Here is a 72,089-nt window from a genome sequence, read left to right as displayed (position 1 = left end):
ACTTAGTACTAAGCCACAAAGTATTTTATTGTTATGTTGAAATGCATTTCATTTGGATCAGGTGACTTAGCTAAATGTCCTTTTTGGTACAATATATAGTGAAAAGTTGTACAGCTTCTCTCAACAACTGTCAGAATGACTGAGACTATACTACTTGGTTATTTTCATTTTCTTACAGGATCTAGTTATTTATTATTTCTCATTCTTCTGATTTCAGTTGGGCACACACATCCGTGCCAAGAGGAAGCGTGAGGAACTTTCCAACATTCTCACTCAAATGAGAAAGGCTGCTCACAAGTAAATAGATTCCTAAGCTCCCTTCCTTTCCCCATTCCTTATAAACCTTCTCCTGGTGGTGGTGGTGGTGGTGGTGGTGGTGGTGGTGGTGTTAGCAACTCAGAGTTTTCATTAGGACCTTTGTTTTGTAATTTATTTGTGAACAAAATTGTATCCATGGCAAGAGGCGCTCTATTAGGTAAACTGCATGTGTACCTACTCGTACATAATGGGACATCTTGTTTTAAGCTGACAGCCTAAATACAGAACTACTAAATACCTGAGAATCCAGGTTCTCAAATTCCTGCATCAAATGTCTGTACAGAATATTTCTCCTCGTGACGTCATCATCAGGAGGAAGTTGTTTCCGAACTAGACGAGGATTTACTTTATAAACCTGGATCAGGATTCGTTCTGCTACTTTCCTCACGGCTTCGGCTGGGTGATGAAGACCAGAGGATCCTAACTCTGCCAATGTTCGACAAGTCATACCACTGCGGGAAAATATGGGACAGGAATTTTAGTTCATTTTATTTTTGCCCAGTGCCGTACTGAAAACGAACCTCATGTGTTTAGGATAAAGATCGCTCGGGGGGGGAATCGAACCCACGGCCTAGAACTTGACTCGTTGTTTCTAGTGGCTAATCTTAATCCAATCAGATCGCTCAATGCAACCGGTTTAATAAGTGTAAAATAATCTAGGAGCTTACTTACCTCTGTTTGTTAGTAGAAATGCCTTGGTTCAAAATCAACTGCTCCACCATCTCTAATCTGCTCAGCGCCAACCTTGGATGTATGTTTGAAGAAAGACACCTCGTCAAATGAGTTGGAATAATATTCAGTGCTCTGAACAAGACAAAATAAGAAAAGTAAAAAATTAAACTGATTGCAATACGAACTCAATACATAGAATACTTTATTGTAATAGAAAGTAAAAATCAATAGGTAGGTATATACGAATAACACCTACTTTTTTTAGTTAGTGGAGATGTCAAAATATCCATTTAGGTATCCCATCTAAATTTGTATGTCCGCCGTAAAAAATATAGTGAGTATGCAATAAGGAATACTAAAATCAAAATTTCCTGTTAGGAGAATGTTTTTTTTTCCACTAGATAGGTAAGTATGCTTCATTTTCTTCGTAACCATTTTCCAGACTAGTTATCTGCTGTCACAAATCCCATCTAAATTTGTATGTCCGCCGTAAAAAATATAGTGAGTATGCAATAAGGAATACTAAAATCAAAATTTCCTGTTAGGAGAATGGTTTTTTTTTTTCCACGAGATAAGTATGCTTCATTTTCTTCGTAACCATTTTCCAGACTAGTTATCTGCTGTCACAAAATTACTACATTACTAGATAACTTGGCAACCACGATTTCATATTGCTCTCTTAAATACCTTACTGACGGAGCATCTGCTAAACTCAAAATAGTGTGAATGGCTATTGTATGAATTCTAGGCATTGTGTCTCCACTCTTCGTTAACAACTCGGGCAATAACTTTTCTACACATTTGGCGATTTCACTTGACGTAACTCTGGAAATCAAAGCGATAAAGAATTGAAGATTAGAGAATAGATCTTTTCGGTATATCGTCTAGTTCGTAGATAGTACCTACGTTTCTTTTCAAACCCATGTCGATCCACATTAAAAAAGAAAAAATCTTACAGACATCTGATTAGAGCTTAGAAAAAAAAAGAAAAAAAAAAAAAATGCCCCCCGTTTCAACAATCTCATCGAATCAAGATCATTTAAGTTGGCCGGTCCAGGAAGCTCTGGTTCAGATTTGCAAAGTGATATATTGGTTGGGTACCTAATGGGTATGTTGGATGAAAGAAAACGCCTCAGCCCATGAAAGCAAAACAAAAAATATTGACGGTCTGCGCAAAATATGCGTTGCCGAAGTTCGTCCTAATCCTTATGTATGTAGGTACTTACCTTCCACATACAAATTCAGTGAAGAAGAACCTTGTTATTTCACAGGCGACACTATAAATGACATAGACTTTATCTCTCAAAGCCCTGTGCAGTAGAAACGTAGCAGCACGAGCTTTCTTATTGGGGGAATGGAGTTCGATGTCCGCTTCTGACTTACAAAATTCACTACGGATGTGAGCCCGTAAGTTTGCTTCCAGGAGGCGAAGACCTTCTTCTTTGTCCGAGTAGTGCTTGGAGAAAAATTTCTCAATCTGGCGAAAACGGAATCAAATATTATTGTCGTGGTTACACTGAAGGACTTGAATTGAAGATGCTAGATGTAAAGTTAAAGATAAAAGTATAACAGGAACGCATACTGTCAGACCTAATCAAACTACTGTTGAACTAATTTTTATTATGCTACTTTTCTATTCCATGGCGAAAACGGAATCAAATATTATTGTCGTGGTTACACTGAAGGACTTGAATTGAAGATGCTAGATGTAAAGTTAAAGATAAAAGTATGACAGGAACGCATACTGTCAGACCTAATCAAACTACTGTTGAACTAATTTTTATTATGCTACTTTTCTATTCCACCAAAGAGATTCCGCTTTGCATCTAGATATTAATAAATTAGATACCTAATAGAAAATGGTTTTTACTGAACAAAAACTTACCACGGGTAAACCAAACACACTGATAGGTAGGGCTGCGTGTTTTTTGTCTCTTTCATTCAGTTTGGAAGTGGCGGGAGTATCACGAGAATTCTGGAAGCTGAGGGAATGAAACAACAAATATGGAAATGAAACAATAGATTACATATAGATTTTATTTCTAAATTTTAGCGGTGAAATTTAGAAATAAAATCTATACTTTGCCACAAATAAGGAATTTGTTGCAAATTTCTTTTTACTTACTTTCCGAACTAATTTCTTATACCTACCTAGTTAACTTAATTACGATCGTAATAAAATTATAATTAGGTATGTATATCTTTACAATATAAAAAAAAACAACAAATAATAAATTAATATCTTTGAATATTGGTAAGGCCTTTCTCTTACTCAATTATTTGATGTCACTTCTTAGAGATGAATAGAGGATGTCTTAGCAAGTGCATCACTAGGACCTAATACATAATAAGTACCTAGGTATCTAGGTATTTAGGTACCATTTTTGAGTGGCTATAGCCCGATCATCATAGGCCTCGTATGAATTCAAAGGCGTAACTGTTTTATTTCTCCTGGTTTCTCCTGATGTTCTGATTGGTTGAACTATAATGGCGTGACCTTTGCCAGATCGTGAGTCGTAATTTCTGAAACAAGGTGAGAGCTGTGAGGAACATTGATTATTTGCTTTCGTCTACTCTCTGGTTGGAGTCTGTAATCACATGATACCTGTGAGTATGATCGGGGACTGGGCCCGAACACTCTCCAAGCATTCTTAGAGAAAACATTTCACTTAAAGGCCTGGGAGGAGTTAGGAACTACGCTATTTTGTTCTAGTGTACTAGGTACATCAGTACATCATGTACAACTCTAAGTTTATCTAGCATGATGCATGAATAACTGTCACTCACTGGTGTTGTGGGCTTGGTGAATTGGCTACAGGCACATCCCGGTGTTCAGCATAGTATTTGCTTTCGTCTACTCTCTGGCTGGAGTCTGTAATCACATGGTACCTGTGAGTATGATCGGGGACTGGGCCCGAACACTCTCCAAACATTCTTAGAGAAAACATTTCACTTAAATAAGATTGTGGGCCTGGGAGGAGTTAGGGACTACGCTATTTTGTTCTAGTGTACATCAGTACATCATGTACAACTCTAAGTTTATCATGAATAACTGCCACTCACTGGTGTTGTGGGCTTGGTGAATTGGCTACAGGCACATCCCGGTGTTCAGCATAATGCAAAGGGGAAGCTGGCATATTGTAGGATAAATCCGGTTTTATCTCATTTCTTCTGGAAGAATTAGGTGTAGGACAGGAAGGATGAGAGATTTTGGTTTCAGAGAGGTGAACGAAGATTCTGGCTTCATCAGGAACTATGGACTTGTCAACTTCATCACAGGGGGTTTCTAAATCGTTCTCATTCAGGGGCTGAAATATGGAAAATGAAAATACTGTATAAATATTTGCCCCCTAAAAAGTGGGTAGTAAACCAGTCTAATAAGAAAACGAGACGGTTTCATCACTTATAGTTAATGGGATTTTTTCATTTATTCGTCCAACATCTTTCCAGAGGGCAACGTGCTCATGATGCTCGAGCGATTGCCTCTTTAGATAGCCAGAGAGATTTTCTGAACCAAACCTAATCTATAGGTACTTTCAGTCCAGCTTGCTAGTCAGTCTAGCTGTATAAAAGTGTAATTTGAAGTAGAATGTTACTAGACTCCCGTCTGTGGAGTTTAAGGCCATTAGATCGACTACCTAGTGTCCCCTGTACGAGGTGAGGCCTTCGTGTTATGCAGCTATCAGAGATTTTTCCAAGTAACATTTCTCCAATTTATTGTCTTAAAATATAGGTAGTACCTACCTATTTGTAATAAATAGTTTAGAAATGCATATACCTACCCCATCTGGTTCAAGCAATTCAGATATCCTCAGTTTGAGATAAACTTCATTCCTAAATTGCTCCATTTCATTTTTCTTTCTCTTGGCTCGAGTGAAGTCTTCTTGTTGAATGGCTTGCTTCTTAGCCAAGTCTAGCTTTCCCAACCTTTCACCCGCTGTTCTCAGCTCCTGCATAACTGATTTCAATTTCTTTGCATATTCATATCTTTCTTCTGAAAAAAATATATAATAATAAAATAAAAATCAATTTGGCAACCTTCTAGGGAAAATGGAAAAGTGATGGCCTGCGTTTGGAAACAATGGAAATGCCAATACTTCGATATTTACGAGTACTAATGTCCGGTTTACAATATTATTTTATCTTCAGTACCTACTTACCTACCTACTTTTTTGAGGTCACATCTCCTCCCTAAAATATATTGCATCTTTTACCTATAGGTGCCACATTTTATTAAAATTATATGTATTAGATATAGTTTCCAAAGAACTTCATTTCACCTTTTACAGCCTGTTGTTTCTTCAAATCCAAATTCCTTATGGTGTCAGCAACATCTTCATGGACATACATTTCAAATGACAAATCCTCATAAGTGGAAGTATAAGTAGGTCGGTCTATTACCTCTCCATTTATTTTCTTTTCCTCGCCCAGAATCTGAATTGCTACAATGCTCACCTGTGAATCATAGCGATTTCATCTAAGGATGTGCTTCATGATGATAGTGAAATAAATAGGTACAATAGATTTTCTTCATTGATCGAACAAAGAAATGTTCAAGTTCTGACTCGAACATTTTGGATTTAGTTTATTTTTTTCCTATGAAATGATCGAGGACAGTCCCAAAATCGAGTACCAAAGTACAACTGGGTATATGATATAATACATAATGCCTCAAGCACTAATACCGCCCCTTAGTTGGAATATTTTGTATTTTTTTTTTTTCTTATTTTATAAATGGTTCTTAAAGGAATTTTTCTTTTGACCCCCATCGTGAGTGTTCTTAGTGCCAGTGAGGTCTACACGTCTGCAATAGAACTGAGTTAGGATATCCAGAGAGAAAAATGTCATTTTTAAAAATATCTACCTTCCTAAGAGTTGTAAAAGTTAACGAAATGAACGTTACATTCCAATCCCCTTTGTTTCTCATTCGTAAAAACACTCTGTTCTTGTAAAATGGAATACTTTTCCCAACAACACAATGCTATAAATCCATCATTGTTCTTGTCACGATATTCCTTTGTTATCTTACGATTATCTAACTTGAAGCATTTTCTCCTCTGAAGAAGTATTTACTTGCTAGTTTTCCATTTGGGCGTGGCAGGTAAATTTAATTTAAATAGGTAGCAACGGATGAATGATTGATTTTTTCGGGCAGGATAGGTGTGTTAAAAAAAAAAAAAAAAAAAAAAAACTCCTGATGTAAAAAAAAGAAAACTTCAATGACCTTTTGTTTTTCATGTCGAACTTTTTTTTCCAATTTATTTGATGATAAGAAATTTTATTGCTTTTAGTTTCCAATTTATTTTTATAATGACGTGTCCAATATCACACGCTTTGCAATAAAGTTCTTGCTTTAACGGGGAGGGATGTCTAGTTCAGAAATTCAGACCTAATGCTGGCAGAAGTTTTAAAGTAGGTATAGGTAGGTAGTTTCTACATCACTAGATTCTATAGGTATATCAAAATACCTAAATGGTCCGTGTGTGTAGTGTATTTTCGTGTTTACAGGCGAAATACCTGCTTAGTATGACTTTATTTCTGAAAGTACATTTACCTATTCGACTACTTAAGGGACTTACGCTGTCAGTTCAATTGAATGTTTGTTAAATTGAAGATCATACGGCTGAGATCCTAACCACTAGCTCATTATCTTCTTGTCAAAATCATTTGGTATCCTTTGTCCATGAGGCAACCTGCTGTTGAGCAGGAAGGTGGCTGTTAAGCATTTCTCTCCGAACTCAAAAAGATTCAAATGTGAGATATGAACCCAGACCTTCCTGTATTGATTACCATTACACCACTCGTTAGATAACACCTACCTGGTCGTACATATTCAAATGGTTTGCATGATTCTGATGTAGGGATATCTTCACGTAGGACGTCAGATTTGAATCTAGAGGTGAAACTGATTTCAGTTCTCGACTTTTAAAATGAGTGGCGCTATTATCACTCAGTAGAATGTATCCTAGGAAATCAAATGGCATTGTGGCGATCTCAACTTCTTTCTCAGTGGATAAATGATCTTCGGGTCCCACCCATAAATCTATTCTTTCCGCTGAAACATACATCAAATATGTAATCATGTATCTATATTTACTTGGCGCGTGGGCGGAGAGCTACCCCATTCCTTTTTAGTACATAGCCTATAATAGTCATAATCCTCAGATCCTCACATAGGTAGGTAATGCTGATAGACCTAGATAATTATAAGTTTCATTTAGTTTATAAACCTCATTTTACAAGTTGGTAGTAATGCTGATAGACCTAGATAATTATAGGTTTCATTTAGTTTATAAACCTCATTTTACAAGTTGGTATGACAAATCTACTACCTACATATTATGAAGCTTTACTTACGAATGAGAAATTGGTGAGCTAATATTTGAATCTGATTAACAATGGCACTTCGTTCTAATTTGAGTATAAGATTTTGAGGAAAAGAACAATGCTTCTGTGACTTCCAGCCTCTAACTGTAGGGCCATGATGATTCAGCTCAGATGGTGGAAATTGCTCATCTTCGCCTGAAAATTAGAATCAAAATTAGAAAAACGTCTAGATCTAATGTTCATTTTAGTCTATCTCTCATTAAAGTGTTATCGAAGTTTGAATTGCCAGCCACCTTGGAGGGTAAAGCGTCTGTCTTGTGAGCGCTGGGTTACGATTTCAAATCCCGTCCAGGGCGAATTTTATCCCAAACAGAAGAGGTTCGTTCTCGGAACGGCTGGCTTCCTCCTATCCTATTATCTTCCTTCTCTCTGATACTAATTCTTTTTTTTTTAACGGTACCTAATTCCAGAGTTAAAGCGCCTTATTAGGAGAGAAAAAAAAAATAATAAAGGTAAGAAGATTCCCAACTAATTTATTTCATCCATCCATTCATTTTAAATCAATCAAGTTGAAGAATTCAAAGAAATGGTCCATTCCTGTGGGACCAAACCCTAATCAATTTAGTTTTCACAGAACATCTGGTCATAGGTACTCTTGTTTACCTCCGTAATATATTGAGCACTACTCCTCTTACTTGAAATAAATAATATCTAGATGTGAAATTACTATCACACCTGAACTCTATGAAATTGGATACTATATAATTATGATTTATCAATACCAATACTTACTTGAACAATAGATGACTGTGAATTTTAATTTCATGGAACAACTTTACAAAAAATGCTGACAAAAAAAGAGAGGTCACAATTCGTGTGTATAAAAAAATAAAAATGAACGGGAGTGTATATTTTTGTTGAAACTAACTGGAAATCACAAGATGACAAGACGAAAATGAAGAAAAACTGAGTTTGGTTTTCCCTCTTGCGAATTTTCAACACAACTCGCGAATGAAAAATGTTTCCCTTATAGAACGCTGTCTCCACACACCCTTGGCTTTTCATTTACTTTCACCCCACACCCACAGCTACCACCCCACACAGTGCTCCCCCCCCATTACGATCTGTGGCGAATTCTTCTCTGTTGTAAAATATCAAAGCTTGGCGATATCTTCAAATGAAAACGAAGCTTATGAGCTTCGTGATTGTGAGGTCGGGACTTGTGTTTTGGGGGAAGTAATAAAAGTTACGCTTGTGAAGTGATGGGCTTTCAATGAATCGCTTACATGTAGATACCTGTTAGGCAGGCACCTACTTCCTTACGAAATAATGACATGGATAAAACTGTTTGGTTTTTATTTAAAAAATAGATAACTATAATTTTATTGATTTCCTTAACCTTAAGAGTATGATGGATCATTGAGAGACTAATAAGTTATAAGGAAATCTTCTGTACATGGATAATAACAAAGTAAATAGGTAACATTATGACAAAATAGTGGCCTGGTACCTTTCACACCAATCTGAGGGAGAGAAACAAATTAACAAAATGAAAAATGGTAACTAGGTACGTATATAGTTGGTAACTTCTAGTAAACAATGGTGATAAAAGGTGTCGGTACTTGTAACTAGCGATAATCAATAATATCTAGATGTTTGGATCAAATTCAAACATACCTAATTCTGATTTTTTACGTGGTTTTTACCAACAATATTCAAGGCCGGAATGTTTGGTTTTTGTACAACTTTATACAGAACATTAACACGATTTCTCATCTAAAATACCTCTCGTCATACGCGTACGAAGGTCAAGGCAATAATTTCTGCATAATCTTAGGCAAAGTTGTCCTGAACCTTAACTTACTTCCCGGCTCAACGTGTAGATTTGTAGAAGTTACTGCTAGATAGACAAGTAGGCTCTTTACCACCGATTTTCACTATGGTTTGCTATTTAACTATTTTAAGCCAAACAAATTACTTGGCACTAAAAATTGGGGCCATATTTATAGTCACTTCAGGCTATATAAATTTTATATAAATATTTACTTAGGTACCTATCTACATGAACATGATTATTATGTACATATTATTTGTAAATAGGAAAATATTACTCGGGTCATTGACCTTAAAAGAAGAGGCAACTCTGAAAGTGTGTAGGTACCTATGGGAGGATCTTTAAAAGAGGAAACGGATGTACCTACTTAATTTCACATACCTCATGGCTTGGTTGCGAATTTAGAATCGTAAGAAAATCACAACTCAAATTGGCTTTGAGTGCTTTTAGTTTCCAATTTATTTTTATAATGACGTGTCCAATATCACACGCTTTGCAATAAAGTTCTTGCTTTAACGGGGAGGGATGTCTAGTTCAGAAATTCAGACCTAATGCTGGCAGAAGTTTTAAAGTAGGTATAGGTAGGTAGTTTCTACATCACTAGATTCTATAGGTATATCAAAATACCTAAATGGTCCGTGTGTGTAGTGTATTTTCGTGTTTACAGGCGAAATACCTGCTTAGTATGACTTTATTTCTGAAAGTACATTTACCTATTCGACTACTTAAGGGACTTACGCTGTCAGTTCAATTGAATGTTTGTTAAATTGAAGATCATACGGCTGAGATCCTAACCACTAGCTCATTATCTTCTTGTCAAAATCATTTGATATCCTTTGTCCATGAGGCAACCTGCTGTTGAGCAGGAAGGTGGCTGTTAAGCATTTCTCTCCGAACTCAAAAAGATTCAAATGTGAGATATGAACCCAGACCTTCCTGTATTGATTACCATTACACCACTCGTTAGATAACACCTACCTGGTCGTACATATTCAAATGGTTTGCATGATTCTGATGTAGGGATATCTTCACGTAGGACGTCAGATTTGAATCTAGAGGTGAAACTGATTTCAGTTCTCGACTTTTAAAATGAGTGGCGCTATTATCACTTATATCTTCACGTAGGACGTCAGATTTGAATCTAGAGGTGAAACTGATTTCAGTTCTCGACTTTTAAAATGAGTGGCGCTATTATCACTCAGTAGAATGTATCCTAGGAAATCAAATGGCATTGTGGCGATCTCAACTTCTTTCTCAGTGGATAAATGATCTTCGGGTCCCACCCATAAATCTATTCTTTCCGCTGAAACATACATCAAATATGTAATCATGTATCTATATTTACTTGGCGCGTGGGCGGAGAGCTACCCCATTCCTTTTTAGTACATAGCCTATAATAGTCATAATCCTCAGATCCTCACATAGGTAGGTAGGTAATGCTGATATGCGGATCATTTACCGGCGCGTGGGCGGAGAGCTACCCCATTCCTTTTTAGTACATAGCCTATAATAGTCATAATCCTCAGATCCTCACATAGGTAGGTAATGGCTGAAAAAATATTCTGAAAAAGTCGAAATTTTCCAAAATGATAGCTACAACATAAATGTATCAACGTCACTATCATAAAAATGACTTTTTTTTATCCTTGAAATTTTAAAAGCCATGTTTAGTCAGCACTCATTACTCTTGTTACATACCTTGTCAGTTCCTAATTCATACGTATAATGATCATGTAGTATTTATCGTAGGTACCTACAGTATTAACATAATAGATAATTATTATTATTTCTTATCTACATATTGGTACAGGGCTGAGGTTCGGTGTGCTAGACCTGTCATTATTTAGCTATGTGTCCGTGATTAGAATATGAAGCAATGATACGCGTATTATGGTTCATTTTTCGTAACCTGGTGGCCAATTATTCTTATCTTATATCTTGCAAAACAAATACAGCCTCATCTGAAATGGATTTGGTATCTGTTCTTCTATTGCCTCTAACCATATGATAAACAGGACCGTATATAGGGGAGGCATGCCCCCGGGCCCATCCCTTGGACAAATGTACTACACCTGCCTCGGTGGTGTAGTGGTCAAGACGCTCGCCTGGTAAACAGAAGGGCGTGGGTTCAATCCCAGCCAAGGTATGGAATTTTATCCTCAAAATGCTGGAGTAAAGGGACTTATCAGTCCTATGCGAGCAGTATAAATAAGCACTATTATTATTATAATAATAGTAGTAGCCTACTGCTGGAGTAAAGGGACTTTTCAGTCCTATGCGAGCAGTATAAATAAGCACTATTATTAGTACTACAAGTATTGCCTTGTAATTTGGAGTATCCACCCCTCCCCCCAATAATGGTAGCGCGCCTGCTTTGTAAGCGCTGGGTTGCGGGTTCGATTCCCGTCCGGATAGATTTTATCCTAAAAAATAAGGATCGTTCTCGGAAAGGTTGGCTTTCTCCTGTCTTCGCTTTCGGGACGATAAGACCTTAGCAGTTACAACTCCCTATTTCCAAACTAAAAAAAAAATGTTTGACGATTAAAAAAGAAAAAAAATCATACCTACCTATGTAAGTACTTGGCAAAGTTATGCTAGTAGATATATTTTAAAATTTATGTCCCCATTCCTAATAAAACTAGGCACATAATATTTGTCCCCTAATATAACATCAGGTTTTTAGTCCGTCCTTCCTTTATTATTACTAATAATAAAAGGTATAGTGGACGGACTATTGTATTCGCTTCGGTGTCGTCTGTCTGTCGGTCTGTCCCCATAGAAGGAGTTATCCAAACCTGGTCGACCTATATATCAAATTAAAGGTCTTTTTACCAGGATCACGAAAATGGTGGTGCAAATTTTGTCCAGAAAACCATAAAGCCAAAAAACCAAAAAAAACTGGTTTTTGGGGGATTTTTTTTCACATTTTCTCACACAAATGAGCTCTAATCTTGAAATTTGTCGCGACGACCTATGAACTCAAAGCGAGAAAGTTTTAGATAACACTTCAGCCGATCATTTAAGACCGGTTTTAGCGTTACCTATGTTAAGCTACGCCGAGAAAGGCCAATAAATGGATGGGTGACTTAAACAATATATGGGAATAAAGGGAGAACGGGCTCTAGTCTTAATTTTAAATCATTACATGAAAGTAAAATTGAAAAATCAAATCAAGAATAATAATAAACTGAAAATTAAACAAATTATGTAGGTACATAGATAGGTACTGATTTTCTCTAATCACTACGGGCTAAAAAATTCCCGGAGGGACGGACCCTGCTTGTTATTTTTATTATAATTATTATTATTATTATTATTATTATTATTATTATTATTATTATTATTATTATATTATTATTATTATTATTATTAATATTATTAATAATAATAAGGTATAAGGTGCGGTGTACCCTGGTTTTAATCTGAAATGACTTCCTTGGTGTAAGTGATTCGTTCTTGCAGGCAGATACTCACTTAACATAACCAAATTATCCCAAACCCGCTAGAATCCGGATTGCACAAACCCAAATTAATCCTGGCATTAATGAAGTTCTATCTAGCTTCTAGCGTGATAGTAAACTCTTGGATAGAACAAACCCGATTCTACCCTAAAACCAAATATCTTGTTACTAAGTATACTTAGTTAGTTATACATGAGTAGACGACGGTAGAGCTACATCAGAATAGAATATTTGGGTACGTAGATTCCATAGGTTTCCGAGTCCTAAAGAAGTAGGTAAAGTTCAACATCTGATGTCAATGAAGATAAATTCACCTAAAATTCCGAATTCAGTAGGACCTGGGAATAGGAATACTAGATGGTTCTATGCCGTATGTCTAACCATGGACCATGGGAATAATATGATCTTTTGATTCTTATGTAACATCATAACAAGCTGAATTTTATACTAGTCTATTAATCATAGCAGAGGTAACTACTTCTAAATTAGTTGATTTTAAATTTAGTAGGTTAACAAAAAAAAAAAAAAAAAAAAAAAAAAATGTTTGCTAGGAACTGCACTCGTATGTACCTATTTAAAATTTTAGGAAGCAAATTCCACGCCTCCATTAATTAGGTAGTTAGGTACTGGATATTGGGGCACCTATAAACACATTTATAAAGTGGTAGCCTAGTTAACTTGAAGGAGAACTTTAGCCTTAGCAACTAAAACTCTCTATCAAACCTCTTTAAACTATCAATAGGTCGCACAGATTGAAACGTTCACAATTTTTTTCTGTGCTACCAATCTATTAGGACGGGAGGTTTGGCTACGAATCTACGAACTGAATACATAGGAATCAAGTATTATACAGCGTTTTAATAACAAGAAATATCATCCTCATCCCAGCAATTAAAATCTGAGAGAAAGTTCACAGGACTAAAATTACCAATGCAGTTATTTCAATACCAGACATAATAAATAATACTGAGAAAGCAAAGACCGCAAAACAAGGCAATAATTTCTGCATAATCTTAGGCAAAGTTGTCCTGAACCTTAACTTACTTCCCGGCTCAACGTGTAGATTTGTAGAAGTTAGTGCTAGATAGACAAGTATAGGCTCTTTACCACCGATGTTCACTATGGTTTGCTATTTAACTATTTTATGACAAAATAGTGGCCTGGTACCTTTCACACCAATCTGAGGGAGAGAAACAAATTAACAAAATGAAAAATGGTAACTATACCTAGGTATATAGTTGGTAACTTCTAGTAAACAATGGTGATAAAAGGTGTCGGTACTTGTAACTAGCGATAATCAATAATATAGATGTTTGGATCAAATTCAAACATAATTCTGATTTTTACCAACAATATTCAAGACCGGAATGTTTGGTTTTTGTACAACTTTATACAGAACATTGACATAATCATTAACACGATTTCTCATCTAAAATACCTCTCGTCATACGCGTACGAAGGCTTTGTCTTTGGATTGAATAGAGAGCTGTGTGATTTCTTAGGCACCGGTCGGATGGGTCTCTGATACCGGGATACCTCTTCGGATTCCAGTGAATCTTCATCATAGTTATTTGCCGCAGGATCAAATTTAGCCCCGGAGAAATGAGCTACCGCGGGATCCTTGTTGTAATAGATAGGGAATGGTTTGAATAGACCCGCGGCTCCTGAAGGAGGGGCTGGTGCTCCTGGGGATTTTGGTTTGGAGCGACCCAGACCAAGGGCAAGCTCTTGTTGCTCTCGAATCGTTCTGTCTGCGTATTCCTGCTGAAGTCTCATTTGTTCCATAGGGTCTAAGGGAGGGGGTCTGGTGGGCGCTTCGGCGACTCTGAAAAAATAGTGTAAGAAAGATGTTCGGAATTTTATTGCAACTTTTCAAACGTTTAGCTTATGGTCTAATCCTTGAGAATAGCCAGTAAGTAGGTAGTTCCATTTACAAAATGAGAGGTACATATGGGGTACTTGGGTAGGTACTTTTCGTAATCAATTAGGCTGTAGGTACAAGGAAAAAGAAATTTCTTTTGACTGCATAATAAAAGAAAGTCTTTTTCTTCTTCGTCATTATAAAAGAGAGTAAAAATTTAAAATGGTATATGCCAAATGATATGAAGTTAAGGACCTTTAGCTGCTGAGCTATTTGATATTAATTTGATTCGATCACCAATGATCTAGTAATTTTAAAATCTTTCTTTTCGAGTTTGTCCTAGGACTCCTAGGTAGTAGGTAGTAGGTCCATGTCAAATTAATGCGTATTGTGATTCATTGTAACAGAGTAGGTAGGTAATGTTGTTATTGCTTTAGCTTTCGCCGAACGGCAATAGCAGAATAAAGAAAAGATGTCTTTTTGTATCAGCCATACACCGGGGTGATGAGTGGGAATCCAAGGGACCGACAATTTTTTCCCACTTATCCAGGTTTCCCAGTTAAAAAAGTGTCCTTCTTAGAGAGGTTGCCATGAAAGGGCCACAATTTTTTTCCCAGTTATCCAGGTTTCCCATTTAGACGAGTCCCACTTAGACTCTTAGACAGGTTCGACTGTAGTATATGCCAAATGGTATGAAGTTAAGACCTTTAGCTGCTGAGCTATTTGTTATTAATTTGATTTGATCACCAATGATCTATTAATTTTAAAAGCTTTCTTTTCGAGTTTGTCCTAGGACTCCTAGGTAGTAGGTAGTAGGTCTTTGTCAAATTAATGCGTATTGTGATTCATTGTAACAGAGTAGGTAGGTAATGTTGTTGTTGCTTTAGCTTTCGCCGAACGGTAAGAGCAGAATAAAGAAAAGATGTCTTTTTGTATCTGCTATACACCGGGGTAATAGTCTCTAGCCATGTTTAATTGGCTCGTCCTGAACCATCGTGAGGACTTGTGCTTATTCTTTAAAAGCAGAGACCATGTTAAATTGGCTGGCTCGTCCTGAACCGCAGTCAACCATTGTGAGGACTTGTACTTGGTCTTTTAAAAGCAGAGAGAACCCTTTGAGGAGCTGCCAGCTAGCTAGGCTGGTTAGGGTTAGCTGTTCTCCTCCCTGTTTATAGTCCCACAGCCAGACGCTAGTCTACTCTCTGCTTAACGTCCCCTAACCAGACAACAGAGTAGGTAATACTCAAGGTTAGTGCTTCTCAAACTGTGTGCTGCGGCACTCTAGTGTGCCGCGAAATTTGTTTGTTTGTTTTTTTGTTTTTGTTTTTGTTTTTTTTTTAACAAGAAAAAAAAATATCTCAAAACTGATGAGATAAAGTGTGCAGCGGAAAGTCTTGAGAAGTGTACCGCGGTGGTGACAACTTTGAGAAGCACTGCTCTGTGTACTTCATTTAACTCTTAGGTGAACTGTGTTACTACAAAATAGATATTAGATAATTGCTAAACTAAAATAATAATAATAAATAAAATTGGAAAATTGCACTTACCCATCGAGAAAATGAACGAAGTTTGCAAACCGTTAAACTTTGATAACATGATGTCTAATTTGAATCTTACGGATCAACAAACTGATAACGAATGATAACAAGTGAATAGAATGGATGCTGAGTGTTTTGATCTGCCAATATATTCTTATCTTGCATAAGATCTCTTCTCTCCCTTTGCTCAACTCTTTAGTCCTGAGAAATTCTTAATAGTTCGATACCACTCGCCTGGTATAGAATTTTATTAGTTAGTTGGACCACAAAATAATAGAGCTCCAAGGGTTAGGTTGATAGTCAAATTCTCAACTTTTTTTGTTGATACTTTACCTAATTTAGTCAAATCATGGCATTACTTCAAGACCTCAACCCAATAAGGATAAAATTTCATGCCTCTCAGAGATTCAAATTAGCACCCTTCAGCTTACCAGGCGAGTGCCTTAACCAGCAGCACATTCCCAAAAAGGTATGGTGTTATAGTTGCGATCTGCGAGTGAATCAAATTAAGAAGGAATTGAAGCAGAAACCAAAAATAGGTAACAGCCCCTTCACACTGCACGAAACGATTTTTTCCTTACGATTTTTTTTTGTGAGGTGTCCTCGAGGTGTACCTATATCTACAAATGAAATTTATGAGTGTGTTCACATTGCCAACGAAGAAAAATTCAGAAAAACTGTAACTTCGGACGAAGAAAAATTCGTGCAGTGTGAACATAAGTGCCACGTTCGCTCCTTTGCTTTGTAGGTATAGATATTTGCCGAGTCCTGTGCAAGTGCTCTGAAGCCGCGAGCAGATGTGTATTAACGTGCTGGGGTGCGCAGAGTGCGCAAGCAGGAAGCGGTCAAGTCCAGATGAGGGTTCTCAAATTTCCCAATTTCCATCACGTCAGGGTCACCAATGTAGAGTTTCCCTGACTGGTCATCTTAGACTTCTGTGGCCTAAAAGTGATAACGCAATTTTAAAGGGAAAACTCAGCAAAGCGAAGAGCTATTGCTCTCAAATTTATTTGGAACCAGACTGACATAAATTATATTATCTGGCCAGCGCGCTACACCTACACAAAATGTCCATTTTAGGGCAAACAGCCCTAAAAGATGGGTTAAGTTTTTACGAACCTTTAATCGGTCATCAGATTGACTCCTGTATAACTTTGGACTGTAAGAGGTTCTGCTTCTTGAATGAATCCAATGTGTGATATAGGTATTATATCATATGTAGGTGGGTATTTATATTAAATAGCTTGTTATCCATACAAGAATATCATAACAGGTGCATTGTTATATTAACAAGCGTTCATTATTCATATCATATGATAATTAGAACATGATTGAAAATTAAACTAATATGTGTATAGGGACATTCACTCAAGTATACTGGCCAACTAGATAGGCGATATTATTTACATGCTAAGGGCACTCACTCACTCCATGTACGTACGAGTAAGCTCTTTTTACTATTCAATTGGGCGTTAGAATTTATATTGTATATCTTGTGGCCGGGTCTACAAGCAGTATTTAAACTTAACTCTCGTATTAAGCAATCTCATTTCCAAATATTCCAAAAGTTAAACTTAGACCGAGTTTCAACTCAGCTTGTTATATATCGCATGAGTATCGATGAGGCACACAGTAGATGGTGAGCCTCAAACTTTTCCTGACTTCCAGAATCCACCACCAGGCTTCAATCTACCAAGGAAAACCTGGGTCACCCTGAATCGTATCCGAACAAACTTCGGTGTCTGTGCAGATCTTATGCATAAGTGGGGAAAGTCTGACTCTCCTGCTTGTGATTCTGGAGCTGAACGTCAAACAATACATCATATTGTTGAGGAGCATAGAACAAACCCGATTCTACCCTAAAACCAAATATCTTGTTACTAAGTATACTTAGTTATACACATGAGTAGACGACGGTAGAGCTACATCAGAATAGAATATTTAGGTACGTAGATTCCATAGGTTTCCGAGTCCCAAAGAAGTAGGTAAAGTTCAACATCTGATGTCAATGAAGATAAATTCACCTAAAATTCCATCTCGATATCCGACTCTGATTTACTGTTCTTTTGTTCTTTTCAATACTGTTTTTCTTTTTCCATTGTTCATGTTCAACTTTCTTATATATTATGATGTTAAAATATACGTTCATACGATTAATAATAATAATCGGTCACACTCAAGCCACCTACAGCTTTCTCTTTAGAAGAACTCCTCCACCATCTTGCCGCTGTGGCGATCCTCTTACCGTCCTCCACATCCTGTCCTGTCACCTGCAAGCTAACATCCGCGCCTCCCTACCTACACCTGACAGTCCGGAGAGTGTTGACTCCCTGATCAGTTATAATCTCAAAGCTTTGATGTTGTACAACAAGATCTAATCCACCTGAGGAGTCGGCGCGAGCGACCTAGTAGATAGAGTCAACGCGCCTTACAAAAATCGATGTTGACATCGATGTTTTTGTTCCGATGTATCGATGTTTTCAAAACATCGATGTCGATGTCCCAACCCTATTTTAAGCAGCCCATCTAGAAGTGGGTTAGAATTAGTATGAGTGAGTGAGTCAGTGAGTGAGTCAGTTACACAAGGGGCTGTATATATTTAGGATAATGCCTCAAGCACTAATACCGCCCCTTAGTTGGAATATTTTGTATTTTTTTTTTTTTTTCTTATTTTATAATGGTTCTTAAAGGAATTTTTCTTTTGACCCCATCGGGTGTTCTTAGTCCCAGTGAGGTCTACACGTCTGCAATAGAACTGAGTTAGGATATCCAGAGAGAAAAATGTCATTTTTAAAATATCTACCTTCCTATAAGAGTTGTAAAGTTAACGAAATGAACGTTACATTCCATCCCCTTGTTTCTCATTCGTAAAACACTCTGTTCTTGTAAAATGGAATACTTTTCCCAACAACACAATGCTATAATCCATCATTGTTCTTGTCACGATATTCCTTTGTTATCTTACGATTATCTAACTTGAAGCATTTTCTCCTCTGAAGAAGTTATTTACTAGCATAGTTTTCCATTTGGGCGTGGCAGGTAAATTTAATTTTCTAAATAGGTAGCAACGGATGAATGAGTGAGGAAAAAACAAAAATAGAATCTCATTTAACTTTATCTACATGAACATGATTATTATGTACATATTATTTGTAAATAGGAAAATATTACTCGGGTCATTGACCTTAAAAGAAGAGGCAACTATGAAAGTGTGTAGGTATACCTATGGGAGGATCTTTAAAAGAGGAAACGGATGTACTTAATTTCACATACCTCATGGCTTGGTTGCGAATTTAGAATCGTAAGAAAATCACAACTCAAATTGGCTTTGAACCCGAGACCTTCAACAAGGAAAACCATTAATTTCTACTTACCGAGAAACGCGTAATGATTTGGGATCAAACTTTGTTCTCAACGCAGGAGTATTTCGTGACGCCAAATGTGAATTGTCGGTCAACTGCTTGAAAATATTCAGGTATTCTGGAAACCCCTGAGATTTTTTTTAAAAAAGACAAAACATGTTACAGAAATTAAAATTGGCATTTTATTCTATAGAGAAGAGCTCCTCTAGGAGAACCCTGCCATACAAGTAGTCATGGAAAAGCAAATTTCTGAAAGCCCCTTTGATCGATAAAGGAAGGTATAATACCTAGGTATCTACCTACATAATATTATGTACCTACCTAAAGTAGACAGTTTCAATGTCAACTGCTTGAAAATATTCAGGTATTCTGGAAACCCCTGAGAATTTTTTTAAAAAAGACAAACATGTTACAGAAATTAAAATTTTCATTTTATTCTATAGAGAAGAGCTCCTCTAGGAGAACCCTGCCATACGAGTAGTCATGGAAAAGCAAATTTCTGAAAGCCCCTTTGATCTTTGATCGATAAAGGAAGGTATAATACCTAGGTATCTACCTACATAATATTATGTACCTAAAGTAGACAGTTTCAATAAAATTACATGGATAAAGTGGGTAGGTATACCTACCTACCTACTGTTCGTGATTAGACGTTTTAAGTAGGACCTACGTAATTTTCACAAATATGTAATGTTGTTTTTACCTCAGCCGGGTCACTAAATCCTGGAGATCTCTCTAACGCGTGTCCATTTACTGATTTGGAATATTGAGGTGCAGCATTTCCAAGATGAAAAATTAGCCCTGGGAAATTACAAGCACAAGGAAAAAGAAATTTCTTTTGACTGCATAATAAAAGAAAGTCTTTTTCTTCTTCGTCATTATAAAAGAGAGTAAAAATTTAAAATACAGTCAAACCTGTCTGTTCCCATCCTTTCCCATTTTCTAACTTTAAATCAACAACACCATCCTGTCCAGTCCCTCTAAGCTCAAAAATGTCATCTTCTGTTTCGCCTCCCTTAGGCGTCTCGTCTGAGAAAACATAAAACAATCAAGATGTTGGTTAATAGTTATTATCTTGTTTATTCTGTTGGGACAGGAATGAAAACCGTAGAGTAGTCTTACCAAGGTCTTATATGTATCTCAATCTAAGAGCATATATGTATTTCGAAATTTTATGGCATATTGTTATTACTGCCAATAAACCAAAAAATACCTCTATTCAAATTCTGGATTTCAGGAAGTTTTCAATGAGTGACTATGGTTATTGGTTGATATTTGATTACATACAACTAAGTAGAATTAATAAATGTAGTTCTAAAAATCTGGACTATATTAAATTGACACTAAGAAAAGATTGTACAATAGTCAACTTCCACTGACATTTCAAAATTAATGAATGTATGATTAAAAGATCTGTTATTTTAGATGGTAATTATAAAAGCAAAATAAATTTCTCTTATACACTTGATTTGTATGAACAAACTGAAGTGTATCCAAAAATATCAGTCTTTCCTTTAAACATAATTAACCACTATAATACTTGGAAGTTTTATAACGTAATACGAGGGATATATAAAAAAAAAGATCCGATTTTTTTCAAAGAACATTTAAGTAGTAGATACGCAAGTGCGGATCATAACAAAAATTGATATTAAATTCTAAATGAAATGAAGTACCTTTAAAGGCAAATTTTGTCATTTTCATTTTTTATAGTATAATTATGTATAACAGAACTCATTGTCACAATTATGTGGCTTTAAAGAGTTCTTAGGGTAGTGCCAGCTTGTCAACCACACCATTGCATAGTATGGTTCTCATCAAACTTAATCAACTCCCAAATCATCAATCCATATAAAAAACTACATCCAGCTTTGCTTAATAATAATGACTGGGGACATCTCATCAAACTTAATCAACTCCCAAATCATCAATCCATATAAAAAACTACATCCAGCTTTGCTTAATAATAATGACTGGGGACAAATTTAATAGTGTTGTCTAAATCTTGCTTAATAGTAATAATTATTGAAACAATGAACACAATAAAGTCAATAGATCATGAAGGTCAAATTTACAAAAGCGAAGAAGAAGAAAAAAAAAAAGAAAAGTGTTAATCACAAGAGAAAATACATTACACAATTTATGTAAAAAAATATGATGCCAATGAAATATATATGGATAAAAAATCCTGAAGATAATTTTCTGTAGGAGATGATTTCAACGAATTTTAGTTGAATTGTAATACTGCTCTTCACTAACATGTTTGCTACATTGTAACCCATGAAGCATGTCATCTTTCCAAATATGTACCTAATTAATTCTACATACAATCTATATCGAGGAAATAAACCACATTATTTACCTTAAACTTGGATTTCTTCACAGGGATATTTCTATTCCTAGATGATATTGAAGACAACATATCTGCAACACAATAAACACGTAATTAATATAAACCAAACTCTTTGTTGTTCAAATGTTGTTCTCTAAAGCAGAGATTGACCATTAGGCAATTTTTCCTAATTTTTCAATAGACACCCAAAGATGGCACTTTAGACAGAGCTTTATTTCATATTACTTAAACAAGACAATTTTTTTCCCTCTCCTAAAATTTTGAATTCTTGAATTGGATTATAAAATCCAATATTTTCAGCTCACCTAACTTACCATATCAACATTTTTTTTTATTTTTCGGCGCGTTAGGAAAATTGTCTCACCTGAGTTGATGCTGACATGAGGTCCATGTTTGAGTACCATCATAGCAGCTGCAGCATCCACATCATTCAGTTCTTCATTTAATTCTTCTTTAGAGATGAAATCATCATAGTCATCGGAAGGAGGAGATTTTGATCTGAGGGAAATTCAAAACAGAAACGATAAATCCATTAACCAGTCAATTAAAAGAAACATTCCGGTCTAATTAATACACATTTAGTGATTTTGAGGTGGTAAAGTTTGGAACTATTACATTACCTGTCATTTAAAAATAAGCATTAGTTAGAAGTTAACAAGTGACGGCAAATAAGTAAAGCTTAGCTAAACGTATTGTAATAGAAAGTACAGTAGAACCCCGATTTAATCAAGTAATTCGGACCAAGGGTAGTTCATGAAATCGGGGTCACATTAGAAAACAAAGAAAACATGGCAAATTTTTGACAGGAAATGCTTATTTTTTGTCCTTATAATGACAAATTATGTAACTACATAAAAGGACAAAATATGTTCACATTAGCATTATTGCTTACAATTGTTTTCTTGAGTTCTAATTTTTGGGTTTTGGAAACCAAGTACTAGTCTGTCAAATAAATCGGGAATTGTTCCATAAAACTTACACTTTAGGTTTAATCGTCCAAATTTAATTTTTCTCCATTAATGTATTTTCTTTTGGATACAACATACTTGTTTGTTCAATTATTTTATCCCTTTGAAAAATCGCCACGCGTCACTGAGGTATACTCACTGAAATTGCCATTGTAAACAAAATGGCGGACGGAGGGCCCTAATTTTCGGTACAGTAACCCATGACAGTATTACGAATACATGAAAAAAGTTATTTCAAAATATCACTAGCCGAAAAAATTGAAAAAATAAATTCCCGATAATTATTTGACAGAATGTATGCCGCCAACAAATGTTTGTAGACTGCATTCTTGCTTTATTTAATAATGTAGGTAAATTTCATTAGATGCAATGATAACAAGTGATTTAAAACATAAAAGCATGGTTCTAGTATGTAAACGTCCGAATTTTTCGATAGAATATCCTATTATGATTATTACAATTTAAGACGCATAAGAGTGTAAAGTTTCAAGTCAATCAGTTCTGTAAGAGTAGATAAAAAATTCGAGTGATAAAAATGGGTATTTAGACTTACAAGATCAGCAAAAGATCGGTCGCTCGCAATATTTCTCAATAAGCAATAGATAAACAGAGAGGGTTTCAGAAATCATCAAGATGGAATATTCAATATTAATGTCAAATTCGCACTTATAGTACAGTTGGTATTTGTAAAGATCTAGAAGATGGGATGGTTATCATTACATGGGACATAGGTAAGCAGAAAGTTTAAATACAATATCATAGGCTGATATGCTCTAAAATAATTCTGACTATATAAAGTTATAGTAAAATATATTGCTTATCTATTCTTACATAGTATCATCTATAATAATAGCTTTATATCTATTGACAAGTAGAAAAGAAGACGTTATATTTTTGGTCACTTTTCACATTCTTTAGATGCTATTAAAACATTTCGAGATTTAAATATGACCAATCTAATTAAATTACTGAAAATGTTTGAACGTTTTAAAACTATTTTTAGGGTGGTCTTCATGTCAAATTCTGGATTTCAGGAAGTTTTCAATGAGTGACTATGGTTATTGGTTGATATTTGATTACATACAACTAAGTAGAATTAATAAATGTAGTTCTAAAAATCTGGACTATATTAAATTGACACTAAGAAAAGATTTTTTTTTTTTTTTTTTTTTTTTTTTTTTTAAACTGGAAAATAGTAATAATAATTGCAGATCAAAGTATTTGGACCAAAATAAATTTTTACGACTTTCCAGATTTGGCAACATAGAACATTGAAGGATCAAACCCAGGATCCCAGAAACTTTAATTTCACTATTTTTTTTTTTTCAACAAGTACTTTTTATTAGGTTTATTTTTGATATTCACAAAGAATAAAACATTAGTGATTGCATGAATAGCAACTAAGAATTTACAAAATTTCAAGAATAATCAAAGTTACATCATACCCTGATGTACTATTTCTAGTATGTGCCAGGGTATGGTTTTGTAGGAATAAATAAAAAGAATAAATTGAGAAAAAAAAGTATGACGAATGGGGAAAGGAGAAATTGAAGTAAAATATTTGATGTATAAAATAAAGAAAGAAGTAAAGAAGAAAAGTATTTTAAATGTGTAATTTATTAGGTAGGTACCTATTTAAGGTAATAAGGGATCAATAAGTTTAAACCATTCTTTCCAAATAAAAAGAACATTACTTTTCAAGATTTTTTTTTTTTTTTTACTACAGCTATTGGTTAAAAAAATTAGCTTTTAAAATTTGACCTTAAACCTACAGATAGATAGTCCTAAATCTCCCTAGAGATAATATTATGTACTAATAGTTTATCATATCACTCCTATCAAGATCCATTCCGCAGCTTACATTTAGTTTTCTTTCTTAAAGTTCTTCAGAAAAGTAAATTGTGCACTAACATGAATAGATTACTACTCGTATTTCCTTTCCTCTCGTCTACTGAACTCTCAACATAGTATCACTGAACAATATCAAATTAGATTCCAAAGGGTTGATATTTGATTACATACAACTAAGTAGAATTAATAAATGTAGTTCTAAAAATCTGGACTATATTAAATTGACACTAAGAAAAGATTGTACAATAGTCAACTTCCACTGACATTTCAAAATTAATGAATGTATGATTAAAAGATCTGTTATTTTAGATGGTAATTATAAAAGCAAAATAAATTTCTCTTATACACTTGATTTGTATGAACAAACTGAAGTGTATCCAAAAATATCAGTCTTTCCTTTAAACATAATTAACCACTATAATACTTGGAAGTTTTATAACGTAATACGAGGGATATATAAAAAAAAAGATCCGATTTTTTTCAAAGAACATTTAAGTAGTAGATACGCAAGTGCGGATCATAACAAAAATTGATATTAAATTCTAAATGAAATGAAGTACCTTTAAAGGCAAATTTTGTCATTTTCATTTTTTATAGTATAATTATGTATAACAGAACTCATTGTCACAATTATGTGGCTTTAAAGAGTTCTTAGGGTAGTGCCAGCTTGTCAACCACACCATTGCATAGTATGGTTCTCATCAAACTTAATCAACTCCCAAATCATCAATCCATATAAAAAACTACATCCAGCTTTGCTTAATAATAATGACTGGGGACAAATTTAATAGTGTTGTCTAAATCTTGCTTAATAGTAATAATTATTGAAACAATGAACACAATAAAGTCAATAGATCATGAAGGTCAAATTTACAAAAGCGAAGAAGAAGAAAAAAAAAAAGAAAAGTGTTAATCACAAGAGAAAATACATTACACAATTTATGTAAAAAAATATGATGCCAATGAAATAAATATGGATAAAAAATCCTGAAGATAATTTTCTGTAGGAGATGATTTCAACGAATTTTAGTTGAATTGTAATACTGCTATTACAGACAGAGTTCCTGACATTCTTTCCAAATAAAAAGAACATTACTTTTCAAGATTTTTTTTTTTTACTCACAGCTATTGGTTAAAAAAATTTAGCTTTTAAATTGACCTTAAACCTACAGGATAGATAGTCCTAAATCTCCCTAGAGATAATATTATTACTAATAGTTTATCATATCACTCCTATCAAGATCCATTCCGCAGCTTACATTAGTTTTCTTCTTAAAGTTCTTCAGAAAAGTAAATTGTGCACTAACATGAATAGATTACTACTCGTATTTTCTTCCTCTCGTCTATTGAACTCTCAACATAGTATCACTGAACAAAATCAAATTTAGATTCCAAAGTCCTGAAACGTTCTCTCCTTTCTTTTGGTTTTTGTACAACCATATATTAAATTCAAATAGTTCAAAAGGACTAAACCCAAGTCAACTAAAAAAAAACTCTTCCTTAAAGGGAAAATAATTAGCAAGTTTTTTCCTTCTTTTTTCAATTTTTAAAAAAATAATATAAAAATTATCATCACCTAATACCCCCCATAGATAAAACTTAAATAAATACTAAACTTTCTTGTCAACTCTATAAAATAATTAAAATAAACTAGAAACTTTGAATAATATAGTAATAATAACAAAAAAAAAAAGTCACTCTAGTTGAAAAAATAAAAATTTTTTTTTTTTTTTTTTTTTTTTTTTTTTTTTTTTTTTTTTTTATGTAAGAAAGAGATAATCCTGAATTTCCATATTTGGTTTCACACAAAATTATTAGGTATGCCTAATTTCACAGATACTTTTGACTAGTTTTTTTTTTTTTTTTTAATAAAGCGCTTTAACTACAAGGTCATTCGCGCTGACTTCTATATTATATTAGGTGATAAACATTTATGTGATTTAATTTAAATGCATATATTGAGACAGTTGATCACGTATCTAAATTTGTTGACTGTTTTCGGCACATGGCCAATCAGATATAAGATCCTCTATTCAAATGATAAATTTATTTAAACTATTTAAATAAAAATCACTGTGAAATTGGCCTTTAATTTTTCAACAGAGTTAATTTTTATTTTTTCCTATAATAACTAAATAACGCATTTTTTAACAAAATTTCCTCTAATTCAAGTCATACGTATACCAATATGGTAAGTTATGAATCATGGCTAAAACCCTAGATTGACAAGGCCTTAAAAAAAAAAAAAAAAAAAAAAAAAAAAAAAAAAAAAAAAAAATGGAAATGTGAGTTACAGATATTATGTAGTTTTACATTACGTTATTTGCCTCTATTTGAAGTCATTCTTTCTTTTTTTTTCTCTTCAAAATACCTAATGAAAAGAAAATGGTAAGGATAGAGATAAACAAGTAGCTACTACCATAAACTTTTTATTTATATTAGAAATAATAAAAGTGAGAGATAAAATTCTACTATCTCTTTGCTTTTTCCGGATTCTTGACAAGTTTAATTTTTTTAGCTTTATTATATTTGTCATACTTTTCATTCATTAGAGGCTTATGATTGTCCACTCTGGTACTATTATTATTGTTATTTAAATTACTACTACTAATATCTTTGCGTTTCAGAGATTTCTTTGCTTGCGAATAGTTTCTCCTAATAAATCTTGGTTTATAATTTTCCTCCTCGTATCCATTACTATTGCTATGACTTTTAAATTTCTTATCTCTAGCGTCATCATTATTGTTAGCAATGTTGTTGTTATTAGTATGGATTCCGGCCAGGTTCAGGAGGGCATCAGCTCCTTCTTCTATCTTCCTTTGCTCTTCATCTTTGATACTGATATCACTAGTGAATTTTGATATTGTCATGCTGGAAGAAAGGACATTAAGTTTGATATTACTTTTAAAAGCGGTCAAAATAATAAGCCTGAAAAATGACTGCAAATAAAAATTTCCTTCAGGAGTAGACGAGGAGCATGTTTCGTCAACAAAAAAACAAATTTCATGTAATATGCAATGACGAGATTCCTTTGTCATTGTTATTGTTCACAAAGCTCTCAAGGCAATTTTTTAGACTACGTCGGCACAAAAAATTTCAATAACAAAATGGGTGTAAAAAAGTGTGCCCTTTTTATGTTGAAATAGAAATGTGATATCAGTGATGATTATGTATAGTCTCGGAATAATAGAAAAGTTCATTCTCAGTATCCTAACCTAGCACATGAGAAATATTATCTGAATAGACGCTATGAAATTACGAATATGACAGTAATGCGGATTGGAAAAAAAATCTAGCTCGTTATACAATGTGGAGAGAAAAAGGAGAAGAGAAGAAGACATTATATCTATACGTACATGGTTGTATTAGAAATAATGGCGATATAGGTAGTGCTGCCGAAATTCACAAAATAGGTATCTCTTTGGAAATGTTTATATCTACTATGCTCACATCTTTATTATACTCCCTTCTCTTTTACCCCCCCCCCTATACTCATATCATATATTAAACATAGAAAGTAGGTAATAATGGAGGGAAAAGTCCTCGAAAGGCAACATTGGCCTTACATTTGAACATTTCAACTTTGAAAGTTATGGACTTCTATTTTGGTATAAATTAAATTCAATGATTTCCCTGTACATATATGATTTGTATTACTCAGCAATTGGACACCCTGTATATATTTTTTATTACTCAGACTACTTGGATGATTTATATTATATTTTTCCGTTATTAGTTTTGCAAGGCATTGTTTCCCTTATAATGTGAGATGCATTTCCACTGTTCATATGAACACTAGAAACCATCTCTGGCACAATATTCATATTAAACTGCTTCAATAACAATATTTCACCACCCATTGTCACATTTAAAAGTTGATTTTTTTTTTTTTCCTTTCTCTCAAGTTGAGTAGGTACCTACCTATTTTTTGTTCTAATTATAAACATAATGACTACGATTGTCAACATGCCGTTGGTTTTGTAACCTAGAGATAAATAGATTGGTGTACATAGCTCACCATTTAAAATTCCCATCCTTTCCCATTTTCTAACTTTAAATCAACAACACCATCCTGTCCAGTCCCTCTAAGCTCAAAAATGTCATCTTCTGTTTCGTCTCCCTTAGGCGTCTCGTCTGAGATTATCTTGTTAATAGTTATTATCTTGTTTATTCTGTTGGGACAGGAATGAAAACCGTAGAGTAGTCTTATATGTATCTCAATCTAAGAGCATATTATGTATTTCGAAATTTTATGGCATATTGTTATTACTGCCAATAAACCAAAAAAATACCTCTACTCACTCCTTCGACAGGTACAATGCCTAGGTATGACAGGTAAATAATAAATTGGTTCCTAATTACTAATTACTCGAGAAGTAATTAATTCGTGAGAACCTAGGTATAATGAAAATTTAATAAAACCTGTCATGATAAATTTGAAGATCATCAGAGTTCATTGAAGACATAGGGACAAATTAATATTTTAGATGAGGCTGTAAGATGAACTTTTATACCCTTGCAGGTACAAGGTTGATTTAAAAGTAAAAATTTGATTGTCTTTAATTAATGCTCATATTGCAATATATCGATACAGTTACAACTCAAACCTTATTATTGGGTAACAAGGAAAATCTCCTGAACAAAAGTTACTCGTTAGATAGGTACAGTTAATAACAGGTTGCCAATATATTTTGAACCATACCTTCACACTGGAGTATTAATATTTATTTCGGCATTTTCTGCAATTTCATCAAATAAGGCTGAGAGAAAATAAAATAAAACTGCAAAGCAAAGAAATAAATTGATAACAAGGGATTTGAATTATTTGTTCTAATAATATTTATTTTATATCAAATATTTCCTAATAAATCACAAGACAAATGATTGCTTATTATAAAATATATCAGAGTTTAATGTCAATACAAAGTAGAAAAACCGTTCTTTCATGTCAAAAAGGAGAAAACTAAGTGGGGAAAGAGATACAAGAGAATGACAAGTCTTGAAAATGTTTATTTCATAACAAGGGCGTGGATTACTTTTCTCAAGTATGTAGAACTGAAATTAAATAAAATTTGACTATCTCTATAAGTCAAAAATAAGATTGAAGGAAATAAATAAATTAATATTGAATGATAGCAGGGACTCATTTATGACACAAGGGAAAAACAAGAGCCTGTTCCAGAAAACAAGTTCGCAATTTGTACTTAGCATTTGGCAAATTTTGATAGGACGTCAAAATAAAGTCATCTTTCGAGTTGGTTTACTAATAGTCCTAATTCCTACAATGATTTTCAAAGTAACTTTTGCGAAGTGCGAAATATAATATGCGAAGTTGTTTGTAGAATAGCTCCTAAGGGTTGGTTGGAGTAATGTCTCCATTATTAAAGCTTTATGTTAGAGCTTAAGGAGAGAGTAAAAAGACTTTACACCATTTTGAAACAAATTTTAGGTCATGGTCATAATTGAGGTTCTGAATTGCGTTGCATAATCGTTTGCAGGACACTTTGTGTGATGTTCTAAAACACAACGGGATTCGAACTTCGAACTCATAATTTATTTTTCACCAGCAAAACAGAAAAGTCTCAAGTCTCAAAATAAATTCGAATGGCTTGAAAAGGAAAATCTGGCCAGACTTCACACTTTGTATAGCGTTATGGCTTAGGATAATATTAAACCTAGAGCCCTAGGAATTAGTTTAAATAAGCCTAAGGAATCAAGTTAAGCCGTATTCGATTGTGACTTTTTTATATTCAACATGCCTGGACCAATGAGATTCCGCTTGGACGTCCACACTTGCTCCACAAAGCGGAATCTCGCACTCTCATTGGTTCGGCCATGTTTGACTATAAAATAAGTCACATAATCGAAATACTGTGTGCTAAGAATATTGTATATAACCTTGATCAGGTTGTAGAAAGTAGGAAAAAAAACTTCATACCATCGATCGTTTAGAAACAGTTTTAATTTTCATTCACAATACCTAGGTACCTTTAATTCAATAATAACAAAGAAAAATTTTAAATTTGATCAACACAGATGTTGTTGGATTGTTTTCTTGAGTTCTAATTTTTGGGTTTTGGAAACCAAGTACTAGTCTGTCAAATAAATCGGGAATTGTTCCATAAAACTTACACTTTCGGTTTAATCGTCCAAATTTAATTTTTCTCCATTAAAGTATTTTCTTTTGGATACAACATACTTGTTCAAAATTTATTCCAGTCCTAAAAACCCTTTTTGTAAGCGATTTCCGATAGAGCCTTCAGCTCCTCCAGCGAATTTCGATTTGCCGCGTTTTTTCGGTTTTGGCTCCGTGTCTGTCGTCCATTTTGATGCCTATTGACTTGAATTCATGTAAAACTTGTTTGTCCATGTCCCATCACCGGTTATAATGCGCTCCATGAAAATAGGATCAAAATTGACGCGATCTAGCAAGCCTAAAGAGATTCGGTTTCTGTAGGAAATTCAGCACTTTTGGAACGAGTCGAGCAAAAACACATCTCACGTCCAATTTCTTCTAAAAAATTGATCAAAATGACTCATAAGAGATTTTGAAGTCATCTGCTATAGCTTTTACACAAGAATGATGACATTTGAGCAGAATTTTGTTCACATTTTCTTCTGATAAAGTGGGTAAAGGTCTTCTGGTAGCAGGATTGTCTGTCACTTGCTCTGGACCTTCCGTGAACGCTCTAACAATCGCAGACTGGAGTTGTTAAAAACTTTTTTTTGAAAAAAAAAAAAAAAAAAAAAAAACAACACCAACAATATATTTATCTGACTTTTCATATAGTAGTGCAACATGGTTTCTAGAATTCTACCCAATGGCATACCTACCTGGAATTTGATTCCTCATCTGCTGCATATGCATCGTCAGTATATGCATCATAATCTGAATCTTCTTTCTCCTGCTTGATGTTAATATGGATAGTCTCTTCTTTGATCTGGATAGGAGCTATGGAACTAGTAGAGTCTGCACTAGAATGTACTGAGTCCTGTAAAACAAAACAATATGATCAGAATGTCACACGTTTACTTGTCAGTTGCAAGGATTTGGAATGCCCTTCTATGTATATTTACAACCAATAAATTAAATAATAAAATTCATGACCATCTGTATCAACCTCTCTCTTTTCTACTGAAAAAAAAAACACCAATAACGACAACACGTAAAAAAGGAATAGCCCTCATCAATGCTGGAGTAACTCAATGATCTCATTAAATCTTTTCTTTGATATCGTTTATTAAAACTCTTTATCAAATAGGAAACTTCTATATATTTTTTTCTTCACATTTTCCTAATGGCTGTAATTAAAAAAGGAGGCGTTTTTTTTTATATTATTCTTGGTAAGTTTTCATGTAATAACTTCATCATTATTATCATGCCAAGTGATTACATGCACCTAGAATTAGTTGCCTTAGTGATGGTTTACAAACACTTTCATATTAGACTTTGTAGCCTCTTCATAACCGAGATCAGTTTAAAAGTTCCTACATTCTATGTTTTCAACTTTTAACATACCTATCGTTTTCTCTCTCTTTCTTTCACCCATCTACGGAATAGCTGTACAGCTACATTACCTGTGTCATAGACAATTAGACATATGTAGTATCATAATCTATTGCTGCTCCTGTAATACATTTATCACTTCGTTGGGAAAAATCCCTAACGCTATTTAAATTTTATAATTTTTTGCTACTAGGTAGTTGCCAATCTATTAATAAAATATTAATTCACAAGTATTCTGTAGGAAATCCCCAATAAAAATTTCGTGCTTAATATTTTTTTCTACCCTTGCTCGCCAAACTTGATTAATGACTAATTCTGTAAGTTTTAAATTATTTTATACGAATGACCTTTAAGAATATTAAATGGTCGACGAACTCAGAGACTGAAGAGTTTAGAGAGCATTTGGCGACTATGGTAACAAATGTGAACAAAATTACACAACAAAATATTAAGAAAGACTAGGTGGAAATGTTACATTTCTATAAAGAAAAAAGGAAAAACTAGGGCATTCATTCACTATATGGAGCACGGGAACTGAAGTTACCTCCTTATCTTTCGTTATAGAAATATGAATAGTCGTCGTAACGTAGAATTGAATAGAATAATGAACCTTTCCTATACTGCCGCATGTCGGGATACGACTAAAAACTTCTTTTACTTCCGCAATCTCAACATTTTGAGAGTAGAGACTACGTCGGCACAAAAATTTTCAATAACAAAATGGGTGTAAAAAAGTGTGCCCTTTTTATGTTGAAATAGAAATGTGATATCAGTTCTCAGAATCTTACATCAGACTAAGTAGGTAGATACGTATTGTTGTTTAAACTTTGGCTGGATTAAAAGTTGGTTGAATGGTTTCAAGTTCATCGTGAAATTAAAATAAATAATGGAGAAGCTCATCATTAACAAATAAAATATTCAAAGAAACCAAATGCAAAGTAAACGAATTTTAAAATCTGAGCATGAGACACACTTCCCACGTCATCAAGAGGTTGGGGATAAGGAATAAGCAATTTCTTATTTTGTGTGAAACCCATCTCTACCTCTGCCAACCCTTGAAATTTTCTTAATCATGAAAGTCGTAGGTAAAAGTAAAGCTCCAAGTGTAAGCGCTGGCGATGGCGTAATGAAAGCAATAAAGTTCACTATAAGAACGTCGTGTCGTCATAATTTGGAAAGCTTTCCACTTCACCGAGCTCAGGAAATATTTCGCAAGATGCACATTTTCTCTTTCGTCTTTTCAAAAATTTAAATGGAGAAGTAGAATAAAAATACAGAACTGCAGACAGACACCGAAGCGAATACAATAGTCCGTCCACTATACCTTTTATTATTAGTAATAATAAAGGAAGGACGGACTAAAAATCGGAAATTTTTGTTTGCATTATCAGAAAAAAACTAATTTTCGAGTAAAAAATAAAAAGCTCAGATTTTCAAGTTCATATAACCGGGGGTCCATATAACAGAAGTTCATAAAATCGGGATTCTACTGTATAAATAAAAGTAGGTACTATGCAATGTAAGCACATAATATCGTTAACCCATCTATTTTTTTATCAATTGCCTCATATCACAATCGCAGTCTACCACACTTCAGCAGTCACTCGTATAAATAATGTGTATGAAAATGAACCGTAAAATTTCAATCCAATAAAGACAAAAGAAATAAAGTAAATGTGAATACAGAACTGCAGTTGGGGGAAAATGCATTTACTCGCAGGTAGGTACATACATCTTAGAGAACCTCTTGAAAAACATAGACTTTAACGTCATACTCGAAATATTTAACAATGCAGCATTGGAAAGAAAACACAAGTGGAAATATTTTCGCTTGTTTTTTTCCATCAACTTTAGAATTGGCTTTAGGTTGTTTTAATTCTTCAAAGATACTCAAAGACAGGTCAATGCAGTTATTTCTTCTTCAGGAATTTCCACGATACTGAAAATAGCCCAATGATGTACCTATAGAGAAATATTTAGCATTTCGTAAGTACTTAGGTGCCAAGTCGTCAAATGTGATTTGATTTCTGGTCAGCTCAAGTAGATGTTTCAAGTGTTTTCAATGCATAAAGAGAATCATTGCCATTTTCTAAACGCAGTGTCCAAATTAGGTTTTAATATTAAAAGAATAGAGGAGGTGAGAGGAAGGAAACAAATTGAGGGGAATTATGAAACCTAGTTGTTTCAATTTTGGGAAAACATAAAAAAAATTTACGAGTAGATTTTATTTTCAAATTAGAACGAATGTAGAAAAGTCAAACTGGTATGTGTGTATAGTGTATACTCATACTCATACACAGAATATCCGTTATGAAATTTGCGTGAGGGGATATTGTGTATAGCATGAAGCGTTGCCATAGTAACCGACACCTGAATTTTCTCAACTGTACACAAAAGAATCCTAGAGGTAAAAAAAGAAAGAAAAAGTTTTTTTTTTTAATTTTTAATGACCTTTAGATAAATTTCTACTTTATCTTGTTGTAGGGAATCTGATTTCGCCCTCTAACTTTTTGTTTCATCTTTATTTACTCCTCATTTTTCTAGGAATGCTTTCCAATTTCCAAGAATAGCTAAGAGTGTGCTTTCCAGTTTCTAGGAATAGTTCCAATTTTCTCAGACAATTAGGTACTAAATTGAATGGATTTTTTTTTGTAAAACCTCAATGTCGTACATTCCTTTTTGTACGGTAGCTTGAGGTTAATCGGCCAAACAGAAGAAAAAATAATGATTAAAATATAGATACGTAGGTACGTCGTATCCATGAGACATAGGTATTTTAGTAAAAGAGGTTATCGTGGGAGTCTCAAAAGGAGAGAAAACTTCGACATTTGTGTTAGTTAGTAAGATAAAGGGAACAAAGTGTAGGATGAGAGGCAAAGGAATGATAGGCACTTGGAGTAGTACAAACACAGTTTTGGCACGGGAGAATGTTGACTTTATTGTATTCCAAAAAGCTTTCTTATTTTTCCTACGCTCAGTTTTATCTAGGGGATTTCATACATAACGTTCCAAAGGTCCCCTACGTCTACGTAATACTTTTAATTCAACCTTTTATGATAGCAATGAAATCTCTATCTGTAAATCCCTTATCATGCTAAGGACACGGTCGCCGTGCGGACCAGTGGTAATAAGCTTGCTAGCCATGTAGAAAGTCCCGTGTTTGATTCCCACAAGGGCCCGAGTTTTTTTTCCTTTCAATCAAAGACATAGGAACATAGGTAAATCTTTCTTATAAGGATTTGGATGAAAAGTGAACGGAGATCGAACAGTTTTTCAACCAGTTTTCTAAACAGGGTTTATATGCTTTCCCCGGAATGAAATTCCATGATTTTTTCCAGAAAATTTCCATGACTTTTCCAGAAAAATTAGGGGTAGAGGTAATTAAAAATCAGTAAGATTAGCCGTTCATTTAAATAAAATATGCAATATGCCAAACGTCAAGGAATATGAGGGGGAATGCGCCGCAGGGCGTTTTCCAGAAAAACTTGATATTTAATTTGAACATTTTCAATTTTTGAATGGCCTCCGGGGATGAAAATGGATGTTTCGAAATTTAATTTTTGGGACCGAATTTCAATATGAACCATTAGTGGGACTTATTTGAAGCACAAATCACCAATCGATATGAATTTCCCATTTTTGGTGCTTCCCCTATTAGCGGGAGAACATGGAAAAATGAAAATTTCAACAGGCCATAACTCCGGCCCTGTTTGTCGGATCGAGCTCAAATTTGTACCAATGTACTACGTTCTTTAAGACCTTCAATATGATGCGTCAAAAGTAGGGGGTTGTCATTTAAGATTTTAAAGTTGGCCCCCCCTGGGGCCCACCCTGAAAAAGGCCCTGAATTTTTACATAGCCTATAAGAAACTAGAGGTAAATATAGGCTTGTATACAAAGTTTCAGGATTCTAAATTCATCGGTTCAAAAATTAAGGTGGGGGGGCTTTATGAATGCACTGTATGAAACTGGGCTCATGTGATGTTGAAATTGAAAATATTACCAACCCATTCTGTCTTAGTCAGATGTAAAAATCGATTTCATCTTCTAAAGTACACACTAGGTAGGTACATGACCATTTTGAAATTTGAGTAAAGTTACCGAACCTTTCTCACTGTAATATCATCTACAATGAAGAGGCATAATAATGATAAATTACAAGCCTCGAAAATACTTCAAAACGTTTTTCAAACAATTTATCATTCTGACCACAAGACATTTTTAAGCGGTCAAAATAATAAGCCTGAAAAATGACTGCAAATAAAAATTTCCTTCAGGAGTAGACGAGGAGCATGTTTCGTCAACGAGAGGGAGAGAGAGAGAGAGAGAGAGAGAGAGCTTAGCCACATGCATAGCTTCAATTTGGCAAAGTAGAAACTTACCCAAGATATTCAGGATATTTGTTTGCACTAAATCTATATTGGTAAGAAATTTCCTTTTTGCATTTTACAAATAAATTTCAAAACTAGTTGGAGGTAAAATTGACGCATATAGTTTTCTTCACTAATATGTTCCCTTCCTTTCTCACCTTCTTCATGAATAAATATTGATACTATCATACTCAGGACTGTCCAAACTGAGCATAAAGGAATTTCAATTCTTTTTAAGAAGGAATGCTTGTCACAAATGACATTTTTTTTTTTTTTTCGGTAGAATTACTCTAAAATTTTCACCTTTACTTGGACTTGGATCTGAAGGCCACGGTGCTAACTACACACTACACTATCATACTCAGGACTGTCCAAACTGAGCATAAAGGAATTTCAATTCTTTTTAAGAAGGAATGCTTGTCACAAATGACATTTTTTTTTCGGTAGAATTACTCTAAAATTTTCACCTTTACTTGGACTTGGATCTGAAGGCCACAGTGCTAACTACACACTACAAAATATATCCTAACAACTTCTGTAATATTTGACCAGGGAAATGAGATATTAGGTAGATTACACACTTTACACAGTTCTGAGAAAGCGTATTTGTAGTGGATGTTTGTCGGTACGATGGGGCAGTGGGTTATAAATTTAGGATATAGAATATAGAAGCGCCACTGTCGGTATAAAGTACAATACTCTCTAACACCTGTTACCTCACTAGACTCTGAGCTCCAAGATTTTAACCCCTGCGAGGTGTAGCTTCTATGCTAATTTTATAATTTTATTCGCGTCATTTACATAGAAATCGTAAAAAAAACACGGAGCGAGAGAATTTGTATCAGTGAGGAGATAGAATTTTGTGGAGAAGGGGATGAGATACCTGGATAAGAAACTGGAGGTGGTGGATGTGTACTTGTAGACTATCTACAATGCAGTGTAAAGAAACTAGCAAGCAAAATAGCAGCATTTTGAGTTTGAGATGAAATGGTGGATTTTTGTAAAATCTTGGCTTGCAAAAATGTATGCCTTTGATCCAATTTGATGAGGTAGAGATTGATAGAGAAGGGGATGAGATACCTGGATAAGAAACTGGAGGTGGTGGATGTGTACTTGTAGACTATCTACAATGCAGTGTAAAGAAACTAGCGAGCAAAATAGCAGCATTTTGAGTCTGAGGTGAAATGGTGGATTTTTGTAAAATCTTGGCTTGCAAAAACGTATGCCTTTGATCCAATTTGATGAGGTAGAGATTGATAAAAAAAGAGGTTTCATAGAGGTAAGTGTAACTGCTAAGGTCTCATCATCCCGAAAGCGAACAGAGAAGGAAGACAGGATAGGAGAAAGCCATCCGTTCTGAGAACAAACCTTATCTGTTTAGGATAAAATCCGCCCTGGGCAGGTGTAGTGGGAATTGAACCCACTACCAAGTATTTACAAGGCGGCGGTCTGCCCCTCCAAGTAAACTAGGCTGGCTTGGAAATTGAATTTGGTAAAAACTTTGATTTGTGATTAACTAAGATATTCTTCAATAAATAGATAACATACCTGGACATAGTATCTTCTGAAGTACAACTGGACTTCAAAGCTCTGGAAAAACTGTATGGAGCTTTCTCCAATGCAATGAGAAGATTAGGCCTGAAATGTGCATCCACCATCCATAGGGAACCTTTGCCAACATTCTGAAATTGAGAAAAACACGAGGAGCTGTAGAGAGATGTATGAAAATTATAGATAGAGGGAGTCCAAAAACTTGTGATCAATAGCACACCAGCCATATGGTTTGACCATGACACCAAGAATGTTCTTTACGAGTACTTTTTAATATCATTATTCCAGACTCTAAATGCTATAAATGGTGGTACTGGGTACATATAAATGGACTCTCAAGGTAACGACTTTTAATAAGCATAAAATGTCTTAAGTGTATTCTAACTTGTCAAAAAATGTAACAAATACTTAAAATTTCTGAAGCAACACTTCTGGAATTTCTGGTCTTCTTTCTTCAATGAACCTTTAGAATCTAAAGAATGTAAAAAAAAACCCTGACCTCAACACTTTCAACCAAGCAAGTATGTAATACCTTCTGAAGAGTAAATATATCTACACTTTAGAATCTAAAGAATGTAAAAAAAAACCCTGACCTCAACACTTTCAACCAAGCAAGTATGTAATACCTTCTGAAGAGTAAATATACCTTGAACATTTTCAATTTTTGACCGGATGGCAAATTCCATGACTTTTCCAGGTTTTCTTTGAATTCACGATTTTCCATGACTTTTTGGCCAATTTTCAGATTCCGTGACTTTTCCAGGTCGCGTATAAACCCTGCTAAATCATTTCATTCCACCAGATTAGACTGTATTGTTATACCAGTACACGGAGAAAGTTCGACAGTCTAAATAAAGCACTATAAAAACATTTTAATTTAGAACATGCTAATGCTCATAGTCCAGATACGGTTATGTCTGTATTAATGGTTTTAGAACACAACCTAAACGGAGGTGTAGACGAAACCCTAAGAAGAAAAAAGTAGATTTTTATAAGAGAAGAAATTACCTACTTGAGTATTGATAAATAAATAATTGGTAGTGGGTATTGACTATTGATGAGAAAGAGCTTTGTTTACATAGACATTTGTCAAATAGGTCAAGTTGTTGGGGAAGAGAATGCTTTCTATTAATTAATTTACGTCCTCAAGTTCCCAATTATCAGTTCCTGAAAGTAATTTCACATTTTGCATTTCTCAACTGTTTTTACATCACCGCAACTATTCTAATGGTCTTGCATTATTATCCTCGGAATGTCAAGACTGGTCCAAGACTGCAGAGATTGGAAAGAAGTAAAAAATGGAGTAGACTCATTTCTTGAAATGCCTTCGCAAAATCACAAAATGAGTAATAATTGAGATTCCCAGTATAAAATAAAACCAACAAACGTAAGAGAGAGAAAAAACCAATTTCGATCTCATCAGAATTTCTATTATTATTCCTCTCTTAAGAAAACACAAAGCAAGACCTGGGGACTTCATATTTATCATTGATGAAAGAGAAGAGCAGAAAAAATCTAAAACTATTTCCCTTTGCTCACTGCTCATTTTCCTTCTCCTCCTCCTCTTTATTTTCTTCTTACCATCAGGAAAAAATCTAAAACTATTTCCCTTTGCTCACTGCTCATTTTCCTTCTCCTCCTCCTCTTTATTTTCTTCTTACCATCAGTTTTTTTTTATTTGTATTTTTTATCTTAAAACGTACCCAGAGTTTCTTGTCTTGCCATGAATGATGTCATAAGCATTTGTTACTTCTGTTCCATTATTATTAATGATACCAATCTTGAATCTTGTGTCATTTATTTGTGCTCTTGCTGAAGAGCATTTTCTTTACTCCGACTGAGATGCTGTCTGTGTCGAATGAGAAGCACCTTCATATCTGTCTCGTTTCTATCATCTATCTTACGGGATGGTTTCAAACTCATCCTGGGCACACAGATAGCACGGTTTATGATTATCGGAGAGGACTGAGGGGCTGCCTCGCCAACGACTGTAATACTTGTGGCAGATATTTATCTCCTGTCTACTCGCATAAGCTCAACTCATCCTATAGGGCTGTTTGTCCCTACGCCTTAGTCTCAAAGTGGGCTTTCTGTGTACTGTGTGTGTAGTCTCTTGAAGTGACATGTGTGACGAGCCGGATGGAATCATTCACCTAATATCCGATTCCAACTATTGATCGCATCATACGCATAGTTTTAGGAGGAGAAACCAGGATTATTATTTCCCTACCTACTTATAGGCTTCTTTCCCAGATGAATATGCTCTAGGAATACGTCAGATGACAGTGATGCCGATGCTGTCACAAATGTACTGTACAAAGGTACAAATGAACTAGTCAACCCTGTATATTTCTAATACGAGCACCGTATGATATGACTGATGTTGTTCAATCCGTGTCAAAAAATGCGTGAATAACTCTCTGATGATAAATAATTGATATCGAGAGAAGAACCTTCTCACTTCTCAGTATATCTACATACCTATACTAAGTTAAATACATTTATTTTGACGGTTCATATAAAAGAAAAATGTCCACAAAGCTTTTCTACTGAATTTAACAAAAGAAAGTAGAGAACAGATTTGAAAACTCCAGGGTAGAAAGCTACCTTGTTGAAATATGCAAAATATCTTAGCCAGAGATTTGAAAATGGTGAAATACGGGGGATTTGCATCCTGCATTATTCTATCAAATTATTATGACTTTCCCCTTACTCCCTTCCCTTCACTGGGCAAAAATCTCAGGACAATAAAAACCCATAAAATATGTACATTTACTTTATGTGTTTTCTATTTTTCATACTGAGTAATGAATGAATGGAAAATACTGCAGAGTCCTCGTATAGTTACTATATATGATGTTTACTTTTTTTCGAAAACTAATGGATCTGTGTATAGATAGTTTGTTTATTATTACATGAAACATATTTACATATACATATTAGTTAATAGTAGTTGCAATCTAATGCTCAACTATATAACTAGAATAATTTTCCGAGTGCAAAACGAGAGTACATTGAAGAGAAAGTAAAAAATACTTTCAATTTAAATTAAAGATTATTATTTATCCAGAAACGAGAGAGAATAAAAGAGCAACTCATCTCTTCTAATAAATCATCATTATTTTATTTTTGTCCATGCTTATTTTAATATCAAAAAAAGAAAAAGAAAAAAGAACGAGATTTATTCTCTTGAATATAATAATTGTTTGATATTTCCTAATAATATCTAAAAATCTACATAATTTTCACATTACCATTAGGAATAATTTTCTCATCTTATCTGACCTGGAAGATATTTCTTGTTTGTTCTACTACTTTCTGACCAAGGGCAGATGTACAAGTGTTTAAAAATGGACCAACTGTAGACTGGGAATTTTTTGGGCAATCCGATTTGGATGAAATTTGGTTGACACTTAGAAAGAAAATTGGCTGATTAGTTTTTAATTTTATGAGGGCTCTTATCCTAATGCCCGTCACTCACCCTCATATCGAACCGTTTGACAGTCTGCCATCTCACAGATCACAGGTCTGACTCTGTCAGACAGTGTTAAAGTGTGTGGTGTACATAATAGATACAGTTTATTGCAAATATTGCACTACATTTGAGGACAAGGGTAAGCAAGTCACAGAAGAACACAGTTCGTCTCATGTTATACAGTTCTATTCCATAGGGTTCATAATATTCCTCTTCTCCTATCCTGTAATATAATTAGGACAGGATGGGAGTCTGTCTGCTTTCTATCTCTCAGCTTTAAAGGTGAGATGCAGTTATGACATCTCTACTGTCAAGCAGAGGTTTTTATTTCTCATCAAGACACCTCTAAAAAAAATTGAACATTTTCAATTTTTGACCGGATGGCAAATTCCATGACTTTTCCAGGTTTTCTTTGAATTCACGATTTTCCATGACTTTTTGGCCGATTTTCAGATTCCATGACTTTTCCAGGTCGCGTATAAACCCTGCTAAATCATTTCATTCCACCAGATTAGACTGTATTGTTATGTACTCAACCAGTACACGGAGAAAGTTCGACAGTCTAAATAAAGTACTATAATACTCGTACTACTCCTCCTTCCTTGGAGTGTTCTCCTAATTAAATATAGAAAACCACCGCACTCTGATGTGGGTAAGGAGTTTCGTGTTTGGAACTTTGTGCTGGTTAGGAGACAAATACAAATAAGGAACAGGTTCAAAGTACACGATAGAAAAGGAAGAAAGACAACGAGAGAGGGGAGAGGGAGAGGGAGAGAGTCTACTACTTTAATACTAGCTGACTATAAAAAATGTTCCAGTTTCTTTTCTGAATCCTAGGTCATTACTGAGTTAGAACTACGGAGAGTTTAACTGCAGGATTTGTCCTGAGGGACCACTTGGCCTAAATATTGATTTTCTCAGGCTACACAGTACACACCTGTGCAAATAAGTACTTAGTTCCCGGATAATTTACCCACTTGTTTGTCCGTGTCTTCTTCTTCTTCAAGTTTTTGCAATATCCATTTCCCCCACAGATCGTTTAGAATATTTTAGATGCAAGGCTTAAGGCTTTGGGTTTAAATAAATCCAAGTTCTTAATCTAAATTCAATTGTAAAATTATTCATAATACTCGTACAATAAGAGCATTTAGTACAAGATTTTATTTGATTACAAGTTTTCTCAAGTTTCCTTCCAATAGAATTTGCCAATAGACATACACGTGCTTCGTGGAGTATTTTTAATCCACTCCACCCCAGATAATAAATAATAACTATGAATATAAATTTGAAAGTAAAAATCCTTTACGTAAACGATATAATTTGCAAATGAACATCTCCTTGGTTTCCGTGGTCTGATGTTAGATGAAATACGAGTAGAAAGTAGGTAAGAAAATGAAATGATAAAAATATGGATTCAGATTCCAGATATTATGCAGCAGCAGGAATATATTTATTCCTATTAGTACGTGATATGGAAGCAACAGGCGATTTCTTCCCACCTTACAAAGAAAAAGTGAGAAGTAGAGGAAAAAAACCTAAAAGGGCAAAAGATGAAAAGCTAAAAACACAGGATAAAAATCAATTCAGAAATGGAAAAAAAAACTCTTATTTTTCCTGAGAAAAAGTGAGGATTTTTTTCTAAATATATAATTCACCCGAGGAATTATTATTTTAACCTCGAGTTATTCTTCATCTAGATTTCTAGACTAATCTAGAAGTGCTGACTTATACACTAATAAGTACCTACTTTGTTTATTAATATTAATAAATAATCTATGATTTATAATACACACTCTGTCAATTTTTCTGCTGTCAATGCCGGTAGAATTCGGCTTTTGGAGTACGCTCGTAAGTACTTCAGAAGGAAAGCATAGGTTTTGGTTAATAAATTGAGAAATTCAAAGTGTTATAACTATACTTCATATTACATATTTTTCAATGGTACTACATATTAGGGGATATGTAGCACACGAAGTCAAATCCAATAACATAGGTATGACTGGAAATTTAGGATGGTAAGTGCGTTTATATTCTAGAAGCATTGCAATAAACTAATGGTTGGTGCGGTTTACATGATCCTCTGTTTGTTTATTTTAACATTCAATTTAATATTACCTTGTGCAATATAATTAAACTAATGGTTGGTGCGGTTTACATGATCCTCTGTTTGTTTATTTTAACATTCAATTTAATATTACCTTGTGCAATATAATTTTTTATGAACTTGGGTAGTGGAAGGAATTCTACACAGCATAGGTGAACATTAAAACATTGAAATATTACGAGTATTTGCTGAATGTAATAAACTAAAACGAGAAAAACAAAATCCACTACCACATGAACCACATGTCTGTTGAATTAAAAAATGAAAATAAATACGTTTTTCACTGAATACCACACGGGGAAACTGGTTAGCACACGGGAAAATTGTTTTTGGACCTGAAAATCCCGTACGGGTTTCACTTTCCATTTGGTTACTAAAAAATTAGATGGAAATATTTTCAGTTTGATATGCAGAGCATTGCAAAAGCACACAACATATTACCACTAATTGGAAACAAAATCATTCAGTATCAAAGTAGGAAAAATAAAAATGAAGTAGAAATAGAAAGCAAAAAAGTTAAAATATTATGGTGGGAAATCTGTTTAGGGAATAGAAGAGCATTGGAGGGAAATGACAAAGCAGACGGAAATATTATTCTGAAAATGAAAACTATACTCTCTGTCTGTATTGATATGTTTGCACACTTTGCTGTCAGCTGTCATAACAGCCTGTGTACCTAAACTAACAACATAGCAACTCTTCAGTATACATCCCATATCCCATCCCTCGTAACCAATACCCGATACCATGCTTAACAGTTAAGTGTCACAATCACACACTATGACAAATAACCATTTGAGAACTATGCCGAAGCAAACAGATAGACTTAGAACTTCATTCTTAAAACATACATGGTCCTGAAGGAAAATTCTTACCGGAGCTTTCTCGACTTTTCGAAAGCATTTGTTGAGGGACAGGTTATGCCGAACGCTGTTCTTCCATCCATTAGGTGCATTCTTATAATAAGGGAAATGTTCTACAATCCAATTGTAGATATCTTTCACAGGAAGCGCTTTGTGTGGTGAGTTTTCTATGGACATGAATATTAGACAGGAGAAAGAGAATGGGGGCTTGGATGAAACGTGAACCTGGAATCAAAAGAGAAACAAAGTCATGCTTCATAATCATAACACAGTATCCTGCTCACAGGAAAGAATCGAGGAAAACATTTTAATTTAGAACATGCTAATGCTCATAGTCCAGATACGGTTATGTCTGTATTAATGGTTTTAGAACACAACCTAAACGGAGATGTAGACGAAACCCTAAGAAGAAAAAAGTAGATTTTTATCAGAGAAGAAATTATCTACTTGAGTATTGATAAATAAATAATTGGTAGTGGGTATTGACTATTGATGAGAAAGAGCTTTGTTTACATAGACATTTGTCAAATAGGTCAAGTTGTTGGGGAAGAGAATGCTTTCTATTAATTAATTTACGTCCTCAAGTTCCCAATTATCAGTTCCTGAAAGTAATTTCACATTTTGCATTTCTCAACTGTTTTTACATCACCGCAACTATTCTAATGGTCTTGCATTATTATCCTCGGAATGTCAAGACTGGTCCAAGACTGCAGAGATTGGAAAGAAGTAAAAAATGGAGTAGACTCATTTCTTGAAATGCCTTCGCAAAATCACAAAATGAGTAATAATTGAGATTCCCAGTATAAAATAAAACCAACAAACGTAAGAGAGAGAAAAAACCAATTTCGATCTCATCAGAATTTCTATTATTATTCCTCTCTTAAGAAAACACAAAGCAAGACCTGGGGACTTCATATTTATCATTGATGAAAGAGAAGAGCAGAAAAAATCTAAAACTATTTCCCTTTGCTCACTGCTCATTTTCCTTCTCCTCCTCCTCTTTATTTTCTTCTTACCATCAGTTTTTTTTATTTGTATTTTTTATCTTAAAACGTACCCAGAGTTTCTTGTCTTGCCATGAATGATGTCATAAGCATTTGTTACTTCTGTTCCATTATTATTAATGATACCAATCTTGAATCTTGTGTCATTTATTTGTGCTCCTGCTGAAGAGCATTTTCTTTACTCCGACTGAGATGCTGTCTGTGTCGAATGAGAAGCACCTTCATATCTGTCTTTTCTATCATCTATCTTACGGGATGGTTTCAAACTCATCCTGGGCACACAGATAGCACGGTTTATGATTATCGGAGAGGACTGAGGGGCTGCCTCGCCAACGACTGTAATACTTGTCTCCTGTCTACTCGCATAAGCTCAACTCATCCTATAGGGCTGTTTGTCCCTACGCCTTAGTCTCAAAGTGGGCTTTCTGTGTACTGTGTGTGTAGTCTCTTGAAGTGACATGTGTGACGAGCCGGATGGAATCATTCACCTAATATCCGATTCCAACTATTGATCGCATCATACGCATAGTTTTAGGAGGAGAAACCAGGATTATTATTTCCCTACCTATAGGCTTCTTTCCCAGATGAATATGCTCTAGGAATACGTCAGATGACAGTGATGCCGATGCTGTCACAAATGTACTGTACAAAGTACAAAGGTACAAATGTACTAGTCAACCCTGTATATTTCTAATACGAGCACCGTATGATATGACTGATGTTGTTCAATCCGTGTCAAAAAATGCGTGAATAACTCTCTGATGATAAATAATTAATATGGAGAGAAGAACCTTCTCACTTCTCAGTTAAATATGGATATGAAGCATGGAGATAGTGTTTGTTTAGTGTAGCAAACTCGAGTTGTTTTTGTTTGAGCTATCTCCAATGTCAACTGTCACACATTTTGCTCTGATATTTCCAAATGAAGCAACGTAATGGGGCAGATTGGACAGAGGATGTAAATATATGTATGTACAGACGTCAGACGTTAGTAACTGGGGGGGATACTAAATTAAAATCGGAAAAGATCGGAAAAATGTGAAGATGAAAGTTCAGAGTGAGAGAGAAAATTAATAAAGACAACATTAGAAGTACACATTACACACCCTTAGTCCTCTACACGTCCTGAGATATATTGTAACACCAGGCAAGTAACTTTTACCATTCGAGTCTCTTCCCCTTTTCCTTAATTAAGTTGATATAAATATAGCAGGATGTAAATTACATAGGAACGTATACAGTATATTATACATATACAGGGTTAGAGATAAGCTATTGCAGTCATTGAAACATGTACGGTAGGAAGAGCTGTCTAGTGTTCAACTCGGTAAACTATGGCGGTTCTCATTGATAGAAATAATATTTGTAATCTACTATACCTAGTCTACCGAACAGAGAGGTCCATGTTTCATCTCGACGATTTTACTATCACCCAAAGTCTACGGGTATCAGAGAACTTCTGACCAAGGGCAGATGTACAAGTGTTTAAAAATGGACCAACTGTAGACTGGGAATTTTTTGGGCAATCCGATTTGGATGAAATTTGGTTGACACTTAGAAAGAAAATTGGCTGATTAGTTTTTAATTTTATGAGGGCTCTTATCCTAATGCCCGTCACTCACCCTCATATCGAACCGTTTGACAGTCTGCCATCTCACAGATCACAGGTCTGACTCTGTCAGACAGTGTTAAAGTGTGTGGTGTACATAATAGATACAGTTTATTGCAAATATTGCACTACATTTGAGGACAAGGGTAAGCAAGTCACAGAAGAACACAGTTCGTCTCATGTTATACAGTTCTATTCCATAGGGTTCATAATATTCCTCTTCTCCTATCCTGTAATATAATTAGGACAGGATGGGAGTCTGTCTGCTTTCTATCTCTCAGCTTTAAAGGTGAGATGCAGTTATGACATCTCTACTGTCAAGCAGAGGTTTTTATTTCTCATCAAGACACCTCTAAAAAAAATAAAGAGAGAGAGAGAGAGAGAGAGAGAGAGAGAGAGAGATAGAGAGATTAGTTGGATTATTTTCTCGTTCACTAGAGTGTTGTGAACCTGCTACCCTGCTTTGCTTTACCTTAAGATGAAAGGGTAACAGCCCGTTTGGACCTCGAGGCGTATTGCCAACGAAGAAAAATTTGGAAAATTTGTAACTTTGGACGAAAGAGTGTAAAGAGCCTGTTATTCAGATCTTTTCGGATACAGTCAAGTTCTATCAATTTAGAATGACGACCTTGTACCTACAGTTACTATACAGTCTGAATGAAAACTCATCCAATTTAATTAAAAGTGCATGTCCTGAGAGGGTTTTTACAAAATAAAAAGAAGCCATAGATTGCATACATCATGTTCAGCAACACGGGGTACAACCTAAAGTCCTCTAAATAATCAGTAGCGGGGGTATGTGAATGATAAAATTGATAAACCACTTCATGAATTTTATCATTAACAGCGTGCTCTAGATGGAATTAATTTTTATTGTGACTTTCAAAAGTCCAAGTGCTGATAAAACTAGAGTGTCCCAATGTACCAAAGTCCCAAATAATTAGCTTCTACATACCTACAGTACAGAATGAAGTCTAGCACCACACATAATATCTTGCAGGCAAGCAAAGTACTTGATCCCTCTTAATTTTTTCAAACTGTAGTGTATACTCTGATAAGTTCTATCAATTTAGAATGACGACCTTGTACCTACAGTTACTATACAGTCTGAATGAAAACTCATCCAATTTAATTAAAAGTGCATGTCCTGAGAGGGTTTTTACAAAATAAAAAGAAGCCATAGATTGCATACATCATGTTCAGCAACACGGGGTACAACCTAAAGTCCTCTAAATAATCAGTAGCGGGGGTATGTGAATGATAAAATTGATAAACCACTTCATGAATTTTATCATTAACAGCGTGCTCTAGATGGAATTAATTTTTATTGTGACTTTCAAAAGTCCAAGTGCTGATAAAACTAGAGTGTCCCAATGTACCAAAGTCCCAAATAATTAGCTTCTACATACCTACAGTACAGAATGAAGTCTAGCACCACACATAATATCTTGCAGGCAAGCAAAGTACTTGATCCCTCTTAATTTTTTCAAACTGTAGTGTATACTCTGTTTGAGGGTACCTGAATGGGACTATGGTCAAGTCCGTCTCAGGAAGTAGGGTACAACGACATGGTATACTCTGATATGTTTTCACATGGTACTGCAGTTTTCCCTATTAAGTTAATTATAACGAAACTTCCTTCTCTCTGTACTCAGCAAATTTTTCTCATTCCCTACATGTCGTATAGGGGTTTCTATTAGAGATAAACGATTTATTTTTCCATCTTCTTCCTTTTCTTTACTAACTTTGATATGAACTTTTTTCTCGCAATTCTGTTACAGACGTAATCAGTAAAGTTGTCATCTTGACACGGAACTGTACTTATTTTATTTCCACAACGCGATGCGACGTTTAGAAATAAAATTGATAATAATTAACTTTGGTATTAAAATCGGATTTTTCTTTATATTATTCTGAAGATTTGGAGTTAAATACATGTTATACATGCATTATTACCTACTAACATTTAGTTTAGGTAATATGTAGTGTTTAATGGGTAAGAGCAGTGCACTGAATTCCCCTTGCTAAAGAAATAACAAAGGTTGAGTGCGAAGGGCATCCACTCGTAAAATTTGTAGCCAAAACCGAATGTCAGCCCAAAGCAATCACTCAAGTTAGGGCTGATTGAGAGGCTGACGGAAAGCGCCGACCCCGCCTGTACACAGGAAAAGGCGAAAAAAAAAGAAGAATAATATTTAATAGGTATGTACTGAATTTGAAACCTGGGTAGTTATTTTAGAATTTAGAGCAGTGCATTGAATTTAATTTAGTGTGAACACAACTGCTTTGGTACCATACGTAAAGTAGTTACTTCAGACTTGATACAGAGACAAGTTTTAATGAATTTTATTGTTCTTTTGTATACTCGACTCGTAACGTTTTCAAAGCTCATATTCTGTTTTATATTCCATGTTTTCACATTATTACTTTCTATTACGTTATGTATATCCCCTAAACTAATGGTTGGTGCGGTTTACATGATCCTCTGTTTGTTTATTTTAACATTCAATTTAATATTACCTTGTGCAATATAATTTTTTATGAACTTGGGTAGTGGAAGGAATTCTACACAGCATAGGTGAACATTAAAACATTGAAATATTACGAGTATTTGCTGAATGTAATAAACTAAAACGAGAAAAACAAAATCCACTACCACATGAACCACATGTCTGTTGAATTAAAAAATGAAAATAAATACGTTTTTCACTGAATACCACACGGGGAAACTGGTTAGCACACGGGAAAATTGTTTTTGGACCTGAAAATCCCGTACGGGTTTCACTTTCCATTTGGTTACTAAAAAATTAGATGGAAATATTTTCAGTTTGATATGCAGGGAATGGAGGAGTTGCAAATGGGTAAAAATTATGAATAAATGGTCGATTCTTATGTAAAAAGTTGGGAAAAATCCAAATCTGAGGTCAAAACTCCGAAAAAATAACTGTAAACGATCGAAAATTCAATTTTTATTTTCCGTTCTAATGAAGATGTGTGACGTCAGACTTAACGCAGTTGCTATTTTCGTCCGCTAGGTAGCGCCAGTATGCAAGCGCGCTAGCGGAGGAGCAGAAAGAACTGCGCAGAAACGTATGCGCACAAACACATTAATGCGTTGCCTGCAAGGGAGCTTTGCTCGGGACATTTGATGTGACGTCATCGCCTACGGGAGCGTATGCCGTGACGTCAAAGTTCACGATTTACCGGCATTTTTTTAATCGATTTATCTCGAGATCTAGAAGTCGTAAAAGAAAAAGAAAAATTCCGTTGGTCCTCATTTTTCCCGCTCTATGACTTTGAAACATCACCCAAGTAAGCGCAACTGATCTATTATCTCTTTTTTATCTCTTGCCTCTTGTATGTAATTGTTTGTTGGGCGTTTAACGCGGCCTAGGCCTACCAGGGTTTATACGCGACCAGGAAAAGTCATGGAATCTGAAAATGGGCCAAAAAGTCATGGAATCGTCATGGAAAATCGTGAAAATTTAAAGAAAACCTGGAAAAGTCATGGAATTTGCCACCCGGTCAAAAATTAAAAATGTTCATAAACATCAAGTTTCACACATGGCCGTGATGCTTACCTAGCGTGTAAATAAATATCAAGTTTTTTTTTCCAAAAAACCGCCTGCGGCGCATTCCCCTTCATACTCCTTGACGTTCTGCAAATTGCATATTTTATTTAAATGAAGGGGTAATCTTACTGATTTTTAAGTACCTCCGCCCCCTAATTTTCTGAAAAAGTCATGGAAATTTTCTGGAAAAGTCATGGAATTTCATTCCGGGAAAAGCGTATAAACCCTGCTTACACACCGAAGGTCGCGGGTTTGATTCGGCAAAATTTACTCTTGTTCCTGGATATTTTATTCTTATCTTAAGGAGTGTCCAAACAAAGTCGACCGGTCGTCAATCGACGAGGTCAAAACATGTCATCGAGGCAGTGTGGACGGTTCAGTCGAAAGTCGACATCGATCAACGGCGTCGCCTCTGTTTGGACACACCTTCATGAGTTATGATTTGAGCAAGACCACTAAATGGATGAGTGACATGAACGGCCATGCCTTGAGGATTTACTAGCAGAAATCCGGAGCGAAGCGACGGGTTTCAGCTAGTAAACTATACAAATCATATAAAGATAATTTGCCAGGATGCTTTGTGAAATTAATTTCTCGACAATAACTCACCGCTCAGTGTCCCATGTACCTCCCGAGTTCCGAGGTCTTGCCTAATTTATTATTTTATTTACAAGCAGAGCGGGAGATGTGTTGTGCTCATCTTTCTATTGTTTTCCACAAATCAGGTGGAATACCTCCCCCCCCCCTCTGTCTGTTCCGGAGGAATGGCTAATGAAGATTAAATTTCACTCCAGCAGAAAGCATTATCCAGACGGTTAACGCTTTATACCGTGAACACATGAAAATGAATACGTTTTAGTCGGTATCATTCGGTAAAGATGTTTCTTGTCATTTCTCACTCCGATCACATTTCACATGAAGGAAGTGCTGCGAGTTCCTATTGAACAAACCTACCATTTTCATTCGTGGTTAACCATATTTGTTTTAATGGCTCCTTCAGGAGAACTCTGCTGTTATCTACCACCATCACTTGTAAAATATTGATGGGTTATATAGATTTTATTCTTCAAACAAATATTACTAATTTTATTCTGGTTTCCTGGAAACTGGATCGCCAGTTCTTTCGCCAAATAACCGATTTTCAATGGAAAACAAAATTTGAACAAAACGTCATCGACACTGAAGTTATGTAATAGAAAACATAAACGGCTGCAGGAGACTCTGACAAGTTAAACAAACAAAAAATACATTGGCTGCAGTCATTTTTTTTACTTTCTATTACCTTTACGTATAGGGAACCTATACAAGGTAATGAGAAAGTATTGCAATCGGTCCAAATTTTCAAAATCGGGAAATGGGTGGAAATATCCGTTTTGGGGTCCCCTGATTCCAAAAAAGTGGTTTTTAGCCCATGGTCTGTACGTAACGTACGTACGTACGTACGTAACGTACGTACGTACGTAACGTACGTACGTACGTAACGTACGTACGTAAAAAAAAAAAAAAAAAAAAAAAAAAAAAAAAAATGGCCTCGTTGTGTTTCCTCACCTATTCTGTTCAATGCAATTTAATTGTTTCATTTGTTTTTTTACTTTCTATGATTTTTTACTTTCTATTACTACAGTATAGCGGAGCTATACTAGTAATGAAAGTATTGCAATCGGTCCAAATTTTCAAAATCGGGAAATGGGTGGAAATATCCGTTTTGGGGTCCCCTGATTCCAAAAAAGTGGTTTTTAGCCCATGGTCTGTACGTTACGTACGTACGTACGTACTACAGGTTTCGTGGAAAATGTTGAAAAGGTTGTGAACAAAATATCTCAAGAACGGTTTGTCGTAAAGCGATGAAATTTGGTATGCCATCCCGGTATGGTCCAAGGACGCGACTGTAACAATTTTAAAAATCGGATAGTCACCCATCCTGATATTAACCAAAGTCATTGTTGCTTAACCCTTATTTCGTATAAACGGTAAGAGACATCGAAAACATTTGGTCATTCGGATGTGAATATTCTAATCAATGTGATTTTTCACGCCGAATCGAATGGTGCTACTTTCAGTACTGTCTGACTTACGGTTGAGAAGTTGCGGGTTCGATACTTCCCTGTGTCAACAAATTCCATTTTATTCGTGAACCGTTACCAAATAAGCAAGTGAATAGGTAATCCCATGTGATTTTTCACGCGGAATCGAATAGTGCTACTTTTAGCACTCTCTGACTTACAGTTAAGAAGTTGCGGGTTCGATACTCCCCGGTGTCAACAAATGTCCCTTTTATTTGTGAACCATTAACAAGTAAGCATATGAATAGTTGATCCCATAGGATTTTTCCACGCCGAATCGAATGGTGAAACTTTTAGAACTGTCCGACTTAATGTAATAGAAAGTCGTGTGATGTTCACACCAGATTTTTACATTTAAGGCGGTTTAATACAACATTTTCTCGTTTATAAAGGTTTAGCATGTGAATAGTTGATCCCATGTGATTTTTCACGCGGAATCGAATGGTGCTACTTTTAGCACTCTCTGACTTACAGTTGAGAAGTTTCGGGTTCGATACTCCCCTGTGTCAACAAATTTCCCTTTTATTACATTTTTTTTTATTTTCTATTTCTTTTCAAATACCTACGTATTCTGCAAATGTAATAGAAAGTCGTGTGATGTTCACACCAGATTTTTTCTTTTTTTTTTCTCAAATTGAGAAATGTCAATACTAATTTAAATTTGAACATTCTACATATAACTATACATAATGTGTTCATAATACTCATACTCTCTGACATTATTATTATTATTATTATTATCAACTTTTTAATTAAAAGTTATTATTACTATTTTCTGTTCACTTATTCGTGTAGTAATTTTTGCTCTTTTGTGTTCAATCAACTAAAAACGGAGACAATGTAGTAGTAGATAAGTGGATAGGTCTCTAAATAGTAAAGGAAGGCAATTAAATAATTAACATCGCTTTTTGATCATTAGGGAAATTTTTCACGAAGCCGAACTTTTCCTCTAATAAATTCCAGGAATTAGAAGACAGAAATTTCATTCCATCTCAGTAAATTAAAATCACTAATGAACGCGTGCCTATCTTATTACACAATTTAAACTCGTGAAAAATAATTACGGGCTTTTTTCCTCCCAAATGTGCAAACTAAAAGGCAAAATATTAGTACATCTTTGGTTTAATTAATTTTCTTTTTTTTTCGGGTTTTTATTGTAATACATTTAATTGATCTGCCGAGGCTGTTGTAAAATTGAATCCCAACTTTAGGTATACACTAGTTTTAAATGATAGTAAGAACCACAAAACTTGGTTTAGCTATTAAATCAAGCTATATGGGCTAATAAGTTTTGAATCAGATTTCTCAATCTTAGCGAATCAGACTGCGTGATCCAAGAGTTAATCTTAAATCACGTACTTGGCTTGTAGTCCCGATCATTGGATATGAATAACACTCACCATAGGATCATAAGGTACATTGAAGGGATGTTTCAAACTAACACTACTGGTATAATTAGCACTCAAGTTCATCGGGTTTACACTCGAGCAAGAAGATTCTTCTATATCCGAACTGTCCTTGACTTCGTCCTTGGATTCGACCTTGGGGTACATTTCAAGGTCAGGAGGCACCACTGGGGTGTGTAAGTGAATGCCTGGAACAAGCGAATGAGTTCATTAGGTAGTCCACATCTCCACAGACAGACAGAAAGGTTGTAATAAAGGGCAGAGAGGATTTTTTAAAGGAAGCGCGAGATGGAATAAAGATAAAGTATGCAATATGGATTTGAATAATTTGCCATTCGAGTCTTTCATTGTAGGTAAAACATACGAATTTCACGAGAAACAGAGGAAGGAAAAAAAGGATTCCAAATTTTTCGGCCAGATTAAAATTCCCAAGAACACACAACATGTCGGTGTTTTCTTATTACAAAAAGTCAAAAGTTAGCCTTTACAAAATGCTCCCGTAGAGTATATTCTCAAATGATGGATGGTATAATACACGCTTTAGGTCATAAATTTATATTCCTATGATGGGTACAGAGTACAGGTACAATGTAAGTCAAAGGCTGGAGTGTAGGATTCTTCTTTTATTACCGGGCTGTTGAGATGGGGGGAGACAGAGGGAGAGGGAGGTACACAGAGAGAGATGAGGGAGAGAGAGAAGGAGGGAGAGAGAGAGAAAGAGGGAGGGAGGGAGAGAGAGAGAGGGGAGGGGAGAGAGGGAGAGGGGAGAGAAAGGAGAGGGGGGAGAGAGAGAGAGAGAGAGAGAGAGAGAGAGAGAGAGAGGCAGTAGAGAGAAAACAAATCGGGTAAGATAAATGAATGTAACACGAAATAATTCAAAGGTTTGTACTCTCACTCGGGAGAGCGGGAGGGAAACCCATATAAAACTCACACAAAACATATTTCACTTCATCTAGGTATATTGGGAAAAATATTCACGTTCAGTTTTCTATACGATTTTGCATGTTTCTCTACCCCCTTCCCCCCACCCATGAAGAAAAACCTAAACCTTAGTTTAAAAACTAGGTACATATCTGTAAATGGGATAGAAAGTTCAACAGTTTGAAAACTTGGCCGTTCCTTAGAAATTGAAAAAATGTTTCAAGATGAAGCCCCTGTCCGGGCCCAGCTGATTTTCCAAGTTTTTAAACTCGCCTTAGACTTTTTACATCCGAAAATCCACCAAAAACCTCTCCCCGGAACTCCACCACTGATTCTTTCAATTTCCAAGCTGTCCTGACATCTCGTTCACTGAGAAAGCTCCATTTGAGGACAAAACAGCACGCAGATCTCTAGAGGGGTTTCCCATCTGTCTATTACAAATTACAAGGATTTCAAATGAAAAGTGGAGAGGAAGTAGAGCATATTGAAAATTATGTATGTGGATCTCAGTTCCTTTTTTTTTACATTTTCCAAAGTTTTTTACTTCTCCCTTGCCACTGACTTTGAAATGCACACAGGCAAAGCGAATAGTATAGCAGAGACGCGTGTTTAACTAACATCACATGTCAGCCATTCTATTATGGGACTGGTTGCTCCTCTCCCGAGAGAGTATGCAATTAACACTGCCACCTCTGTAGATCTAATGTGACCAGTATTTTTTCCCCTGTCCGAGCTGCTATCCCCCAGCATTGATGGAACCTAGAAGCACCCTCACTGGTATATTTCAACCTCCTCAGTTTCTCTAAAATTCACCTGGAGCATTTCTAAAGAGTCCGCATACTCAGGTTTATTCTAGAGAAAAGCTGTGAGTTCATATACTATCCCATTAAGAGGATACCAAGAGGTGTCATCAAGGCCAGAGAGCTAGCTCGGGGCCCCTAAATCGTAGGGGTCTGATGAGGGATATTCAGGTACATGATTATGTCGTTGTACCCTACTTCCTGAGACGGACTTGACTGTAGTCCCATTCAGGTACCCTCAAAAGAGCCAGTGTTATTGCCTGTGACTTGACAGGGCTGGTTTTGTCTGAGTTTTACGTCCTCCAGCGAGACGAACCTGTCAGTCATAGCCACCAGAGTGAGGCTAGAGGGAATATGAATCATAAAACAGAGCATCCTGAGATAAGGCAATAAAGGTATTTCTAGCTATTTATTTTTCATTTTTATTTTAATTTTTTTTTTTTTATGAAATTTAAATCCATAATAGGCAATAACAATAAAAAACACCAAGGTGTCACAAGAACATAATAGTAAAGATCGTAGATGGAGAGATTTAATAAAAAATGACAATGGGGAAGGTTTAGAATATATTATGAAGAAAAGAAATGGGAGAGAAAGAATAAGAGGGAGGAATAAAGAGGCAGATAGAAAGGCAAATGATCTCTTTATTTGAAATTATTTAAATCTAACGTTATAGATCAAGTCTAGTGGGTATAGGTACTAATACTAAAGGTAGATAATGCAGGTAAAGATAGACAAAAAATAAAGTAGGTAAGAAAGAAGAGAAAACATAGAAGGTAAGATTTCAACAACATAAAGCTAAAGAAAGAAGAAAACCCAAGACTTATTCGTAGACAAAGCAGAGAGAAATAGGAAAAAAAATTAGGAAAACATTAATATCCATTAGGTAGATTATGCTTTAAATAAGAAATTAAACACTCCACCCCCATTCCAAAAGGATATTGAACAAGATGAAAACGAGTCAAAGGAGAAAACCCTTAGAGATTGACAAAAAAGGAGAAGTGAGGTATGAAGAGTCTGGAAGAGTAAAAATAAAAATAAATCTTCTTATATTATAAAATCAAGATCAATTCACATTTCATACACTGATCGCTCTATCTCCTGAACCACAACACCTAAATTTGATAGGACTATTCCTTTTATGGTCTAGGTGTGCAATAAGAAAGGATTTTGCGAAATTCTAAACCGATCCTGAGATATGATCAATTTTTGATCGCTAAAATCTCCATTAAGAAATACACAGAGTGCAGAGACTGCGGGAGAGAAATGTTCCGCTCTTGACCAACATTTTGAGTTTCGTTTGTTTTTAGTTTGATAACTATGCAGCTAATAGGGAGCGCTGAGCGACCGTATTTTTTATTATTCGGCCATGCCTTTTCTACAAGTTTGGCCATGCCTCGGGATGAACTAGCGGGATTCCGGAGCGAAGCGACGGAATTCAGCTAGTAAGTAATAATAACAAAAATAAATAAATGATAGAACAATCCATTCAAATTTCAAAATACAGGGTCTTCAAATTGGTAGTACCTACTCGTAACTAGGCACAGGCACCTACCACCTACTAGAATACAACACGACAACAGTATGCTCACATTGTTGAGACAGGAAGAAATACGTTCATAGAGCATGTACTTAGTTAAAGTGCAGTACAATTACTTATGGAGCCAGCAGTATCACTACAGCAGGGAGAGCTTACAAAAGAATTGCTAGAGGAGAGATGCCACACATAAAGTTCACCACCACTTCATTTAAGTTTTCTACCGTCGCTCTTTGGTCTGTCGGTTTCCTGCGTNTAATAATAATAATAATAATAATAATAATAATAATAATAATAATAATAATAATAATAATAATAATAATAATAATAATAATAATAATAATAATAATAAACTAGGATTCGAACCCTCGCTCTCCTGTCATGGTAACTTGGGACAGTTCACTCACCAAATTACTTATGCTGGTTCTGTCTTTGCTTAGATTCCAGTTATAAAAAGCATTACCCGTCATAAAAAAAAGTGTACTTACCTTTATTTCATACCGACATTTACGAGATTACGAGTATTACCTACATCTATTATTATACTTTAAACTTATCTCTACCTACGTAGCTAGATATCTAGCTAAATATCTAACTAGGTAACTATTATAGTAGATAGGTAGGTATTTACCTAGCTAGGTAGGTATTTCCTAGCTAGGTATGTAGGTACTATAAAATTCGTTGCGTGAATAGATCACTTTATTCGCTTTGCTAATGCATTTTTCATCTAATTTCATTACCAAGCAGGTAGGCAGGTAGGTATAGTAGGTAGCTTTTATGTAAATTTCTTTTTTTACTTTTAGTCGTAATTTTATGTCTACTACAGGAATTTCTGTAGTATTACGAGAGTTAATGGAGTTTTTTAGGTCCCAATTTTTCGGAATCTGTTAAAATAATGGGACTACATTTGCGTATGGGACTATACCTTCTACCTCGCTTAGACTAGGAAATATACGGATCCGGGCTTTCAAGAAAAGAAGAAGAAGAAGGAGAAGAGAGAGAGAGAGAGAGAGAGAGAGAGAGAGAGAGAGAGAGAGAGAGAGAGAGAGAAAGAGCACTCTGATAAGCTCGTGCAAGCAAAACCAGCTCGTGGCAAAAAAAAATAAATATAATAAAAAATAAAAATGGCAGGGTATTATTATTCGGAAGAAATTCCCTCATCTTACCTCATCCATTTTGAAACAAGTCAGAAAGTGCTAATACACCGTAATGCATTATCCCATAGTGTAAACTTTAACCTTTTCAGAGAGTAATGGGTTATGACTTATGAGACTTATCGAGTCAGGGGAATTTTTCCTCTTGAAAAATCCTACTCTTATTATTCGACCAAATTACGTCATCAAACAGGGAGCGGCAGGATTAGTTTTTCAAGCGTTTTCAAATTCAGACAAGTCCTAGAAAAAAGAGAATTCTAACTTTCATTGTTAGAAAAGAAAGAGACGGGTTATGACTTATGAGACTTATCGAGTCAGGGGAATTTTTCCTCTTGAAAAATCCTACTCTTATTATTCGACCAAATTACGTCATCAAATAGGGAGCGGCAGGATTAGTTTTTCAAGCGTTTTCAAATTCAGACAAGTCCTAGAAAAAGGGAATTCTAACTCTCATTGTTAGAAAAGAAAGAGACGGGAAGAAGAAGAAGAAGAAGAAGAAGAAGAAGAAGAAGAAGAAGAAGAAGAAGAAGAAGAAGAAGAAGTCTACAAAGTCATCACACTAACAAGAAGACTCGAGAGAACTGTAAACTTGAAGAGAAAATACTTTACTCCTTTGTAATGTAAATATTCAAGAGCAAAGAGAATGAAAGTATATGAACCAACCCATTTTCTAATAACATTTAACTTGTTTGTAAAACTTGCGACCACTAGCACCAGGCTCTCCCTCCCTCTCTCTTTTACAGTAATTAGTTACTTCTTAAACATGTGGCTTCGTGGAAACTGCCACCATCAACTTTCTTTACTTTGTACACACCTAGCACTTTGTATTTTATGTATTCACCCATTGGTCGCTTATTTGAGTACTACTCCTTTGTAACAAAAGTACATAATTGAGGGAAACAAGCATAGAAATAATTTTTCCAGAAGAAAAGTTAAAATGTAATAAGTCTAACAGGTGAATTTATCGCATGAAAAACTCTTAGGTAGGTACGTAGAGAGAAAAATATTATTTTGCTTGCCTTTCTACAAATTTCTCTTTTATTTGTGAACCGTTACCAAATAAGCAAGTGAATAGTTGATCCCATGTGATTTTTCACGCGGAAGACCACTAAATGGATGAGTGACATGAACGGCCATGCCTTGAGGATTTACTAGCAGAAATCCGGAGCGAAGCGACGGGTTTCAGCTAGTAAACTATACAAATCATATAAAGATAATTTGCCAGGATGCTTTGTGAAATTAATTTCTCGACAATAACTCACCGCTCAGTGTCCCATGTACCTCCCGAGTTCCGAGGTCTTGCCTAATTTATTATTTTATTTACAAGCAGAGCGGGAGATGTGTTGTGCTCATCTTTCTATTGTTTTCCACAAATCAGGTGGAATACCTCCCCCCCCCCTCTGTCTGTTCCGGAGGAATGGCTAATGAAGATTAAATTTCACTCCAGCAGAAAGCATTATCCAGACGGTTAACGCTTTATACCGTGAACACATGAAAATGAATACGTTTTAGTCGGTATTTAGAAATAAAATTGATAATAATTAACTTTGGTATTAAAATCGGATTTTTCTTTATATTATTCTGAAGATTTGGAGTTAAATACATGCATTATTACCTACTAACATTTAGTTTAGGTAACTATTTTCGTCCGCTAGGTAGCGCCAGTATGCAAGCGCGCTAGCCGAGGAGCAGAAAGAACTGCGCAGAAACGTATGCGCACAAACACTTTAATGCGTTGCCTGCAAGGGAACTTTGCTCGGGAGATTTGATGTGACGTCATCGCGCCTACGGGAGCGTATGCCGTGACGTCAAAGTTCACGATTTACCGGTATTTTTTAAATCGATTTATCTCGGGATCTAGGGCCTACGGGAGCGTATGCCGTGACGTCAAAGTTCACGATTTACCGGCATTTTTTTAATCGATTTATCTCGGGATCTAAAAGTCGTAGAAGAGAAAGAAAAATTCCGTTGGTCCTCATTTTTTATGCTCTATGACTTTGAAACATGACCCAAGTAAGCGCAACTGATCTATTTCTGGTTGAATTACACTGGGGTCATTAAGGCCCCCTCCACCCCCCAGGGGTTTGCGTGGTCGCTACGCGGAGTTGCGTATACGGTCGCGCTGCGCGCTCCCGGGGCTTCGCGGGGTTGTGCATGGGGTCGCGCTCCCTTGTTTACGGTCGCGCTGCGTGCTACTGGAGATTCGCGGGGTTGTGCATAGGGTCGCGCTCCCTAGTTTACGGTTGCGCTGCGCGCTCCCGGAGGCTTCGCGGGGTTGTGCATGGGTTCGCGCTTCACGCTCCCTTGTTTACGGTCGCGCTGCGCGCTCCCGGGGGCTTCGCGGGGTGGGCAGGAGGTCACGCTTCGCGCTCCCGGGGCTTCGCCCCTGAGACCTTATATAGTCCCTGAGTTTTATCTCGAAGAAATGAAAACTAAAAGCGAGAGAAAATATTAAACGTAGGAAAAGTTTTGCTGGCCTCAAAATGTGTTCCCCGTGTATTTCTTAAGGGGGGACTAAAAAACGTCTGCTATGAAACTAAGTCAACTTATTGAGCAAGACCACTAAATGGATGAGTGACATGAACGGCCATGCCTTGAGGATTTACTAGCAGAAATCCGGAGCGAAGCGACGGGTTTCAGCTAGTAAACTATACAAATCATTGACTTACAGTTGAGAAGTTTCGGGTTCGATACTCCCCTGTGTCAACAAATTTCCCTTTTATTACATTTTTTTTTATTTTCTATTTCTTTTCAAATACCTACGTATTCTGCAAATGTAATAGAAAGTCGTGTGATGTTCACACCAGATTTTTTCTTTTTTTTTTCTCAAATTGAGAAATGTCAATACTAATTTAAATTTGAACATTCTACATATAACTATACATAATGTGTTCATAATACTCATACTCTCTGACATTATTATTATTATTATTATTATCAACTTTTTAATTAAAAGTTATTATTACTATTTTCTGTTCACTTATTCGTGTAGTAATTTTTGCTCTTTTGTGTTCAATCAACTAAAAACGGAGACAATGTAGTAGTAGATAAGTGGATAGGTCTCTAAATAGTAAAGGAAGGCAATTAAATAATTAACATCGCTTTTTGATCATTAGGGAAATTTTTCACGAAGCCGAACTTTTCCTCTAATAAATTCCAGGAATTAGAAGACAGAAATTTCATTCCATCTCAGTAAATTAAAATCCCTAATGAACGCGTGACTATCTTATTACACAATTTAAACTCGTGAAAAATAATTACGGGCTTTTTTCCTCCCAAATGTGCAAACTCAAAGGCAAAATATTAGTACATCTTTGGTTTAATTAATTTTCTTTTTTTTCGGGTTTTTATTGTAATACATTTAATTGATCTGTCGAGGCTGTTATAAAATTGAATCCCAACTTTAGGTATACACTAGTTTTAAATGATAGTAAGAACCACAAAACTTGGTTTAGCTATTAAATTAAGCTATATCATTGGCTAATAAGTTTTGAATGAGATTTCTCAATCTTAGCGAATCAGACTGCGTGATCCAAGAGTTAATCTTAAATCACGTACTTGGCTTGTAGTCCCGATCATTGGATATGAATAACACTCACCATAGGATCATAAGGTACATTGAAGGGATGTTTCAAACTAACACTACTGGTATAATTAGCACTCAAGTTCATCGGGTTTACACTCGAGCAAGAAGATTCTTCTATATCCGAACTGTCCTTGACTTCGTCCTTGGATTCGACCTTGGGGTACATTTCAAGGTCAGGAGGCACCACTGGGGTGTGTAAGTGAATGCCTGGAACAAGTAAACGTAAACCGTGATTAGCGAATGAGTTCATTAGTAGTCCACATCCACAGACAGAGAGAAAGGTCGTAATAAAGTGCAGAGAGGATTTTTTAAAGGAAGCGCGAGATGGAATAAAGATAAAGTATGCAATATGGATTTGAATAACTTGCCATTCGAGTCTTTCATTGTAGGTAAAACATACGAATTTCACGAGAAACAGAGGAAGGTTTTTTATTTTCTATTTCTTTTCAAATACCTACGTATTCTGCAAATGTAATAGAAAGTCGTGTGATGTTCACACCAGATTTTTTCTTTTTTTTTTCTCAAATTGAGAAATGTCAATACTAATTTAAATTTGAACATTCTACATATAACTATACATAATGTGTTCATAATACTCATACTCTCTGACATTATTATTATTATTATTATTATCAACTTTTTAATTAAAAGTTATTATTACTATTTTCTGTTCACTTATTCGTGTAGTAATTTTTGCTCTTTTGTGTTCAATCAACTAAAAACGGAGACAATGTAGTAGTAGATAAGTGGATAGGTCTCTAAATAGTAAAGGAAGGCAATTAAATAATTAACATCGCTTTTTGATCATTAGGGAAATTTTTCACGAAGCCGAACTTTTCCTCTAATAAATTCCAGGAATTAGAAGACAGAAATTTCATTCCATCTCAGTAAATTAAAATCCCTAATGAACGCGTGACTATCTTATTACACAATTTAAACTCGTGAAAAATAATTACGGGCTTTTTTCCTCCCAAATGTGCAAACTCAAAGGCAAAATATTAGTACATCTTTGGTTTAATTAATTTTCTTTTTTTTCGGGTTTTTATTGTAATACATTTAATTGATCTGTCGAGGCTGTTATAAAATTGAATCCCAACTTTAGGTATACACTAGTTTTAAATGATAGTAAGAACCACAAAACTTGGTTTAGCTATTAAATTAAGCTATATCATTGGCTAATAAGTTTTGAATGATTTCCAAACACAATTCAAAATTGGATGAAAAGTAGGGGAAATGAACAATCAGCAATTTTATTCTTTGATGCGAGATCTGAACCCCGCAGCCCGCTACACTGGAGCTCAATTTAAGAACAATATGGAAACAAATAACAAGCAAACTACTTCATCAACCTCATAGCTAACGAGTACCAAAAACTTTTCAAATCTAAGAAGAACAAGAAAAATCCTTCACATACACACGAAACTAAGAACAAACCCCATGAACAAACATTTCGCACAAACATAAGTTGAACTTTGCAAGTTGGAACGAATATTAGAAACAAATATGAAACCCATTGAATATTATAATAATCTCATGTAACGTGCTTAAACGGGATAGTTGAAAATTTAACTTTAGCAAACAAAGTTTTCAAACATTTTCCTGATGCGTTGATATTTTCATCTTCTATTTCCCTCAAGTACTTTCATGAAAATTTGTTCCCTTTTAATTGCGCAATTTATTACTTAATACATTTTTTAATGGAAGCAATGTAGAGTGAGTATGAGTACCTATTGTGAAGTAATTTGTGCAATAGAAACCCACTGTTGGAATGCATTTTACATTTTGTGAAATGGTTAAGGTGCATTACCACAAATGTAGATTGTTTATTCGTACAATTTATTATAGGTGCCTTTTAACATTTCATTATTTTGCATAACTTCAAAGCATTTATAGCGAGCATAATACGTAATTGTAGCGAAAAATTTCCATTCTTTACTTGTTTTGAAGAAAATGACATAATAGTCAAAACCCTGGATTAGATAACAACTTTCCCTACTTGTACTATGTTACCTACTATTTTTTTTTTTAACATTTCAATTATTATTAAGGGTCAGAGGGGAAAGAACATGTGGATTACAGGACTATTATTTTTTTCTCCTTGCAAACAGCGGTTAGCGAAAGTTTTCATGAAAATGTTTTCTATTATCTTTGAACGAATGCTATTGCAGTCAGTGTCATCAAAATGATGAAATAGCATCAGATAAGAGAGAACAAAATTAAAATAAAATTGTCTTTTTTTCTTGTTTGATTGAAATAGAACAAAGTCTTCTATGAGAGAAAAACACTGGTGATTGTTGCAATTGAAAATAATGTAAATATTCCAGATTCCCTACAAGCTGAGAGTATTTTAAACATTTTTAATTAATATCGAGTACCGAGCAGGAATAAAGCAAAAGTAATTGAATTTGTACTTATTTGTTTTCCTGATTTGAAATGAACAAACAATAGTGCAGATTTTTTTCTGTAGATTTTTTCTTTTTTTGGTATGAAGAGCAAATTGGAATAAATTTCCAATTTTAAAATTTATCTTGGTTCTCGGAAAAAATCCCTGCAACTTGCAATAGACCTTAAGCCCCTGAATATTTCAGCTCGTAATTGGAACTGAGCTATGCCCTTACATTCTGGTATTTCAAGTAAATGCACATCTCCTTTTGAAATAATGAAAATAGTTCATAGCTCAATGCTCACGATGCTATCTGTCTACCAAACGATTACTTTTCATTTTCAAATTCTTGGAAAGCTTCGGATTTAATTTCAACAGAATTCACAATAAATACCGTAAACAATCTGGAACGACTTGAGAAAGAAGTTCTAGGTATACTCCGAATATCCAAGAGACATCGATAAACATGTGATGTGCGTAAGATTAGAAGAAACACAAGAGAAAAAGGACAACCCCAGAATTCATCTAAACTCCACAGCTCAAGACTCGAACCTCATTGTGTTTCAATTTCTACTAGGACGGGGACAAAATCAATGTCTTGAAATTGTTCAAGACTAATATGAATACCGCAGGTTGTCTGTCATTTCAGAGAAACAATACCCATTCCCTATAGAAGAAAATAGAATAGAAATGAACATTCGTACACCGGACAGCTACAAAGACCAAATAGCAGAGGAGAAAACCTACAATATGAATGTTGTTTCTAGAAACAGTTGTCACACGGTTGGAGATGTTCCAGAGACTTGAGCATTAGCATGATATTAAGGAGGTGAGGTTGTGCTACAGAACTGTACCCTTAGATTAGACATAAGGCAGAAAGCTACACGTGAATTTCATTCATAATGGAAAACACCGAGATAATACGGAAATACGGGACGGTTGGAGATGTTCCAGAGACTTGAGCATTAGCATGATATTAAGGAGGTGAGGTTGTGCTACAGAACTGTACCCTTAGATTAGACACAGGGCAGAAAGCTACACGTGAATTTCATTCATAATGGAAAACACCGAGATAATACTGAGAAAAAGCATTATATAGGGCTTTGTAATAATTACAGCACGTACCATGAATACGCATGGGTATACCTCATACTCGTAAGTGTATTAGGTGAGCCTACTTATATAATCTTGGATCTTAGGCTGGTATTACTGAACAATAAGGACATCCCTTAAGGGTTAGTCTTGACTTGAGACTGAGGACTCATTTTCCTATATAAGAAAAATAGCACTCAATTAGAGACTCAAGGGCTATTCAATAATACAAGAATCTTTAATCTCGACCACTAGCACCAGGCTCTCCCTCCCTCTCTCTTTTACAGTAATTAGTTACTTCTTAAACATGTGGCTTCGTGGAAACTGCCACCAATGCCACCATCAACTTTCTTTACTTTGTACACACCTAGCACTTTGTATTTTATGTATTCACCCATTGGTCGCTTATTTTAGTACTACTCCTTTGTAACAAAAGTACATAATTGAGGGAAACAAGCAGACAAGGAAGTAAATACTCGTATGGATAGATAATATGAGTGCCAGTTTGTTCTTTTTTTTTTCAATAAGGCGATAGAAGGTGTGCTTGTTGTGTTGAATCTATTAGAATCAAGTCCAGTTGATCTGTTGATGTCAGTTCGCTGATCTGTTGATGTCAGTTCGCTGATCTGTTGATGTCAGTTCGCTGATTTATCATCAGACGATGACGTTCGGAACCTAAGTCCGTGTGGCTTCGAAAATAGCATATTGCCTTTTGGTCAGTCAGCTAATTTTCGCACTCCTTATGGCCAATCAGTTGAATTTTGTGTAATCAGTTTTTTAGGTATACCCGCAACTTTTAGTAGCGCGTAGTCGCCTAAAAAACCAAACCTATGGAAATGATATGAGACTCTACGAGTCGTGTGACGAAGTGCGAGGGGCCTTAACATGAAGTGAGTAAATGTTGTTCGCGCCGTGTCTTATTTTTCACTTTTCAGTGTACATTAATTTAAAAAATTTAAAACATTTGAAAAAGGGCGACGGACGCTTGATGTAGAAGGTGTGCTTGTTGTGTTGAATCTACAATCAAGTCCAGTTGATCTGTTGATGTCAGTTTGCTGATCTGTTGATGTCAGTTTGCTGATCTGTTGATGTCAGTTCGCTGATTTATCATCAGACGATGACGTTCGGAACCTGAGTCCGTGTGGCTTCGAAAATGGGATTTTAATTCTCAAAACATTAAATAGAAAACGTTTATTGAAAAATACCCCAAGGGATGCGATAAGGGAACGTTTGTCCTATATTTACTTAGCTTTTCCCTGGATATTTTCTTTGCCCTTTAGTTTTCTCCAAGGTGAGAAGAGATGACAGGTTTTCCATTGACCTTTTTCCTTCAATATTCAGAATAAAGTGGACTGTTTTCTTTAAGAGGAGATCGGGAGAAAATTTAAATTCGGTAAAAGTTATTCTCTGGCGACAGATTGTTTTTTAATATTTTCCTAAGCTATATTTTTCTACAAAATAAAATTGATTTTTTTTATTTATCCTGTATAAAATTTGATTTTTTTTCTTCTTGAAATATTGCAGTTGGGTTTGTGGGTCGTGGGTCTTACCTTTCAATAAGTTCTTGTCCTGCAGCCACGTCAGGGATGTTAAATCATCATCTACACCAGATTTTGGTTTCGTTTCTCCCTCTGCAACTTCCACGCTTGTATCTTCTTCAAGCTGAAACCAGAAAACAGAGGAAGGTTATAAGTTAGGTCCTGTGGTCACATAGGTTAAGCTCTGTCGAGTAATTGGTTTCGTTTCTCCCTCTGCAACTTCCACGCTTGTATCTTCTTCAAGCTGAAACCAGAAAACAGAGGAAGGTTATAAGTTAGGTCCCGTGGTCACATAGGTTAAGCTCTGTCGAGTAGGTAGGTCGGAACGGAAAATCCAAATTGCCGTCAAAATTACCTGATTACGGTCAACTTTTTAGGGTCGACATCCAAACTGCGGTCAAAGAAAATCGAGTGTACCTGACGCATAGACAATATGGACATACGAATGGACGAGTGGACTATAAAATTAGTTACCATGCTAGTAGGGAATGTACATTGCACGTTGATTGGAACAATGTAACACAAGCAAGTCGTAAATGGGATTTAAGGGAGGAAAAATAGACAACTATAATATCCACGTTTAGACTCATTTGGAATAGCTTATAATACAGCTGTATGTAGATACTGTCTGGGGGGTTTGTAACTCGACAAAAACAATAGAAACAGGAGAGGAAGAGGACATACGAGTAAATATAGAGATTAAAAATTTTGCACATTATTTTCTAGTGCTTACGTGAAGCGGTATGCGAGCAAAATGTGTTCCTAATGCAATTTACATTTCATAGGGTGACTGCCAAGTCGGAATAACTAGAATGAGATAAATGTCTCCAACATTCATTGTCACAACCATCTATCAATGCCACGAACGAATTTTAACTGATGCTTGAAGCTATTGCTATCATAATTATTATTTTAGTTGATATGTTTCATATCTTTTTCCCCATTTACATAATTTTGGAAAGAAAAAAATCTTTCTGGATGGTTTACAAAAACCTAACCACGATTGTAATTTACTCTTGCTCTAATAATATTGATAGGGCACGTAATCATTATTGGAAATGGGAAAAATATAGGTCAACGAAATACTTCTATACTCTATAGCATAATAAAGCTGATCTTAACCACAGTATAAAATCCACTCATAACCAATTTGGTTCAAGAGAAGTTTAACTTACTGAATGTTACGCTATGAATAAGTGACCCAACTCATACATTTGCTAACATAATCAACGTCATTCCCAAATATATTGCTTCATTCAGTAGTAGGTACATAATTTGAAAAACTACTCCATCAATAGTTTTACACTTACAAAACTTTGCCTTGATTCACTGACAAGGTTATTATTTAGGTTTTCATATACAAAATTATGCTTCAAGAGAATCATTAAATAAAAGTTGGAGTTTCATTATTTTTTTCTAATACAGGAATAGATGAAAACTTTAAGATACACAAAAAAATTGATCCTTTCAAATGAGTCAGATTTTATTTATTCTTCTTCTTCCCAGGAGCTTACCTTTAATGATATGAAAACTATAACTTGCAACAAATTTCTAACAATTGTCAGATTTTAAGTACTTTTTTCAGAGGGAAAAGTGAAAAAAAGTTGTTACTTTAATGAACTGAAAAAAAACTTTATAAAGAGGAACTTTATTATTATTTTTTTTTTTTGAAGTTTTCAACTTTCTGGTGTTTTTGAAAAGGATTAATAGAACTACATTTTGAACAATTTTAACTCTATTATTTCAAGTATTTTACTCTTTTACTCTCCCTCATCTCGTGTTATTATTATTATGTAAATGCGAAGTTATTCAGAACTCCTGCGAAGTTATTCAGAACTTGAGAATTATTTTATTCATTCAGCACCAAGAGAGACCAAGGTCGGGCACCCGAAACAATACATACGACGCGACGTGCACAATATTTATGGGTTATGAGTTTAGGATTCATAATTTTGACAGCCCTGAATTATACAGCAAGCAAAAGCACATCTAAAATGCTCGTTGAAATTCACTAAAAATATAAAATGGACCCGGAAGAAAGTTTTCCTTTGAAATTTCCAAATCCTTTTCCTCCGCACTATTATTTGGCCACACAAGAGTGCTGCACATTCCTAGCGTATCTGAGATGAAAGTTAGATTAGTGTCGGGGATAACAATAGGACAACTAACTTTCCATTGTGTTAGGAAAATACCATTAATTACTGGCGAAGAAAATAAAACTTGATTACCACCGCGCCGTATTCTTTAACAAGACTTAGACAACGCCCTACACAGTATAATGTAACCTTTCTGCTTCTAGTTTCCGTTCTTCGTTAAAATTTTAACAGTTTATGGCAGTAAAAAGATTTTCAGTTTCCACATAATTAGGAAAACATTAATATCCATTAGGTAGATTATGCTTTAAATAAGAAATTAAACACTCCACCCCCATTCCAAAAGGATATTGAACTTGAACAAGATGAAAACGAGTCAAAGGAGAAGAAGGAGAAAACCTTTAGAGATTGACAAAAAAGGAGAAGTGAGGTATGAAGAGTCTGGAAGAGTAAAAATAAATCTTATATTAAAGGGGGGGGGCAGAAAGCACTCACTGCCTGGAAACCAAAATATTATTAATAATGTTCGTCTGGTATTCTTTTGACGTTGAAAAAATTCACCTCTAGTATTTCAGGTAACTAGGAAAGGTAGTGAGGCTAAATATTTTTCATTAGCATTACACTTTACACTATACGAGTCAAGTTCTAATTTAAACCGAACTTTGGTTTCGGATCTGCAGACAAACCATTGTACAGAACAACCAATACCTACTTAGATACCTATAGCAGAAGCGAAAAAAAAAATATACACATAAATAAATTTTATAGAATCTTGTGTTTATCTCTTGAAAAATATTGCTATGATGAAAATAACAAGTGAGGCGTTCTAAAAATCGGAGACATCTTAGTTTTAGACCCTTTGATGATAGAATTACTTGATATTATGAATAGAGTGAGAGTGGCTGCATCAAGAAAAGAAAATAACAAGTGAGGCGTTCTAAAAATCGGAGACATCTTAGTTTTAGACCCTTTGATGATAGAATTACTTGATATTATGAATAGAGAAGAGTGGCTGCCAACTTGTAGAAATTTTCCATCATGATGTTGAAGATTTTCAAACTACAAAACTCAATGTAGGTACGTACAAAACTTGCAAATTCATATGAAGACATCTTGTATCATGGTCTTCCAGAAACATGGAGCTTTCAGTTTATTTTATTCTTATTTCTTCGGAAGTACATGTTGACGTGTCTTTATCTCAAACTCTCTGTTTTCTTTCATCCCCTACTTTTCTTTCGTTGTATATTCTTATATCCTTCTCATACAAGTAAACTTATTGTTTCTTTTACGGAAGCTTATTCATGAAATTTAAATATCTTTGTCTTTCTGTATGTCTGTCACTTTCCTATTTCCTACATATACGGGGATTTCTTCTGCATTCTCTTGGATTTTTTTTTCTCTTCTTGTCCTTTCCATTTCTTTCCCTTATATTTTCAATTTTTCCTTTTTTTTTTGAGGAAAAAACTGACAAGTTGTCCAACAATCCACATTAATTCCGCAAGTATGAATCGGATCTGTTGTAAAAGTATATCAGGCAGATATACGTACGCAGAAATACAAGAACAGTTCTTGAAAATGGTAAAAAGAGAGTTTGCTTCTTAGACTCGTGAACTTGTTAAAAGGTAAAGGCAAATTTCTACTGAAACAAACAGATAAAGCATTCTCTTGGGATTTTTTTTCTCTTCTTGTCCTTTCCATTTCTTTCCCTTATATTTTCAATTTTTCCTTTTTTTGAGGAAAAAACTGACAAGTTGTCCAACAATTCACATGAATTTCGCAAGTATGAATCGGATGTGTTGTAAAAGTATATCAGGCAGATATACGTACGCAGAAATACAAAAACAGTTCTTGAAAATGGTAAAAAGAGAGTTTGCTTCTTAGACTCGTGAACTTGTTAAAAGGTAAAGTCAAATTTCTACTGAAACAAACAGATAAAGGAAAATACACCCAGGCAAACCCTCGCCTCCTGTCTATCTAACATAAAATCTTTCCAATAGAAATAAAAATCTAGGATTGAAAAGTTATGCTCGCAAACTTTTGTTCACAAATTATTACAGCAACAAGAACAATAAAAAATGAAACTCTTGCAGATAAAGCTAAGCTTACTACAAAGTGGAATGTTTCTTCTGTGTGGAAGACAGCCTAAATGTAAACTTACTTGAGCTTTAAGCACAGAAAATTGTTACATACAGAATAATGTTCAAAGAAAACCAGGAGAATAGAAATAATTTTTCCAGAAGAAAAGTTAAAATGTAATAAGTCTAACAGGTGAATTTATCGCATGAAAAACTCTTAGGTAGGTACGTACGTAGAGAGAAAAATATTATTTTGCCTTTCTTTGAGTAGAATGCAAAAAGCGATATTCTTTGCAGCAGAAACGTAAAACAAAACCCTTTCGCTAGGAAAAACTACTTTGAATTATCATCTTATCTTCTATTTTCTCTCCATAGAAATTAAAGCTAGTAGGCAAAGAATACTTTAAGATAAAAACAAGACAAACTCTAGAAGCAGCCTAGGCAGGAAAACAGATTAAGTGCCTGATTTGAGCATTTTAAATTTCACAATTATGTACAGAATTTTATAAATACAGGTAGGTATAAATATTATGATGTAAAAACGCTATTAGAACGCTAAAAACAAGACGAAAATGAAATTAAAAAATCCATTAGTTATTTATGTAACAGGGATTTTGGAAAGAGGAAATGGGTTTTACGGAAAATGGACCCAGAGGGTTTTATTGGGAGTTTGGGTTTGGTATGGCTGATCAGTACATCTGGGACCAGGTCAATAAAAACATAGCTTCCAATATAAAATATACTTCATGGACCAAAATATTATTCATTTGTGGACATAATTTATGATTTATTCATTTTTTTTTAACTCGAAAAAAAAAAAAAAAAGTTAGGCTCTACTGCT

The 72,089-nt window shown here is 35.0% G+C and overlaps 5 protein-coding genes across 7 annotated transcripts in view; 1 reads left to right on the top strand and 4 right to left on the bottom strand.

Moving 5' to 3' along the window:
* Nucleotides 1-334, top strand: part of LOC103506642 (60S ribosomal protein L36-like) — a 15,129-nt gene extending 14,795 nt beyond the window's left edge. For all 3 annotated transcript variants that reach the window (XM_026821653.1, XM_008471037.3, XM_008471038.3), the window contains exon 4: nucleotides 218-334. In XM_026821653.1, coding sequence (XP_026677454.1) covers nucleotides 218-301 — 84 coding nt within the window. In that variant the 3' untranslated portion in view covers nucleotides 302-334. The remainder of the gene's footprint in view (nucleotides 1-217) is intronic.
* Nucleotides 1-8,409, bottom strand: part of LOC103506651 (centrosomal protein of 104 kDa) — a 13,617-nt gene extending 5,208 nt beyond the window's left edge. Inside the window, exons 1-12 of the mRNA XM_008471047.3 lie at nucleotides 8,110-8,409; nucleotides 7,348-7,512; nucleotides 6,810-7,045; nucleotides 5,271-5,445; nucleotides 4,773-4,984; nucleotides 4,054-4,298; nucleotides 3,370-3,513; nucleotides 2,876-2,972; nucleotides 2,217-2,467; nucleotides 1,678-1,815; nucleotides 991-1,122; nucleotides 557-770 (exon numbers count right to left, since the gene is read on the bottom strand). Of these exons, the coding sequence (XP_008469269.1) occupies nucleotides 557-770; nucleotides 991-1,122; nucleotides 1,678-1,815; nucleotides 2,217-2,467; nucleotides 2,876-2,972; nucleotides 3,370-3,513; nucleotides 4,054-4,298; nucleotides 4,773-4,984; nucleotides 5,271-5,445; nucleotides 6,810-7,045; nucleotides 7,348-7,512; nucleotides 8,110-8,143 (2,043 nt within the window). The 5' untranslated portion in view covers nucleotides 8,144-8,409. The remainder of the gene's footprint in view (nucleotides 1-556; nucleotides 771-990; nucleotides 1,123-1,677; nucleotides 1,816-2,216; nucleotides 2,468-2,875; nucleotides 2,973-3,369; nucleotides 3,514-4,053; nucleotides 4,299-4,772; nucleotides 4,985-5,270; nucleotides 5,446-6,809; nucleotides 7,046-7,347; nucleotides 7,513-8,109) is intronic.
* Nucleotides 8,410-13,763: 5,354 nt separating this feature from the next.
* Nucleotides 13,764-54,989, bottom strand: LOC103506650. The gene is made up of 9 exons (XM_008471046.2): nucleotides 54,965-54,989; nucleotides 54,064-54,257; nucleotides 44,428-44,640; nucleotides 37,971-38,104; nucleotides 22,091-22,224; nucleotides 21,702-21,797; nucleotides 20,077-20,174; nucleotides 19,386-19,501; nucleotides 13,764-14,437 (listed from the first exon to the last, which is right to left on the bottom strand). Exons 1-9 carry the CDS (start codon nucleotides 54,987-54,989, stop codon nucleotides 14,038-14,040), a joined length of 1,410 nt encoding a protein of 469 aa, XP_008469268.2. The 3' UTR covers nucleotides 13,764-14,037.
* Nucleotides 26,800-31,632, bottom strand: LOC113466342 (GATA zinc finger domain-containing protein 24-like). The gene is made up of 2 exons (XM_026821652.1): nucleotides 31,380-31,632; nucleotides 26,800-27,416 (listed from the first exon to the last, which is right to left on the bottom strand). The coding sequence occupies exon 2, from the start codon at nucleotides 27,413-27,415 to the stop codon at nucleotides 27,017-27,019; it is 399 nt and encodes a 132-aa protein (XP_026677453.1). The 5' UTR covers nucleotide 27,416; nucleotides 31,380-31,632; the 3' UTR covers nucleotides 26,800-27,016.
* Nucleotides 54,990-61,799: 6,810 nt separating the features above from the next.
* LOC103506641 overlaps nucleotides 61,800-72,089 on the bottom strand; it is a 38,091-nt gene continuing 27,801 nt past the window's right edge. The window contains exons 2-3 of the mRNA XM_008471036.2: nucleotides 67,093-67,204; nucleotides 61,800-62,274 (exon numbers count right to left, since the gene is read on the bottom strand). Coding sequence (XP_008469258.1) covers nucleotides 62,057-62,274; nucleotides 67,093-67,204 — 330 coding nt within the window. The 3' untranslated portion in view covers nucleotides 61,800-62,056. The remainder of the gene's footprint in view (nucleotides 62,275-67,092; nucleotides 67,205-72,089) is intronic.

This window comes from Diaphorina citri, unplaced genomic scaffold (assembly GCF_000475195.1).
Source record: "Diaphorina citri unplaced genomic scaffold, Diaci psyllid genome assembly version 1.1 scaffold252, whole genome shotgun sequence".
NCBI classification, from domain to species: domain Eukaryota; kingdom Metazoa; phylum Arthropoda; class Insecta; order Hemiptera; family Psyllidae; genus Diaphorina; species Diaphorina citri.
This window is presented reverse-complemented; position numbering and strand designations above follow the sequence as displayed.

Bases quoted from the DNA above. Each gene is read 5' to 3' on its own strand.
- LOC113466342 (XM_026821652.1), bottom strand. From the start codon at position 27,415: ATGACAATATCAAAATTCACTAGTGATATCAGTATCAAAGATGAAGAG.
- LOC103506650 (XM_008471046.2), bottom strand. From the start codon at position 54,989: ATGGGTTTCCCTCCCGCTCTCCCGA. The intron at 44,641-54,063 runs GTGAGTGTTATT...TTTTGATTCCAG, and splicing joins ATGTACCTTATGATCCTATG to GTTCACGTTTCATCCAAGCC. The intron at 14,438-19,385 runs GTAAGTAGAAAT...CTATTTTTTCAG, and splicing joins AAATCATTACGCGTTTCTCG to AGTCGCCGAAGCGCCCACCA.